Below are 65,046 nucleotides of genomic sequence, written 5' to 3'. Positions count from 1 at the left end.
TTGATTAATGAGCTTTGTCCCTGTCAAATAAATAAATAAAGAAATGATTGTAGAACTGTGTTATACAGCTTAGGATAACAATGATTGATACAATAAGAATTGATAAGAACAGTTTGAACACAGAGCGAGAGTAGCTGGCGAGACGGAGCGGAAATAACTTACATCAAGCGGCTGGAAGCCACGACCGGAACCTCCGGTGCCGTGCACCTCCAAAATGATTCCCCTAGTTTAAAATGTGTTTACGGTAGTTTTGTATAATCATTTTGTTTCTTTTGATATAATCCTCGTGTGGTATGTCCAACTTTTACGCTAACTTGTGGTGCGACTAGCGAGACTGCAAGACTAAACTAGCCTAATTGATTGACATTAGGTAGGGAACAAAAACAATGCGAGGCCAACCAAACACAACCCAGATTTTTTTTTTTTTTCTAAAACTGATCACACGGGCTAGTTTGGAACAAATACCATGCTGGCTTTCCTTGGTGGTGGAAAGCTCAAAGCACCAGAGTTACCGTCCCACAGGTTGAGAGCCGTTGAAATAGATGACCTCACGTCATCCACACAGAACACAGTCGTTCCACGTCTTCCCAGGTTTTTCCATCTCGTAAAAAGAAGCAACCTGCGGTTTGGGTTGCACAGGTCACTGCTGTCTGCTGTAGGCTTGATTTGTAATGAACATTAACCGACTCGTATAATTATCTTATTTCCCGCATGCAGCCCCTGCTAGCCCAGCGGACATGCACATAGACAGAATTTCAGGAAAAAACTAATTTTAATAGAGGGTTGCAAGAAAAGTGACCACTTAAGGCCTATTTAAAAAATATAGTGACTGGCTATAATGCTCATTTGTGAGGGAAAGACATGCGTGTGGAGCAGGTGGAAAGACAGAGATGGAGAAGGAAGGGGAGGTGGGTGGAGGTGGAGGGAGGGAGGGTGGCGGGAGGGAGGGAGGGTGGAGGGAGGGAGGGTGGCGGGTGGGAGGGAGGGAGGGAGGGAGGGTGGAGGGAGGGAGGGTGGAGGGAGGGAGGGAGGGTGGAGGGAGGGGGGGAGGGTGGAGGGGGACCCACACCACAACCTACCAGACTTGGACTGCAGCAGTGACAATGAGAAGGGAGAGGATGAGTCATATACACAACTCTCTCTCTCTCTCCCTCTCTCTCTCTCTCTCTCTCTCTTGCGCACGCTCCGTCACTGTCCTCTCTCCCTTCCCATTCATTTGTCTCTCCTTTTCCTCCTTCTCTCTCTCCCTCCCTCCCTCCCTCCACCCCCCTCTCGCTCCCTCCCCCTCTCCCTGCCTCTCTCTCCCTCTCTCTCTCTCTCTCTCTCTCTCGTAGCGTGCAGATTGCGTGTCTGACGATTCTGACTCACCGGTCCGACCGGAGCCCCAAAACTCACACTCACACTGTAGTGCTGCTGCACGCACGTGCGTGTGTGTTTGTGTGTGAGTATAGTGGCTCTCAAACACCACAAATGATGTACTTTGGCTGCAGATTCCCATCTGAAATGCATGGTGCCAGGGACCCATGAGCTTGTGTGTTGACGTTGTTAAAATAAATACATATTATTATTATTATTATTATTATTATCAGTGGTGGACAACCATGGCCCCCATTCATTAAATAAAATTATAAGTAAGACAGTCCATTCATAAAAAACACAACATTCATTCAAAGTCGTACATTCATAAATAAAACACTGCATTCATAAAAACTTTACATTCTTTTCAAAAAGCTACAAAAAGACGTTAATAAAAAAGCACTTGCCTCATTCACAAAACAACACATTCATAAAAAAAATATTATACATTCATGTGAGAAACAACACATTGCTGGCTGGCTCTCCAAGCTCACCCACAGGAAGTAGTATTTATCAGCAAGACTTGGTTGTGATTCCATCCTGTGCAGAGCGAGGTAGGGTGAGTGATATGGTCTGTTAACATACGGCATTAGATGTTGAATATAGCTCAAGCAATGATAATCATAATATATTGCTTTAACATTTTAACAAAACACTTTTTGTTTTAACCAAAGAATATCGCGTACCTATTGTTGTAATCGGATCGCCCATGGCTGTGTACTTGTACGTGAGAGCACAGTGTACTTGATATGTATTGTGTACTGCCTGAACTGTAGCATACTTTAATAGTTAGGCTACGAGAGACATCTCGGTGACAGCAAGGTCAGCCTTGCTGCAGTAGGCACGTTATTATGTCTGATATCTTGTCGTCACGTCAGTTGGGATCCAGCTATATAATGTTCCTGTATGTGTAATAAACTTTGTGAACCTTTAGCATGATACTGTCTCGTGTTGCGTTATTGTTCTCCCGGGCCCGTCGCCGCTGTCGCCGTACCAAGGTATTCTTCAACCGGATTGTCACACACCACCCAGCCGGCACACACTACCTGTCTGTCAAACCAGACGAGGGTTCAGTACTTAGAGTTTACAACACCTATACCTTTAAAAAACACATAAACCCTATCACTGATTGGAGCCCCACAGAGGTCCACACTTGGGGCCCCTCCTTTTCCCCCGATAGACCAATTATCTCGCGAAATATAGCCCATACAAGCTCACAACGGATCAAATATAGCCCATACAAGCTCACAACGGATCAAATATAGCCCATACAAGCTCACAACGGATCGGCTGTATTCCGCTATATAGTTGGCTATGTCCGTTGATCGCGTGGGGGAATTCAGGTGCCATAGCAGTAATAGTGGGATATACAGGATTAGGTTTAGCCATAGTTTTATTGAGGTTAAAGTATATAGAAAGAATACACTCTAGTGGTTCTTAAATTCCTACAAACCCTGCCGCGCACTCAGATCAGCCAACGCAGGGAAGCCTTCACTAAAAAGCCGGGACAATGCTCCACACGTCCCAAACTCTTCTCCCTTCTGGCTCCAAAACTATGGAATGCACTTCCCATTACATCAGACTGTAGACTCACTCCCAATCTTCCGCCGTAGTCTGAAAACCCACCTCTTCAGACGCCATCTTGGCCATATAGCACTTGCCGTAGCACTTGCCCTAGTCCCGACGACCATAGCACTATATAGTATATATGCATAGTTTCATTATATAGATATTCCACTGTTACGTTCTTAACTTATGTATGATTCATGATAACTATTTTTTATGTATATAATGTATTGCCATGTTTTGTTCTTGCATAATGTAACTCGCTCTGGATTAAGAGCGTCTGCTAAATTGTAAATGGTTTATATATAGTTTTACGGCTGTTACGTTTATGAATAAGGTTACGTTTAGGCATCTAGTTTTACTGAGGTTACGTTTAGGAATACCTGGTGGAGACCGTTCCGAGGTCTGCGGAATTGACCCGGGGCGTGCGCAGTAAAAAAAAAAATCAACTTGATAGTTGGTGCAGCAGGTCAACTCATCAAAGGCACCGCTCACTTCACACAAGTGTGATCTTTCTGTTATTGTGACGAAAGCTTACGTTGTAAGCTTGTCGATCTGCTATTTTCTGTCTGTCTGTCAGTCAGTCAGTCAGTCACCTTTTGGAGGTGGAGGTTGGAGGTCTCTCTCTCTCTCGCCCTCCACCCACACTGTGATGATGACATCATTATGAAACCTGCATCTTTAACCTTACGTTCATTTCCTCCACATGTGCTCTACCTCTCTCTGTCTCTCTCTCTCTCTCTCTCTCTCTCTCTCTCTCTCTCTCTCTCTCTCTCTCTCTCTCTCTCTCTCTCTCTCTCTCTCTCTCTCTCTCTCTCATCTCTCCTCTCTCTCTCTCTCTCTCTCTCTCTCTCTCTCTCTCTCTCTCTCTCTCTCTCTCTCTCTCTCTCTCTCTCTCTCTCTCTCTCTCTCTCTCTCTCTCTCTCTCTCTCTCTCCTCTCTCTCTCTCTCTCTCTCTCTCTCTCTCTCTCTCTCTCATCTCCAGGCAGTCAGTTTTGCAGGCAGCTAATTATAGGCTGTGCTGAGCAGCGCAGGGCCGGATGTGACAGCATGCTGTGTGTGTGTGTGTGTGTGGTGTGTGTGTTTTCTGCATACGTGTGAGTTCATATTATGTGCCCCGTATGTGCTTATGCATCTATGCATGTGTGTGTGTGTGTGTGTGTGTGTGTGTGTGTGTGTGTGTGTGTGTGTGTGTGTGTGTGTGTGTGTGTGTGTGTGTGTGTGTATTTCTGTATGATAGGACTGTATGTGCATGTTTGTTAGCGAGCGTGCATGTGCGTGCGCCAGCAGCAGGATATCCAATCCCAGCCCCTCCCACACAGTACTGCAGCTCTGACTCATGCTGTATGAACACACACACACACACACACACACACACACACACACACACACACACACACAGGTGCATAAATTACACACGTTGCACAAAGCTCACAACGTGTCTCGTCACTTGTACATCGGCTATTTTACGTCCAGTGGTGAAAAATATATACTATAAGTAACGTTATTAAAGTGTCACAACCTGATATTGAGAGATTGTGTTTTGAAGGAGGATGTAGCTTACTGCCATACTGTGAGGAGGAGGTAGCTTACTAGGGGGCTGCCATACTGTGTGTTGTGAATGAGGATGTATTCTACTAGAGGGCTGCTTACTGTGTGTTGTGAATGAGGAGGTATTCTACTAGAGGGCTGCTTACTGTGTGTTGTGAATGAGGATGTATTCTACTAGGGGGCTGCCATACTGTGTGTTGTGAATGAGGATGTATTCTACTAGAGGGCTGCATACTGTGTGTTGTGAATGAGGATGTATTCTACTAGAGGGCTGCATACTGTGTGTTGTGAATGAGGATGTATTCTACTAGAGGGCTGCATACTGTGTGTTGTGAATGAGGAGGTATTCTACTAGGGGGCTGCCATACTGTGTGTTGTGAATGAGGAGGTATTCTAGGGGGCTGCCATACTGTGTGTTGTGAATGAGGATGTATTCTACTAGGGGGCTGCCATACTGTGTGTTGTGAATGATGATGTATTCTACTAGAGGGCTGCATACTGTGTGTTGTGAATGAGGATGTATTCTACTAGGGGGCTGCATACTGTGTGTTGTGAATGAGGAGGTATTCTACTAGAGGGCTGCATACTGTGTGTTGTGAATGAGGATGTATTCTACTAGAGGGCTGCCATACTGTGTGTTGTGAATGAGGATGTATTCTACTAGGGGCTGCCATACGGTGTGTTGTGAATGAGGAGGTATTCTACTAGAGGGCTGCATACTGTGTGTTGTGAATGAGGATGTATTCTACTAGAGGGCTGCCATACTGTGTGCTGTGAATGAGGAGGTATTCTACTAGGGGGCTGCCATACTGTGTGTTCTGAATGAGGAGGTATTCTACTAGAGGGCTGCATACTGTGTGTTGTGAATGATGATGTATTCTACTACTAGGGGGCTGCATACTGTGTGTTGTGAATGAGGATGTATTCTACTAGGGGGCTGCATACTGTGTGTTGTGAATGAGGATGTATTCTACTAGAGGGCTGCATACTGTGTGTTGTGAATGATGATGTATTCTACTACTAGGGGGCTGCCATACTGTGTGTTGTGAATGAGGATGTATTCTACTAGGGGGGTGCCATACTGTGTGTTGTGAATGAGGATGTATTCTACTAGAGGACTGCATACTGTGTGTTGTGAATGAGGAGGTATTCTACTAGGGGGCTGCTTACTGTGTGTTGTGATTTGTGAATGAGGATGTATTCTACTAGAGGCTGCTTACTGTGTGTTGTGAATGAGGAGGTATTCTACTAGAGGGCTGCATACTGTGTGTTGTGTGTTGGCCTAAACATCAGCAGCACAGGGAACTACAACCAAGCTCAAGGACCTGAGAGACAAGGCAAGAAGGGCATTCTATGCCATCAAAAGAAACATCAAAATAGACATCCCAATTAAAACCTGGCTTAAAATACTGGACTCGGTGATAGAACCAATTTCCCTCTATGGTTGTGAGATCTGGGGACCATTAGCAAACCATGACCTGGAAAAATGGGATAAACACCAACCGAGACCCTACACACAGAATTCTGCAAATCCATTCTCCGTACCCAGCGAAAAACACCAAATAATGCATGCAGGGCAGAATTAGGACGATACCCACTCATAATCAAAATAAAAAAGAGAGCACTTAAGTTCTATAACCACCTAAAAGAAAGTGACTTAGATGCACTCCATAACAAGGCACTCACACACAGTGAAACTCTAGAGAGATGCCCCCTCAGCCGCTGGCCCTGAAACTCGGGCACAAACACAAACAGAGCCACGAGATAGAAAACCCATTGGACTAAACCAAATTATAAAACAGCAAAGGGAAAACTATCTGACACATTGGAAAGAAGCAACACAAAAGCAAAGTAAACTAGAATGCTATCTGGCCCTAAACAGAGAATACACAGTGGCAGAATACCTGAGCACCGTGACCGACCCAAAACAAAGAAAAATCTTAACTAGGTACAGACTCAGTGAGCACAGTCTCGCGATCGAGAAAGGACGTCATAGGCAGACCTGTATCCCGAGAGAAGACAGACTATGCACCCACTGCACACTAAACGAAGTGGAAACCGAGCTACACTTCCTAACCATCTGTCCATTGTACAAGACATCAGAGACACATACTTCCCACAGATTACAACCACACACGGAGATTTTGAAAACATGACCAATGACAAAAAACTCCCATATCTGCTGGGCGAAGTACAACAATTTGCAAACACAGCAGCAAGATTTGTGAGTTGCTGTGATAGGAGAAGGATATCAAATGGAACACAACCACCCTAAAGACTAATCATTGTGTATATTTCTGCACTATACCTGCATCAAGTGATCTTGGTACACAGAAGTTGATCTATTGAAGATTCTGACCTTCAAAGTACATAATTTTTGTTCTGATTGTATTGCTGTATCGTTGTATTGTTCTTTCTGCTTTGGCAATGTAAACGTATGTTTTCTCATGCCAATAAAGCCCTTTGAAAATTGAAATTGAAAATTGAATGAGGAGGTATTCTACTAGGGGGCTGCCATACTGTGTGTTGTGAAGGAGGAGGTAGCTTACTAGGGGGCTGCGTGTCATAGAGGTTAAATATGTCAGTTTGTCGCCTCCTCCTTCACATTCAGTAGATCCCGTGATCTTTTGCGGCCAGATGTAATTTCCTGGGATCTAGTAGGACTATAGTAAATAATAATAAGAAATCGCACACATTGTCAGACTCATTTACAACTAAACGCTGCCCTCGAGAATTTTAAGCGAAAAATAGACGATGCCGTAGCCTACCTGAAAATGTATTCCAATTGATCAACACTCACTTCCTTGTTTTCCAAGCTCCATATCTCTGTGCTATGATGTCACTGAGCATCGTGAAGCTATACACAAGGACACCCCCCCCCCCCCCCACCTCAGACATTTATGAAAATCACCAGGGTTTAGTGTTGGGGATTAATGTGGGATTCAAAGGACAGATCCTGTTCAAAGGTAAGGCCCAGATTCCTTAGTGCTTCTGGAGGCCATGGTAATTCCATCTAGGGTAAAATCATCATATTTCATAATCTGCTGTATGCTGTATGCCTGCCTCATTATTTTAAAACACAAAGGACCTTCCTGTTTGCCACTGCCTTTGATTGAGTTACTTTTCTTTCTGTTAATTTGTTTTAAATTCTTGTTTTATGCATCGTATAATAGCCTCGCAGTGGCCAGACGCAAATCTGCCAGCGGCAAAAAAAGTAATAGTATGGCCAAGCCATGGATAATTGTAAGATTGTCTAACTGGTATTGTTATCAAAAAACATATCTGAACCATTTGAGCCTCTGTGAGCTCTTAAAGTAATCCCGCTCCCGGAGAGGAGAGGAGGACCAATCACCTGCTGGTGATGGGACTGGGATGAAAGAGAACAGGCAGCAGAGAGAGAGAGAGAGAGAGAGAGAGAGAGAGAGAGAGAGAGAGAGAGGCCATTCATGGGGATTTCTCAATGAATGAGCAATTCATTCAGTCATTCATAAATGAAACACGCAAGTGAGCATGTGTACTGTACACGCACGCACGCACGCACGCACACACGCAGACAGTAGCACCACCCTTATGTAAACTATGACATCAGCAGCCAGTGTATCGTTCCCACTGTTTCACTGTCGCAGGAAGTTACTCTCTCTCTCGTATGTATGTATGTATGTATGTATGTATGTATGTGTATGTATTTGGTTAAAATGTGTATGTATGTATGTATGTCTACAGTATGTATGCATGTATGTGTGCGTGCGTGCGTGCGTGCGTGCGTGTCTTCTCTCCCTCTCATTCCATCTTCCTGTGTGTGTGTGTGTGTGTCCTTATCTCTGTGTCCTCCGTCCTCCTTTCTCTTCCTCATGTCCCACCCCTCCCCCCACCGCGTCAGGGGGGTGCCGTTCATTCATGCGTTCAGCCAGCCAATCGGCTGAGCGATAGAGAGAGAGAGAGGCTCATAGAAAGAGAGAGAGAGAGAGAGAGAGAGGGGGAGAGAGAGAGGCTCATAGAAAGAGAGAGAGAGAGAGGGGGAGAGAGAGAGCTGAGCTCATAGAAAGAGAGAGAGAGAGAGAGTCACCTGTATTACATCACCCATGTGGACAGAGAGGGAATGTCTCGACACACATCGGCGGTGTCGCGCATTCGAAAACAGCAGAGCTACAAGCCCATGCGCACACATACACAGCAGTGCTGCATGTGGCTGGAGGGACTTGTAGATCTGCTATTTTTCCCTCCATGCCAACGACGGCGGCTTGCGTGCGACGGAGCATGTAAGTTGTGCTTTAACAGCTGAATGACAATGTAGCACAGAGACAACCCCCCCCCCATCCCACCCCACCTTCTCTCTCCTCCCCCCCTCGGTATGAGTCACAGGCCGGGCCGGTTCCCTTGATGCAATGCGGAAACGTCTCGTGACGTAGCCTCAACCCCCCCCCCCCCCCCCCCCCATTCCCCCCCCCCCCCCCCCATTCCATTGATCTCCCCCTCCTCCCTTCCTACGGCCTCCTCGACGTCACCGTGCCGTCGAAGGACTCTCTCCATTCACAAAACATACGGTGAGAGAGAGAGAGAGAGAGAGAGAGAGAGAGAGAGTAGTCCAGCACTGAGCAGCAGCAGCAAGTACAGTTTGACTGTCAGTGTGGTCTGGAATATTTACAATGTAACCTCGAGCAAGGATGCGTAATATGATATAATTATATATGTACGGATGGATGGACGGACGGACAGACAGACAGACAGACAGACAGACAGACAGACAGACAGACAGACAGACAGACAGACAGACAGACAGACAGACAGACAGACAGACAGACAGACAGACAGACAGACGGACGGACGGACGGACAGTCAGTCAGTCTTGGGTATTTTGTTGCTGTTGGATGATATTTTGTCTGTATAGGTCTTGAGAGCGTAAAATGAAACTCTCAAGAGTGAGACATCTATAGGCCTAAGGGTCCATTTGGTTACCAACTCTCCATCATTTAGCTGGGGACAAAGTTATAAAGAAAATGGTACAAAAGCAACCTGAAGCCTCCATCACAGACACTTAACCCTCATTGGCCGTGCCTCTCTCACTCACATGCACACGCACGCACACAGACACACACACTTCCTCCTTGCTTTATATAACAAACAGCAAGACCCAGAGCCCCCTAAGGCTTCCTGTGTCGTACACATAGCCAGCAAATAAACACACGCACACCCCCCCACCACACACACACACACACACACACACACACACACACGTGCGCACGCACAACGATTGAAAGCCACAGACGGCCCAGGTTTAACAACAACACAGACAGAGTGGAGACAGCAGGGTGGGGTGTGTGTGTGTGTGTGTGTGTGTGTGTGTGTGTGTGTGTGTGTGTGTGTGTGACATCACGACAGGATGAGGTCAGGTCATAGTGACGAGCAGAGATAACCCAGTGAGTCTCCTGGAGTGTGGCAGCAGTGTAGATTTTTTAGTTTTAGTCATATTTTAGTCCTCTGAAATGTTTTAGTGTGCATTTTGGTGGGCCTTAATTAATGGCGGGTTGCGTGCGGGTTAATGTTGCATGCTGAAAATAGCTGATCTACAAGCTCACGACGCGTCACGCCACGGTGCGTTGTGAGATTGTAGATCTGCTATTTTCAGAGCTCAACACCCGAGCATGAACCAAATAAAAAAATGATCTTGTCAGTTGAAATAAACATCAAAGACGCTTTGCTACAAGCAGAATCGTCTAGAGCTACTTACAGGTGTTGCACGTTCCTCCTCTTGCTGGTTGGTAATCCTTGGTGGCAGGATGGTCTGAGCACTGCGAGTACCAGCTGTCAGGGTCATCAGCTAGGAGCAATCCTTCCTTGATGTTTGGCCCCTTTCATCCCAGAACATCTCCGGATGTGGTGGTGGGACTTGGGACTATGCATGGCAGGGGCGTCCTACTCCCTGAGCCAAGGGTGAACCTGGCCGCATACCTTCTGCTTCTTGACTGGGTCAGTCAGTGAGGCTAAGATTGGCCTGCTCCAGGGTGCTCCAGGGTGCTCCAACTTGCGGGCAGCCATATCCATCATGATGTTGTCTCGGCTATACCGTCGGCTATATCTCCCCAGTGTCGTTTCTCAGACCGGTGTTCTGCAAGAAGACAAAGTTGTCAGTATATTTATTCTTTGTTTAAGTCAGTTGCTACACTGACTTTTATTTAGTTTTCGTCAATGAAAATGGGTAGCCGACGAACACTGGTGGCACGTAGGCATGTAACCATATACCGTAAATCGATTCAAACTGGTGATATCGGAAGGTCGCTAGTTCGTATCCCGGGACCGGCACGTTAACATTACCAGCGTTGAAGTGCCCTTGAGCAAGGCATTGAACCCATGAGACAATTTGGTGACTGGCGACATTTTTATTTTGTTTTCGTCAGTGAAAATGGGTGATCGACAAACATTTTTCATCATAGTTTTAGTAGACAAAATCAACACTGTCATGTAACCACATGTAACCACATATCGTCATGTAACCACATATCGTCATGTAACCACATATCGTCATGTAACCACATATCGTCAATCCATTCAAATGGATTCAAACTGGAGACAATTTAAATTGCGATTCAATCGCAATTTGAATCGTGATGCAAACAACAGAGGGCGTGCAAAAAACTAAAGAGAAGAAAACGCAGGCTCTTTGTAAGAGAATTGATTTAGTCCAACCAGTCCCATGGTTACTATCCTTAACCCTAACCTCACACTAACCTAATGGTCGGATGTATACTGTATGTGCTCATAGGAGGCCTTTGCTATGTTTCCACATGGGTGATGTAATACAGGTGACCCCTAATTTCTGGATGTCGGAATTAGTAAAAAGCTCAGTAAGTAGCAGATCTACTCTCTGAATTACAGACCCAGAAGGGTCTGTCATTTTGGACCCCTTGGTTGTCCCCAGGCCCGATGTTGAGAATCAGTGACGTATATAAATATAAGGCCGTGGGAACAAGGCAAGAAGCCCAGAAAAGCACCAAACCATAAAGAACACACACCATCACCACGGGGTCTGACGGTTGAGCCTCCGTCAGCACAGCGCGCTGCACACATACTTGGAAAAACCAGAGACGGGGGCTCCTCTTTCATACGACAGACAAAATGAGAGTCCCACGTCAATGAGAGGCCATAGTCTCGCGAGCCAGCAGACTGCTTGCCTGCCTCCCACAATTTTCCAAAATGCTTCCGTCATATACAGTCTGGAGGAGCAACGGAAGGCTCTGAAGATGATCCGGAGGTAAATCTTCCTCCTCCTCCTCCTCCCCCGGCTTCCGTTTCATCTTTAGAGTCGCGTAAATCTGTCCTATACTGTAAATCAAATTAGTCAAAGCATTATGTAGCTCGCTGCTTAGCAGAAATGGAGATTAAAAGAAATGTCTTAAGGATATTTAAAAATATATTTCTGTGTACCGAAATGACGAACAGATGACGGCTTCTGTTCTCAGCTTACGGCGGGAGGTGTAGTTCCAGATATATAATTCTAGATGGTGTAATAGTTGTCTGGCTACGCAAGACCAATGAGAGACTAAATATGAATGAATGAATGAATGAATGAATGAATGAATGAATGAATGAATGAATGAATGAATGAAAAACAAAAAAGTCAAAGAATGAAAATAAGTGCAATATAGAAACAAATAAAATAATATTCCCCCCCCCCCAAAAAAGAAAAAACAAGCCTCACTGGCCACAAGTATATATATATATATATTTTTTACTTTTATATGTTGGGAAAGGAGTATCCATCTCACATGGAGGGAAGTGAGACGTGAAGGCTTTGTGTCAGGACTGACAGATTTATTCTTTTAAGTGGTGGAAATGAATAGCTTATATCTATAGATCTTCAATGTTGCTACTTGTAGAACGCTACAGCCTATAGCGTGCTGCCTTTTATAGTGCCAACAGGCAGACTTATGTGAAACACAATAAATCCTCTACCTACAACACTACAAGTTCCATCTACTGCAAGTCTTTGTCTATTGGCTATATTAACTGCTACTTCTATGATCACTCAATACCAAACAATGCACGCCCACCACAAACGTTCCTGACGTGGTGGAGGCCTGTGCTCCGAAGAGCACTTTCTCTATTGTTCTTTATTTTATTTTTTTAAGACCAAATGGAGGACATCCGGGCGGAAAAAAGGAGAGAAGAAAAAGGAGGAGACAAGGAGGCAGAGGATAACACAGGAGAGGAGAGCATCACAGTTCTGTATGAATCACCACAACAAAGCTATGGGGGGTGTGATGTCATCAGTGAGTCAGAGAGGAAGGAGAGGAGAGGAGAGGGAGGGGAGGGGGATAGGAGGAGAGGGAGAGACGTGTGTAAAGAGGTGTGGTGGAGAGCAGTGGAATACCAAGTACTCCGTTAATGTACTTAAGCTATAGCAATACCACAATGTAGAAATACTCTTGTTCAAAGCGTATGCAAAGCGCATTACTTGAGGAAAGGTATACCAATAGATTTGTATCGAAATATACTTATAGTAGCCTACCAAAGTAAAAGTATATAAAAAAAAAAAAAAAAAAAAAATCCAGAATTGGTAAAATAAAGATCTCCGAAATTAGCCAATCTACAAGCTCATAACCTGTCACGATTGCGACGCGTTGTGAGCTTATTAATTGGGTATTTTCGAATAGTATAAAATAGCCGGCTAATTAATGTTTTGCAATAATAATCAAAATAAAAAAAGTAATAGTAGCCTAAAAAAAGTAATTGTAAGAGGCGTAAAAGCACTGCAAAGTACTTGTACTTGAGTGAATGTACTTGGTTACTTTCCACCACCACCACAGGGTAGCCATGCTGTGTGCCCCATGGTAACAGATAATACTGCTCTACGCTGATGACTCACCACAGGGTAGCCATGCTGTGTGCCCCATGGTAACAGATAATACTGCTCTACGCTGATGACTCACCACAGGGTAGCCATGCTGTGTGCCCCATGGTAACAGGTAATACTGCTCTACGCTGATGACCATGCCGTGTGCCCCATGGTAACAGGTAATACTGCTCTACACCACAGGGTAGCCATGCTGTGTGCCCCATGGTAACAGGTAATACTGCTCTACACTGTGCTGTGTGCCCCATGGTAACAGGTAATACTGCTCTACGCTGATGACCACAGGGTAGCCATGCTGTGTGCCCCATGGTAACAGGTAATACTGCTCTACACCACAGGGTAGCCATGCTGTGTGCCCCATGGTAACAGGTAATACTGCTCTACACTGTGCTGTGTGCCCCATGGTAACAGGTAATACTGCTCTACGCTGATGACCACAGGGTAGCCATGCTGTGTGCCCCATGGTAACAGGTAATACTGCTCTACACTGTGCTGTGTGCCCCATGGTAACAGGTAATACTGCTCTACACCACAGGGTAGCCATGCTGTGTGCCCCATGGTAACAGGTAATACTGCTCTACACTGTGCTGTGTGCCCCATGGTAACAGGTAATACTGCTCTACACCACAGGGTAGCCATGCTGTGTGCCCCATGGTAACAGGTAATACTGCTCTACACTGTGCTGTGTGCCCCATGGTAACAGGTAATACTGCTCTACACCACAGGGTAGCCATGCTGTGTGCCCCATGGTAACAGGTAATACTGCTCTACGCTGATGACCATGCTGTGTGCCCCATGGTAACAGGTAATACTGCTCTACGCTGATGACTCACCGCTGCTTAGCTGGCGCACGTGTGCATGCATGGATGCACGCACACTAACACCCGTGCACGCACACTAACACGCACGCATCCGCACATGCACGCACACTCACATTTTGTATTACAATACTTGTGAGGACATCAACATTTTAGGACAGCAATTTTATGAATGATATTTCTTTTGTAAAATGGCTTTTTGGTGCCTTTTGGTGTTTTAAGCACCAAGTGTTTTAACCACCAAGTTTCATAGCGCGGCACAGAGTGCCGCGGCACAGAGTGCGCTTGTAGATCTGCTAAATGAAAAAATATATATATTCTTTCAGAGCGAACGTTTTTAACTCAAATCTTTGCTTCTGGAACATATATTTTCAGAAGGGGGTTCGCAGCCAAATACAGATAAATCTGGGGGTACACCGACATAGAAACACTGTCATGATTTAGATTTTTGAGTGGTGCAACCACTCCTACAACCAGCAATGTCCGTGCGTATGCGTGCGTGTGTATCTGAGCACGAGTATATGACTTATTATTACCAGTAGGGGGCGCCAGAAACAGAGAGAGGGATAGTGCTGTGCCTGCTGCCTGCTAATGAGAGAGAGAGAGAGAGAGAGAGAGAGAGAGAGAGAGAGAGAGAAAGAGAGAGGTGTGGGGGGGGGGATTGCACCACTCAGTTCACACAGGTGTGATTTTTTCAAATTATATTGGCATCAGGTCTAAATGGGTTAAGGCCGAAAAATAGCAGATCTACAAGCTGACCGCATATACGCTGCAACGCGTGGTCAGCTTGTAGATCAGTTTTTTTTCAGGTGCGTGACATAAGCATGGACTGTATAATATAATGATAAATCGTCCATGACTTCCCTAAATCTAACTACTAAATGCATAGTAGATCTGATCTAAAAAGCTTCTCTTTTTTTTGAGTGGTGCAACCACTCCAAGGAACAGCAATGTCTGTGTCCGCCTATGTGTTGTTCACCTATGTGTTGGTTAATGAGCACCAGTATGAGTACCAGTAGGGGCGCTGTTGTGCCAGAAACAGAGAGAGAGAGACAGTGCTGCACTGTTGCCTGCTAATGAGAGTGAGAGAGAGAGAGAGAGAGAGAGAGAGAGAGAGAGGAGTTGCACCACTCGGTTCACACTGGTGTGATTTTTTATTACATAAAACAACAATTTGTCGAACATGATCTGTTTCTCATATTCTACTACTTTGGGGATATTTGGTCCTCACAAGTATAGTACAAACACAGACGCACGTGCACACGCATGTATGCACGTGCACACGTATGCACACGCATGTACGCACACACACTCTAATACTATGCCCACATACACAGTCACGTAGCCATTAGCATACAACTCACGTGTAATAAACACTTACCAGCCGTAATATTGTATTCACGTGTTTGCATGCATATACATTAATGTAAAGGGCTGTGCACACACGTGCACACACACACACACACACACACACACACACACACACACACACACACACACACACACTATTCTGTCTCAGATAGATGCGTGTCCATTCTACATCCCTTTACAGATAGCGAACATCATCATGGAATCAGAGTCGAGAACCAGGGTAGCATTCCAAACTTTACTGTCCTCTTCTTAATATACAGAAATGCAATTGTAGAAATAAACACTGAAAACTTACAAGCAAAGGCTTTCCCAAGGCACAACAGAAGAAAAGGGGGAGGGGAGCTCTGCCTCTGTGTCTCACATGAACAACTGAAAACTGCATGAACCTACAAACAAATTAGGGTTTCAGGTGTGCTGGAACAATTGAGCTGAGCTAACACATCTGAGATTACTAAACACTAATTACTGGCTGTTACAGAAATCGCCTCTAGAGGTGCAAAAGAGAAGGTTTTTAGAAGGCCACATAAGGTGTGCCATGACACCCACCAACAACTCAAACACAATACCAGACATTGGAAGCATGTAAGATTAACCACAAACACAAACAAATGACAAAAGTGTTTAGACACATGTGCATGTGCACGCGTAGACACTATAGACACGCACCACGCACGCACGCACGCACACAGCCACACACGCATAGGGAGAGAAGAGGGTCACAATGACTCACACACCAGTGATGACACCCCTACCCCCGGGTTGGACACAGTGTTGTGCAGACACACAACACTGTACAGACAGCAGCTCTTCTTGTATTAACGCTCTCGTAAATCCCCCCAGGAAAAATGGTTGAAAGTGGGGTCCATTGAGGGGGTTCCAGGGGGTCCCCCCCAAGGCCCCAGTGAGGCTCTCCAACGTTGAAGCACTGGGCCCTAGTGGTAAGAGGAGGGGACTGCAGGCGGACCCGTGGAAGTATGACGGCTTTAACGTTGAGCGCGTTTGCACTTCCGCATTTTGGGCACCACATTTTGGTGCCCAAATCGAAAAAAGGCGGAAGTATAGACGGTCCTTCCGGGTGCTTCAAAAAGCCACTGAGCAACTTCCACTGACATGAATAGTGGGGGGTGTGTGTGTCCCAGCTAAATGATCAATCAATCAGTACAAATCTGTAGGCATATACTGTACTGAGAGCGCAAATGGAATCAAATGGAGCCATCAGGGGTCCATTTGGTTCCATTTGTACTCTCTCAGAGTTATGGTGGTCTGTGGGCCCTAACTGGGGATGATTGAAAACGTTTGAGAGGCACTACTTTATCACTGCTTTAAAGGCCTATTCATAGTCTGGATTTTCGGTGGTGAGGTGACCACCGCTCCGGTGGTGAGCTGACCACCGGAGCTGAAATAACGTTGAGCGGTGGTGAGTAAAAACAGAGAGAAGGGCTGGAGCGGTGGTGGTGGTTTGCTCTTCACCGCGGCTCGTGACGTCATGTTGTAGTTCGGTGGTCACCTAACCACCGAAAATCCAGACTATGTATGAGCCTTACCACTGAGTCGGTATAGACACTAACCCTAACCCTAACCCTAGTAGACTCGGGACCCATGTGTGGGTCACGGACACCTTTTTATGGGTCCCTTTATTTTTTGTTTCCTATACATTTTATCACCATATTATTGTATCACATATATTTCAAACTCACCTCAAAACCCACCTGTTTAGGCAGGCCTATGACTCTGTGTGACCTCTGTGTCTTCTGCTGCAAGCTGTGCCCTAGTTTTATTTTTTCCTGCTTTTAACTGTGTTCTTGTACTGCTTTTAATCTGTACGGCGACCTTGAGTGCCCTGAAATTTTATTTTGTTTTCAATTAATATTATTTAAAAAAACTTAAATTTAAATCGTGAATTACAAAGAAATCCAAGTAATTGCATGAATAAATAAAATAAAAATCTAAGAAATTACATAAATTAGAAAACAAATGTTTGAGAAGTATAGTGAAAGTAGATGACCTAAAGGCGTCGCGAAACAACTCGTCGTGCGCTTGTATACAGATCTACCATTTCCACTGGGTCCTGCATGGGCAAACGTCTGATCTCTTTTTTGGGTCTCGACCTTTAGAATGACACGTTTGGTGACGCCACGTTGGTTTCTATAACAGCTCCACAGAATGTTCACACACACACACACACACACACACACACACACACACACAGTAAGTCAGCACTTGGGACAATTTCTCAAAGGAACTCTTGCATCTGGCAGCAGGAGAGTGACAGCTGTTGACACGGTGCTTTTAATGAACCACACCTGCTTAACAAGCACCCACCCTCTCTCAACTATGACAACATGCAGTGGTGAGAAAAGTGGTCAAATATTTTACTTTTTAAGTAAAAGTATCACTATCAATACTGCAATGAAGTAAAGGTCCGGTAATCAAAATGTTATGAAAATTCACGAGCAATGATTGGAATGTTAATCTGCCTTGGGGCACATCATATATGCATATGCAATAGGGGAAGATGAAGTCTGGCTGCGCCAGGCTACTTAAAAGGGCCTAAAACCTATAATTTGCAAAGGTTTAAATGGTAAATGGTGTATTTATATAGAGCCTTTATCCAAGGCGCTTTACATAGATTGTGCATTACATTCACCCATTAACACACACATTCATACCAATGGCGGCGGAAACCATGCAAGGCACCAACCAGCACATCAGGAGAAATTAGGGGTTCAGTGTCTTGCTCAAGGACACTTCGACACTAACTAGAAAAGTGAAAAAGACAAATTGCCACTTGAATTTATGAGTCAATAATTTTGAAACATGTCATGCCAGTCATGGCCACTAGAGGTCAGCGTCAGTGATTGCTTGAATTGAGAGATCAGTTTGGAAAAGTGAGAAGCATTTCTCTTATTTCTACACGAAGCGCACTGATGGAATTAAGTAGAAGTTCCAGGTGGGGTGTTGTGTGGGACAAATGATCCAGGATGTTTGTATATTTTGTATGTTAATCTTTGTGAAAATGAAAATTATGGTTCAATCTATACAATCAGTGTCTGTGTGTATAGGCAGATCTAGAAATGATGGGCCCCTGGGCCACCGTCATGCAAAAGCCCCCCCCCCCCCCCCCCAGCAAGGGATTGCTTAAATAAACAGCCAAAAACTAAGCCAAATAAATGCAAACTGATTTAAACACTTGCAGTAATATACCTTAATCATGATGGTTTAGGACTTTTGGGGTTATTTTATTGACACAAATGAATAAGCATGAAAGTTAATAACAGTGACAAGGACAACAATCCTCCCCTGTGTGTGTGTGTGTGTGTGTCACCTGCTGGCTGCTGCCCATCTTGGGAGCCACACCCAACCGTTTGACTTCCAACTGGGCGTGCGTATCACCGAGGACCTGTGGGGAGCGATGCGTTGAAGGGGAGGTCATCTCCAGAAAATCCCCATAATTATGAAGAGTACCCTGACAGTCAGGCACAACGATCTCCATACATGGGCATATGAGGGACACTGACAGTCAGGCACAACGGCTACTCTTGTAGCAGTTAGAACAGTAGCCTACAGGTGGTGAGGTGCATGTATTCCCAACTTGTCCCAAGTGGTCATAATTAGAACTATTTAATGTAATGTCTATTCATTTGAAATTCCCCAAGACTAACATTAAGCCGTGTGCTTGACTGTGTCCCACAAACGAGCCATGCCACCGTGGTTTAAAACCTCGTCCATGGATACAGGCTACGCACGTCACTTTAAAATAAATCAATAAGAAAACAGCTCCTTCCTCTATTTTGATATTCCTTCCTACTTCCTCAACTACATATGCCTCCTAAAAATGCAGATATCTTGATCAATATCTTGAGGCAACGTGTCACAGGATCTTCCCGTTTGGGAAAGATGGCAAACTGCTGAGGCAGAGCTATCCTGCAGTGGTAGACAAAGTACTCACATTTTTTGTATAAGTAAAAGTACCAACACTGCAATGATGCAACAAAATGTACAGATGGTCCCATAACTCCCATTTCAAGTTAAAAAATTTAATAAAATAGCTGATCTACAAGCTCACAATGCATCACATCGCCACACATTGTGAGCTTGTAGATCGGCTATTTTCAAATGGCCAAAATGTATACAGGGCTGAAGTGGTTCAATAATGTATGTGTTGTATTTGTATTCATAATCAAAATCTACAAAATAACTAAGGTTTCAAATAATTGTAGTGAAGTACAATATTTGCCTCTGAGATGTGGTAGAGTAAAAGGTAAAAGTAGGCTTCTGAAAATTGGAAATTATTATCCAGTATAGTAAAAATACTGGTACCTCGAAATGGCACTTGTACAGTACTTGAGTAAATGTATTTAGTTACTTTACATCACTGCTGTCCTGCAGTGTGAAGAGGTGACTCAACAGGAGTCAAAGCATGCAGTAACCAGTATAGATACTGCTGGTCAAGTATTATTCAACTAAGCACTTGTATTAAGAGTACAAAAAACAATACTTGGGTTTTCAAAAGTGCCAAATTACAAACTACATCTTTTCATTTATTTGAAATTTTGGAAAATGTAAAAGTTGAAATTCAAACTCACAACAGCTTGTGGATTGGCCTTTGCCCTCTATTTGAAATAGGGTCCTGAGGGTCCTTTCCTGGGCATGCAGTGGAGTCAAAAGTACAATATTTAGTGTTTGAAATGGAGGCTACTAAATGTAGGCTACTTTACATTACGGTGTCCAGCCCTGAAAACAGGCAGGATAGTGGGCATAGTAATGTCTCGCTGGAAAATCTGGAGTTTTCACACACGACTACAACGACCACATTATATCCCTCTGGTTCCCTATTTATTTAGTTTATTCAAAGATTTCAACGCTTTCAAACTTTTCACTTTATCATCGTACAACAATAGTGTATATAGATCTTAACCACTTGAACCCCATATAGTTGACCGGAGTCCCTCAGGGCTCTATACTAGTGTATTTTCTGTTATTGTGGGGAAAACGTTCGCTGAGAATAGCCCATCGACAAGCTCAAAATGTGCTATTTTCTGCAAGTCTCCAAAATAAGGACGCTGGAGTTAACTGTTAATCCTAAACATGTTCTAACTTTGAGGTAAGCAAGACCCTTTTTAGAATAGTAATACAATATAATAAATGAGTCGACTTCTCTGCAGGTTGACGGTAAACATCATAAAAAGAATAACTTTAATATTTCATTACTACATCAATGGGGGGGGGGGGGGGGGGGGACTGCTTACTATGAATGAACCCCTTTGTTCTTTACAGGGCAGGGTTTCCAAAAAGCATCTGACAATAAGAATAGTTTGTTTCCAGTGGACGTTCAATGGAGGAGAGGGCGACATTAACCGAAGATAAATCAAAGCCGATATTTACAAAAAATAACCGAATTAATAGCTCATGTAAGTTAATCGAATAATCGAGAAACAGGTTTTGTATATACATTTTAATTATATAACAATTTGACGCAAAAACAAATTTATAATATTTTTTTATATTCAACTAATATATTAGTCTGATTAAACACTTCGTACTTCATTGTATTTGGTGGTGTACAAAAACAGCAAAAATAGTCGAGTTCACAAAACGCCGCCTCGCAATGTGGGCAAGTAATCTACAACAATAATTGTTCATTGATCATAATCGAAGCAAAAGTTTGAAATAATCGTGCAGAGATGGCAAGGTTTGTACTATCTGGTCGTACGTGATGCCTTGTGAGCTTAAGTGGTAGTAGATCGGCTATTTTTGCCGAGTAGACATCGTCGTACGACGTAATGTCAAATTACGAAACTAGAGATGCACAATATCAATCTTATCGTCTTATAACGATAACTCACATTATCATCATTGCTGACTCTATTGCGTTTTCATTTTCAAAGGCATTAACGGTCACATTATTATTGCGTTAATGTCGGTGAAATATCGGTGAAAAACATCGGAATTGTTTTGATATCGGTTAGATAGTGATATTGGATTTTGAATGCGAATCAGACGATCTCGATATACTACCGATAGTATCGTGCATCACCACTAATGGGCGTAATAAGTGTGAGACACTGACCACCCCCACGCCTGCCTCCTCCACCCCGATCTGGTAATGTGCAAATAATGTGCATGGGATGGGATTTTAAACAGGTATATCAGCGCTGTCGGGCAGAAACCTACTCCATAATATTTCATCCTGTGTGTTTTTTATAAATTAACTCCCCATGTCATATGTCTGCCGTGTCAGTAAAGTAGGGAAAGATCCTTATCTACAGGCTCAGAACACGTCACATCATAACACTTTATGAGCTTATTGTGCCACTTTCTAAAACAAACTAATGCCGACAATGACATATCCCAACACAGGGACACCAGGTTGAAGGCTATACGTGTCTGTGAGTTTTACAAATATTAAACCGATGAAAAGTATTATCAAGAATTACAGATCTATTGGAAAATAAAGTGTTTCCTTAAAAAGTGACCGTTTTGGCCAGTTTCCGGTCGACAGCGAACAATATACTCATACAAAGTAGCATTCACGGCACGGGCATCGGATGCCTCTAGAAATATAATATTTGACAAAATAAATGGGAAACAAGCCGATAATGAGAAATGCTAAAGGGAAACCCAGCCGAGTCAGCATCTAGTCTGATCCTCTACACCAGAGGTTCTCAATGTGCCTTCCGGGGACACTCAGGGTTCCTTGAGTGGGTTCCAAATGGACACTGCACTATACCTGTAGGTCTGCAACTCTGAGAGCGTACAAATGGGGCATTTGTACACTCTCAGAGTTATGGGGGGGGTCCTTGAAATAAAAGTTAAAATAAACATTTTGAGAACCACTGCTCTACATCCAAAGACTTGATTCTGAATCCGTTTGAAGAACGAAAGGAAAAAAAGAAAAAAAAACACAATCAAGACTGCCCCCTGTTGTCTAAACCAGTGCATGTCATTGCTACAAATGGATATTAATATAATATAGTAAATAAGGCATTATTCATACATCACACACACTTCGGAAGTTTGCAAATAGCACTTAACATTTCACCACTGACGAACTGACTGATGATGGGTTTGGTTGTTGTCGTTTTCACAGATCTTCTTTAGAAATTGCATTGTCCAACAGTACGGTGAACAGAAGAAAACCTACTGAAGGTCTTCTTTCCATCTTTGATTGGGTCAAAAGACAGGCAGTATAATAGAGTGTCTCTCAGTTAGAGAGAGAGAGAGAGAGAGAGAGAGAGAGAGAGAGAGAGAGCTAGGGCCAGGCAATTCAATGAAAAGAATATTGAAACCTATATATTATCAGAAGAACCACTAAGCCACTTCTTATGTACCATAGGTTAATTGAATAATAGAGGAGCAAGTTAATTTAATTACATTGTTGACACATAAATTCTAATGTATGTATATATTTTCTTATAATTGACTAAATCGATTAGACTGATTATCCACTTAATATTTCATCTGTGTCGATCTGCTATTTTCACAGTTGATTTTCCATCGAGGCAAAAGGTTTTAAATAATCCAATTGCCCAGGCCCTGAAACAGAGAGACAGAGAGAGAGAAGGGTGATAATGGAGGTGAACCAGGATGGCTCAGTAGATGAAGAGGACCCGGGTTCGGGGAAGGTTAGAGAAGGAGTCGGCCATCTTGCGGATGCGAGCGTAGTTGATGAAGCCTCGGAGGAACAGCATGAACCCTGGAGGAGAGGAGCGTTGGTTAATCCAGGTTTTTTTTTAACCCATTTAGGCCTGACTTTTGATTGATTTAAAGAAAATAGCAGACCTACAAGCTCGTAGCGCGCCACTTGGTGGCGCGCTACGAGCTTGTAGATCTGCTATTTTTCAATAGCTAAATTATAACATAATGTTTAAAACACCAAAAGGGGTTCCCGGCCAAAATGGGTTAATGTTTTTGACTGGAGACGCCCGGAAAATTCTTTGTCACCATGCGACCCCTCTACAAGCTCACAAGAGCTTGTTGATGGGCTATTTTCTGTGAACGCTTGCTTTCCCCACAATATGCTGGGGGTTCAAGTGGTTAAACGCTATATCAGAGGGCGGCAAGTACGTTTGGTCTTGGGCCAATTATTATTCTTTTTTTTTTTCAAAGCTAAAGTAAAACACAAAAACTAATGCAAATTTTAACTAAAACTAAAAATCACAATAAAAGTCACAAAACATTTAAAAATAAACTAGCAAACCCTGCTTTAAAAACAAATTAGAACTAACTGAATTATAGGAAGGAGAAGGGGGGGAAAAAAACTAAAAGAACTACAACTAAACTATGACGTAAAGAAAAAACAATCCCAAAGTATTAGAACGTTGGTGTGAACAGATACTCACCAAGCACCAGGAACACCCACCACAGCCAGTACTGTCCATCAAAGTAGCCTGGGAAATACGTGGAGAACTGGAAGACAAAGTCACAGACACCAGAGTGAGTGAGCTGCCATGTAGGGCTGCAACTATCTAGCAAACATTAATATATTCTATCGATTACATTTTGATAAATCTAACCCAAATTTCTAACCCAAAGTGCCTTCTAAATCACTATTTTCAAAAGTGTAAAAAAAAATGCAGAATGTGTCACTTTGCGGTGTGACACGCTGCGAGCATGTAAATCTGCTATTTTTGAATAGCCAACGCAAAAATCTAAAATTTGCAGGGTATCAATGGGCTAATCTAGAAGCACTTTTTTTGGATTACCGGTAGTTGTATATATTGCAATAAATAATGTGTGGTTGTCACAATGTTTGGGAACCAACAATTCATCAGCCTCTTTTTTTAGTTTGTTTACTTACAAATGTATTAGTTTCACAACCTCGCTTTACAGACTACATTCTTTTGATTATTGGGTAACATAGTTACCCACTTCCCATTTGAATAGTTCTGCTAAAATGTACCCAGTCGTCAGTTTCACAAGACATTCCAGAAGACACATTAAGTATCCCGTTACATATTAGTGCATAATAAACTTTGATATATATATATATAAGTATAGAAAGTGTATATATCAGGAAATAACAGGAATCTCCATGTCTCTCCAGCTTTTTATTCAGGATCACTACACATTTGGAATTCCATCATTTAATTCTCAAATTTCAGGCCTATTTGGGCCCATTTGTCACTCCAGAGGCAAGACGCGGTCGAAAAATCGAGGTGTCATGGAGATAAAAAGTGATTAAAAAAAAGTTTTGAATCCGAGACATCCAGGGGGTCACAGCTCCTCCCCCGGCTGCCAGGCGGTGCTCTTCCCCGGGCAGGGGACTCGGGGGGGGCCTGGTCCCTGCCCTGTGAGTCCAGCTCATGCTGTCGCCTTAGGTTTCCAGACCTGAAAATCTATTTTCGGTTTATTAATTTAAAGAGCTGGCGAGACAGGGGGACCCTTGTTACCGAATAAGCACTCTATAGCAATGAGAATATAGTGATTTAACCTTTTAACAAAAAATAACTTTTGTTTTAACCAGAGAATATCACTTTACTACCTTAACTCCAATCATATTCACTTTGCACAGAACACCTCATCATCACAGACACTCATCCTTATGACAGTCGTGTGTACCTCGTCCTCCAGGGGCTATTTACTCTTCTCTGCTGTGGCCACACACATCTCCAAAGCACCCGTTGCATGGGTGTGACGGCTCTGCACGGAGTCTGCACTGACCTCATTCTCTCCTCAGAGGAGAGGACAAAATGTCCTCAAAAGGACAGCATGCACGGACACTTACCCTGACAATAAGGATCCATTTGATGAGTGAGAGGCCGAAGCCGGAGATGGCCCCGTAGCGTCCCGCTGCCGAGGTGGTCAGACAGAAGGACAGGAAGAAACCGATCCAGTTGAACAGGAACGCCACTGGAAGCACCAAGCACAACACACACATTATGTGATCACATAGATTGTCGCTGTTGGGCAGAAACCTCTTATCTCCATATTAACTGCGTAAATTAACACCCTACTTGATCATAGTACAGCACCAGACAAAAGCATGGACTGGCTATTTGTAGGGTTTGTAATGTTGACGCTGCTTTGTACTGAACCTAGATCTTGTACGATTTTGAAAAACAAATACAATTTTGAATTTAAAAAAGTAACAGATCCCACAAAGTGACGCGTTGCAAGCTTGTTGATCTGCTACTTTTGATACCTAGATTGAGAGAGCATGAGTAAAGCATAATCAATGACAACGTTGTGCGCTAAGCACATTAACATGGTAGGGCTGCTGGACTTTATGTGTGAAGGGAGATTGTACTTCTAGACAATCAAATAGTGTGGTTACTATGTTTACAAGCATTGATCGGACGATGACGCCGTGTTCTCTTACTGAAGAAGGTGAGCATGAAGATGCCATCATTGCCTATCCTCAGCTGGTCGGCATCCTCAAAGTCGTCTCGGCTCACAAAGTCATCGTCCTGTCCAGGAGAGAGGGACGGACAGAGTATGAAAAATAAGCGTAGATATCGAGCAGGGGCCGTCTACAACGATAAACAAACTATAAATGTATAGATTTGTCACGAAAGACCTATCCAGATAACAATTGAAAACTAATGCAAATGGGATAGAATTTAGACCAAAAAACTGAGAAGCTTGTGAATAAATGCTGGAGTCACTTCTCTTTGCAAAGGGGAATCGCATTTAACTACTTAAACCCTATTTTCTACTTCGTCGTACAATGTTGCACAAAAATAGCTGATCAACAAGCTCTCGCCGCGTCATGTTTATGACACGTTTATGAGCTTGTTGCTTGTCAGCGTTTTTCTTATCAACACCAAGGAGGGCCAGTGGTTAAATGCAAACGGCACAAAAAAAACCTGCTTTACTGCTCACACAAGACGGACAAATACTCACAAACACAACGAATGGACTAAAAGGTAACGACACATGAGGACAGCAAGCAAGCCTGTCAAAGACAAGCCTTTTTTTTTAAAGCTGGTACTTGAAATATTGAAATGTGGTGGTCAAATTCATTCATTCCATGCAGTGATTCAGTCAGTTTGGCACTAATTGAATCACCACAGTCAATGCTAGCTGGCTAGCTGCCGCTCTACACATGGGGTGGGGTGGGGTGGGAGGGGGTATACAGCACAACGAGTGGGGCAGATTACTGGTTCAAAAAGTGGAGTCCAGCAACTCTCAGGGTTCCTTGAGGGGGTTCCAAAGGCACCCCAACAAGGTCGATAAAGGCCTAGTCATACTCCAGTTTTAGGTGATAAGGTGGTCAGCAAAAACAGAGATGTGTTTGGGTGAGCGTTGAGTCGCTTATCACCGCAACGTGACATCATGTCCTGGTTTTCGGTGGTCATCTTATCACCTAAAACTGGAGTATGAATAGGTCTAGAGCGTTACGGGGGTCTTATGAATTACAAAGGTTTGAGAAGCACAGGAGTATCTGCGACTGTCACTAGCCTACACCAGGACTCATGCACTCGGTCTCACAGGGACAACCTTAAACCTGGCATTAACATGTGTCTGGCATCGGATTGAATAAACCAAGCATCAAGTTGAGTTTTAACCACTTAAAGTAAACCCTATATAGTGCGTTGCCTGGGGTTTCCCAGGGCACTATACTTGGACCCTCCCCCAAACACCAAATCTCTTCAATGGAAAAATGAAACTTGGGTATCTGCGAGCTTACAACGCTATGCATGAGGTTGTAGATCGGCTAATTTTGTCAATAGAGAATAGTGAATAGAGAAGCTATAGTGTGGTCAAATACACTCGTGACACTTTAGAACCACGTCAGGATGTGGTCAGAGTTGAGTTTTTCCACGTTAGTAAATAACATAATAAAGTGCACACGCAGGATATTTGCACCCAGCTTAAATTGGGAAGTAAAAACTCACACTCATGTTAAGTGAGGGAGGGGTGCCCTTTTTTGCTTTTGTATGTCAAAGGGGGTGACGAGGTGGCAGCCAAGAATAGTTATTTTTAACCGTTTGTTTTAAGCATTCCCACCCGGGGAGTCATGTGTTTGTTCCTTGTGGCGCTTTTTCCACATTGGTCACCGGTGTACAGTTTATTTTCTTTATCCATCCTGGCTTAGTCACAAGATATATTTACATCAGCCACATTACGTCTTACGTAACATTAAAGTCAATAGACTTGGCTGGCAAAAGATTTACGTCATAATTGCTCAGCTCTAAACAAACGTAGACTTCGCTGCTATATGACGTAATATTCAAAGGCCAATGTATTGGAGAGGCTAGCGCCCCTCAAAAAAGCTGACGGGGAGGCCGGGACTGTACCGTGGCTGTAGAATAGTAACACATCTACAAAAGCAAGTTGAAGGGCAGGTGGTAATTTATCACGTCTGATGTCATCTAATGTAAAACATGTGAATGTTAGAGGATGTGAGCAGCACAGGAATTAGCTTTTTCTTTTTGCATGGAAGCTTTAAGATAACCTGATGAAGGTCTAATAGACCGAAACCAAAACGTTGTTATTCCCATTAAACCATTTGAAGACTAGTATGCAGGAGTTTTTTCTTCATATCAGTACATTGGGGCCTTCGCCTGGTCTTCTCCTACGCACCTGTCGCCTTTGTAGTTGTGCCAAAGACTTGTTTTTGAAAGCTTAGAAATGTTACTTTGCCAGGTTTCGATGTACTGCGATCGAGCAAAACAAAAAATGTCACGCAGATATGAGACTCGTATTAACACCAGGTGGAGGAACAAGTGAAAGTACAGGGGGTGGGGCGACAGACACATTCTTCCCACGTTACCTCCAGTGAACTGCGAATGACATCATCAAGGGTGTCCAGCCGCGCCTCCCTGTGCTGCGGCTGAGCACGAGGCAATGCAAGGCAAGGCAAGCAGCGTGTGGCAGAGAAACACAACACCAGCAAATAAACAAGTGGCCCACATACTCCACAACCAGCGTAGACACTAGACACTTAACCCATTTTGGTGTTTTAAGCATTATGTTTATGTATTTTTGAAAAATCGTGAAAATGTGGCACAAATCTTTGAATATATATTCTATCACAGCGAATGTTTTTAACTCAAATCTTTGCTTCCGGGGGGTCCCTGGAACAACATATTTTCAGATGGGGGTCGGCGGCCAATTATATATAATTTTTGGGGTCCTTGACATGAAATATTGAGCACCACTGATATAGAAACATAGGTATTCCAGAAAACTGTGGAAGGATTTAGAAGACATTTTTATCAGGCCTAAATGGGTTAAGTAACAATTGTCAGTGTCAATTTAACCCTGGTAGTGTAAAAGCTGGACCCAATGGGTCTGTTTGGGTTCATTCTTCTTACACTCTCTAACGCGTGAGGAGCCAAGACTTCTGACTATGTGTGGCCATAACAGCTTGAGCACTTGAAAACTGACTATCTACTGTACAAGCTCACAATGTGACACCTTGTGAGCTTGCAGATCTGCTATTTTAAAGATTAGAACTGTGTGTGTGTGTGTGTGTGTGTGTGTGTGGCCAATTTAGGCGTTGAGTGACAAGCATCGACCAACGTGCACAATTAATGACGTCAAAATAACAAACATTGCCCAGGCAGTGGCGTAACCGTCTGGGCACCCGACTGGTAATCCAGTCACAGTGTGCGGCGGGTTCGACTCCCGAGCCAGACATGGCCTTTACTGCATGTCTTGCCCCATCTCTCTCCCGTTTCCTGTCAGCCTACTGTCTAAAAAAAACAATAAAAGGCGTAAGCCGCAAAAAAATCTTTTAAAAAATAAAAATAATAACAAACATTTTGTAGCGGAGGTCCTCTGCCGACGGACGGCGTCACGTACATGTGGAAAAATGAACGCTTGCAGACGACTTGTCTCTTACTCTGATTGGTTAGGACGATGCTTCAGATTCCATCCACTTCCTTGTTTATGTTTTGCAACAGCGCTGTTGTGTACTCAGAATGTTAAGAAGTCAGAATGTTGAGGAACGAGTAGTGCAACACGTGGGTCAGGTCGACACCCTGCTTTAAGCCCAAACAACACCAAAGGGTCGGGTTGGGACAAAACGGTTTTAAGGTAAATCACACCAATTCAACTCATTGAGTGGCTTAAGATGTGTATGTTCAAACGAGTGCCGCCTAACACAAGCTACTACACTAGCAAACACAACCTGATCTAAATGTCTATGCAAACACAAGCTGAAAGGAAAACACATTTGGCAGAACAGGTTACAGTATGTTAGCCTTCAGCCTTTGACTTATGGCTCACTTTTATGTCACTCCGTAAAGCTACTAATTAACCATGTCTGGGGGTAAGAAGTGTGTGTGTGTGTGTGTGTGTGTGTGTGTGTGTGTGTGCGTGTGTGTGTGTGTGTGTGTGTGTATACTGCAATTGAAAGAAGAGAGGGAATAAAAAGAAAACCAAACTGAGTGATCACTCTTGCGGTTACCAGAGGAATGGTAGTCTGGGCCTTGGTTCTCTCCGCCTCGTCGTAGGACGGCAGCGTCGTGGCCACATTGTACGACGGAGGCTTGGGGAAAGAACCCTCCTCCTTGTAGTCAAAGTAGGCTGAGGGGGAAAAAATACAAATTATTGTACTTGTCAATAAACATAGTCTCCGTCAGCTGCAGATTTGACCAAAACTAAATACACTAAACCAGTTAGGACGGTTAGTCAACGTTGGACCACCTCTCATTCTGCTGAGGAATAAAGCCTGTTAGACATGGGTTAAAACCTGGCCGGGCGGTTCGCTCAACCGTCTGGGCACTTACAGTAGGCCAGCCGGACGGCGTGTCACGGGTTCGACTCCCGAGCCCGACGGCCTTTGCCTTGTGTCACTCCCCATCTCTCTCCCCCTTTCCTGTCTAATTAGTAATTACTGTACCCTATTTTAAAAAGGCAAAAAACGCCAAAGAAATATCTTTAAAAAAAAGAATACGAGTTAAAACCTAGCAAGCTGTCTCATCAGTGCAAGAGGAAACTTCACCTTCACTTGGTTTGATTAGTTTTAATTTAAACCAGAGAGAGCTTGTGGCAGGTTTAAATTGTTCTGTGAGAGACTTTAGTCTCCTTTGAAACAAGGTTTTTGAAACCAGGGCATGGATGCGGATCCAAAATTGAGGAAACAGACGAATCGGTTCCGTTACATTTGGAAGCATTTCCGGAACCCGTTTATCACACTGTCAGAGCTGGTACGAGGACTATACATCTGCTGCACAATTACAATACTGGTGGTTCTCAACCCCCCAGGAGTTACAGACCTGTAAGAGCCCATCTGGGACCCCCTATAGAAGGGGTGCCCATAAGGTAGATGGTGATCTACAGTAGATCACAAAGGCTGTGCAGGTGGATAACATGGCATGCTCCTAAAAATAGAATTAATTTAAATTGCTCAAACCCACAATGCAATACTTTGTTTTCAAGATTGTTGTGCACAAACGTCAGTATCATTACAAACTAATTATAACAATAAAAAACCCTACCAATTCCAATTCCATTCCAGTGTTTTTATTTGGGGATTTTAGTCATAGAGGGCAATTATAATGTATTAAGTCATATTTGTCTCATTAGCCAGGGATCCTTTTAAAAAACTGTCTGGGGTGCTCACAATAGAGCGCAGCAGTCCCGCCCCCTTTCAGAAAAGCGAGTGGCCCAGGAAATGAAACCCCAATGCATTTTTCCATCGGCACTTTGAATATAATTTTGTGGGGTCTCGAGAGCGACACCCCGCGATGGTAAGTGCGTTGCCAGGGCAACCAGACACGCTGTCAGACAGAAGAAGCCTCGGGCCGTTAGGAACGCCCTCGGCCGTGTGATAGGGAATATATACGTCTCGAATCTCCTCCTCCGCCAGCTGGAGCTGATGGAGCGACCGCACCCAAATCAGCAAGCGGCCACACCCGTCATATAAAAAGGAAGACTCAGTCTACGTCTGACAGCGGCTGGTTCACACACATATGCTCACGGAGGCACGCACGGCACACCGTCGGGGGGTAAGACACACACCCACCTCCACCGAACACACATTCATGTGAATAGCTCTGCATGTCTTAACTGTCATTCTCCTCTCATCACAGGCTTTTAGGAACGGTCCAGGAAATGTCCGAGGGACAGAGACACTCGGACTGTATGAGTAAAATATAGAGACGGGAGTTCCAAGTCCGCATATCGCGCGGCGGGAGGGTGGCAGCCCCGCCACAGTGACAGCGACAACCGGGACACTACCCAAAATAAGGTCGGAAAGAAACCTATAATTCTTGAGTCTACTATTGAGGCCTGTCTAGCGAACAGGCGCTCATTATATACGCCAGGGTGGCAAAACGGCTAGTGCTCTCTTGGAGCTGGAACCCGCTAGGGGAGAAGACCCGCTACAGTTAAAGATAAAGACCGATGACGTCACGAAGCAAGGCAGCGCCGTCACCTCTTATCGTTATTAAAACCACAGCCCTCCAGTGAGGAGCGAGCTATCAGAGACTGTACAAACCTGAGTTGAAATCTAATCTTCTGTTCTCATCCTTCTCCAGGCTGGCGACGACGCCTGTGAAACTTAAATTGTATGGAATATAATTTATGCTGAACCTACGTGGGGTTTATCCTGCATGCATTCTGTATACTTTGCTGCTAAACAAATAAAGAGCCGTTTGAAACTGCTGCAATCCCCTGTTCCGCCTGCTCCTTGACCACTGAGACTCCACAATTTATTTAAAGACGGTTACGCCGCGGACAAAGCCAATTCGGATCATGACAAATCATGACAATGAACACAATGTTTTGGGACGATCAAATCATTAGAAAGAAGAAAATAAAGGCAGGAGACAACACTATTTGTTTTGTTTTTCGTCTTATAAATTATTTGATCGTCCCAAAACATTGTGTTCATTGTCATGATTTGTCATGATCCGAATTGGCTTTGTCCGCGGCGTAACCGTCTTTAAATAAATTATATTCGAAGTGCCGATGGAAAAATGCATTGGAGTTTCATTTCCTGGGCCACTCGCTTTTCTGAAAGGGGGCGGGACTGCTGCGCTCTATAGCCCGAGTATAATAATAAAAATTATGTTAAAATGACCCAACAAGTTTGCGCTTTAAGACAGCAATGGAAAAAAGTTTTTTTTGCGGTATCCTTTTAGATCTAATGTCTGACTGTGCCTTTTGCTGTTACACACGTGTCTAATAAATTACTAAAGCAATCCAAAAAAAAGAGGGAATTGTTAAATGGTTAAAATCCTAAAGGATCCATCCTATTCCTAACCAGGGTTTACCCACAACCTCACGCCCTCCCTTTCACCTTACAATACAATGAGTTGATTGAATACTTTAACAGTTTGCAGAAATAAAGCACAGTTCAATACCAGGTCTGCTAAGATGATTTATAACCCAAGAAAGCCTATGGCTTGTTTCCATTGGGGTCCTTCATATTAAATTCATAACCCTCCCCCCAACCCTGCTAGCCTCTTTGCTAGTGGATTACTGTTTTTTTACTTTAGTGCGAGTAGTTCATTGTGTGTATTTTGTCCAACAAACAACTAATTGTTTGACTAAAAGCATAAAAGCATGGCTTTAAGCTCAGCGCAGTTTGAATTTAGATGTGATGGCTGAAAGTCCTGGTTAAATTAATGGGTCACACAGGCGACTTCACCAGGGCAGGCCTGATGCAGGCTTCAACACATCTAAATATGGCCTAATCCTTTTAAATGGGACTTTGACCTCACTTGTCGAGGAGGGATAGTCACCGTCGCTGACCTTACTTCACTGGCAGATTATAAACTAGAACAGTAGACCATGGATAAGTCATACGGAAGGAAAACGGAACATTATAATAGTCACCTTCTAAAAATAAACGCCCAGGTCATCTTTTCAAGTTTTTTAAAACATCGGAATAGACACCATAGTATCCAAATAGGCATCCAATACATTTTATTTATTTAACAAATGCTGTTTGCTGAAATGTTTTGACATGTAAAAAAAAATTAAAAAAAATTGCCCAAAGTAGGGTGACCACAAACTGTTAACCTACAAAATAATTAAAAGGGCCAAATCCAAAGTAACAGTGGCAATACCTTATCTCATAGTTGTACAACCAAATGCGGGAAGACAAGAATGTCAGACACCATGTCTGCCCTCTCGGGGAACAAGAAGAGCTTGAAACCTTGAAAACTTTTGTGATTGATTGGCTTGCTGTTCAAGAAAATTCATCAAGTTCCTACAGTATGTAGAGCCGTAGCCACCCATTCCACTCCAGTACGATGACAAATACACCCACAATGACACCAGAACATGATGACATGTGAATTGTGAAAACACCATCTCCTCTGCTCTTGACAAATGTGGCATATAATATCCACCCCAGCTTGCTACAACCACAATAAATAACCTAAGAAACAGTGCATGATACTGTATGTGTGTTTGGAGATTACATTGATTCCTGTTAGATCACGCCACAAATTGTCCATTAGTGATGTAGCCCTTGATTCTTAAACCAGAATTAGTGATACACCCATTGATACCATGAAGCCATTTGGCTTCATGGTACGAGAATACATAACTTATCATTTCCTATACGTTATCAACTGAGCTTGGAAATTACACTTGAATTCTGGCTTTACAAATTGACTTAATTAATTATAATTATTTATTATAATTTTGCATAGAAAATGATCCACACATGTGACATCAGGGCACACAAATAGTACAGAACAGTTAGCCAGCTGCAAATCAAACTGGGCAACCAAAGAGTAATTGCCAATAACATTCCGGTAATAGTAAAGCAGTGGGGAAGTAACCTTGCGTCACCTGACTTGTGACACCTGTCTAGGTGTGGTCTAGACCGGATGTTAAAAACGTAAAAAATAAATAAATAAAAGAAGCTTGTTGTTCTAGTCTCGCCAGTTGGACAAGTTGGAATAAAAGATGGATATACCAAACGAACTATTCCAAGAAGAACTTGAAGAAACTCATCAAGGCTTTTATTGGGTAGGCGGTGTAGGCCCTAAAATGATGATGCCCTTGATCGCTGGGAATTATGTGTGGGTCATTCTGATTCCGGTTTGGGGGTTCTGGCCTGATGACTAGCTACAGCGTGCCGTAAGTTATCATCCGCTCCGGACTGCATCATCACTAGCCTCTCAGGCTAGTGGGGTCAGAGGTTAGTGGTATGCCTCCCAGGCTGGTGGGGTCAGAGGTCAGTGGTATGCCTCCCAGGCTGGTGGGGTCAGAGGTTAGTGGTGAAGATGTTCTCACCTGCATTGTCAGCTGTGGCACTGCTGTACGGGGGCGGGGCGTCTACTACTTCCTGTGGAGCCTCCTCTGGCTCCTCCTCATTGGGCAGCTGTGGGAGGAAGTAAACAACGGTCAGTATGTGTCACAAATTATATACATTAGTATGCAGCATGAACCTGCTTGGAAAATCAAAGCTAATGGGGAAAAACCGTGCCCAGTATTCATGCCCAGTATTCATCGTTGGGAAAACAGTTTGTAGGTAGATATTAGATAACATTGATAACATTTCACATTATGGAGGTCACAGCACGTTGCTTCGTGCCACATTGTGAGCTTGCAGATCGTCTATTTTCACTTCCATCTAGAAAAGAATTGTGGATTATATGGAATTTCTTTTGATTGTTATAAATTTAATTTCATTCAGGAAATTTTTTGAGTTTTCTTTCAATGTATGAAAAAGGAGGGTGATATTCACTCGCGACCCACAAATATCGGTCCGTGACCAACAATTGGCTCCCACTGCCTCGTCTCTCCTAATCTAGGGCGCTCTCCGTCGTTTTGATCAGATAGATACTAAGCTCTTCATTTCTGACTTCTCAAAATAAGAACACGATGGATTATTTAGTGATTATTATCGAAACGAGAACAAGGTAAGCAAGCTAAATATATATACTGTATATATATATATATATATATATATATACTGTATATATATATATATATTTCCGGAACAGAAGAGGGGAGTTTTACAGAGTAAAAGCGGCCATGTGTTCCCGGCACCCCAAAGCTTCTATTTTGAAGGAATCCCGACGCTGATTGTGTTAAGAACTAACCACACCAAAGGGTCAAGGCGGTTTTAGTGTTGTCCCTGCGGTGTGATATGTATTGTTGTACGTTGACCCTAGTGTGTGATATGTATTGTTGTACGTTGACCCATGTTGACCCTAGTGATTCAACGCATGGAATTCAATGGCCCAAACCACATCAAAGGGTCAAGACGTTTTTAGCATTAACTCCTTGCAACTGTTTGGACGCAAGGAGTTGGTGACCCTTTGGTGTGGTTAGGGCTTAAGTGTTGATGACATTGGTCCTCTGTGTGTGTGTGTGTGTGTGTGTGTGTGTGAGTGTGTGTGTGTGTGTGTGTGTGATGCCAGAAGTGAGCTGAAACCCATGTTGTAAGCAGCTAGCTATTATATTACTAAATTGGCTACTTGAGCACTGGGAAGGCAACAGAGACAACTTGTTCTTCGCCTGTGTGATAGATTTCCGCTAATTAGCCGGAGAGGCGGTGAGCAGGCTAATCCATCAATCCAGACATCCAGCACGTGACCCCATGACAGCTCTGTCCTGTCGCTCACTCTGGAATCCAGAGTCTGGATGGATACTGAACTGGGCCTCAGCCACTGCTAAAGAGCTGCCCAAGAGGAGTGCAAAGACCACACCATCTACAAGGATTGTGCTATGTGGGAGTGTTCATTGCGAAGCCATGAATAACCTGACATAACACCAGGCAGTACACACTCTGCCGAGACAGAATTTGTCTGGAAATATGATTAATAACAATGGATTAATTCTCCTTCCATCTCCCTCACTTCTGTATCGCTGCCTTCCAGACATCTGCACTGAATGCAAATGAGAAGCGAGTGATGCAGACGGAACAAAACGGTCCAATTAAGAACCAATTAAAAAAACAGTACAAATGAAGAACTGAGCTCTTCCTTATCAAGGGCCTTCCATAGCAAATAAAAAGAAACTCAGACCAAACGGATTGTCGTACATCAAATCGTCGCTGTCGGGCGGAAACCTCCAAAACAGTTACTTTTAATGAGATGGAAAAAAGAACCTGTGCTCCAATGGATCCAAAATAAATGTAGTTATTATTTAGTCACTCACAAGCTCTTGTTAATATATGTCATTGGTTCAATATTTATTAAACCTATACACACTTTCACTTAAAATGTTTAAGAATATATTGAAAAAACATGTGACATTGCGACTTTGTAAATCAGCTATATTTTCACTACTTTTGCGTTTGTAAGACGAAGTAGGGCATTCATAAGGTTTCTGCCAGAGAGTGACGTCATAGGTTTCTGGGCTGGCAGTTCTCAAGAATTAAAGCCAAGCAGTGAGAATTCTGAGAAATGGAGAGCAAGGTTTATGTGAGAAAAGCCTAAGTACCTACAGTACGCGCCGTAGTCTTAAACACAGTACTGACAGACAGTACATATGGCAGAGCTGACACAAGGACCTGAAAAGCACCTCTCTAGAATATCCATGAGCAGAATATTGGTGTATATAAGAGTCTACCGATTGAATAAATTATTTAAAAATAACAACCAATAATCAAGCCTTTAATAAATTAACTGATTCATATTTTGTCCATGTTATTATAATAGCCGAAAAGCATAATTAATCGATAGTTGCAGCCCTCGAAGAGTGCATATACAACACTGACTGAATTATGATTATGAACGGTTAAATGCCTCGTTCTCATCATGTGTGGGCTGAGGGTTTAAAATAACCAATGTGATGTATAAGGCGGTACACAGACCCAGCATGGTGGCTGCCTGGGCATGAGATCCCAAGAAGAAAGTTCCTTTTTCCACCCCAGCCTGACACAAAAACAGCTGAATTACCAAACACCCACTGGAAAACCAAACAGAGCAGAAGCTTTATGAGAGGAAAAAGGGGGCTTCAGATGAAGCGCTGCCCTCTTCCTCTTCCTCCGAGCTCTGGGATCTCCATTAGGTGGAATCAGCCTGGACAAGTGCCTCTATTATTGATGACCTATTCTGAGCCGCCTCACTTGCTTTCTTTCACTCTGTCTGTCTGTCTGTCTGTCTGTCTGTCTGTCCAAAGTACAATAATTTACTAAATTGACTCACTCACAAATACTACTTTGACCATTTAGTCCCTATGTATAATTACTTCTTGTGTGCCTGCCAGAAAGCATTCTTATGTAATGTTTGTAAGCTTGCAATCTAGAACATTAAAAAAATGTGTCTATTGTATAATGAGTAATGACATATCCAGTTTAATTTCATCCAACAAACAAAGAGAATGAGAATATCTGTAATGGTGTGGTTCACAAAGTAGGGACCTTGAGGGGGTTCCAGGGGATCCCCAGTTTGACAGGAGGAACCAAATAGAAGCTTAAGTGTCTGTAACTCTGCCTCTCTTAAGAGTTTAAATGGAACCAAATGGCGTAAGTAAATGGTCCTAATCTTGGGGGTCCATGGGCTAATGCATGTCAACCTGGGGGTCCTTCAAATTAAAAGGTTTGAGAACCTATGTAATGTAATTAGTAATTACAGAAGACAGACACCTCAGACTGAAGCTGTATCATTCTCTGCAGCCACCAAAGAGGTTTCAAAGTTGAACTGAAACTGAACAAGCATTTAAGGAACGATAAATTAATAATTGAAAGGTAATGACGAGGCTAACAACAACTATAAGGCACTGGGTCAGAGCCAGGCCAGAGTCCTACCAAGGACAATATGGTAACTAGGCTAGCTAACATAGTAACATCATGTCTGGACCCAGAAAAGACAACTGAAAGACGAAATAAGCAAATAACAGCATGTGATGATGCCATGTATTTATATGCATTTCTACATGACAGGTAATCAATCCTTTCATTTGACAGCTTGTGTATGGTAGGCTACTTGCAGAAACCTTGTATCTCCTTTTTTTAAACCAAATTAATCAGAATGCCATACTTTGTCATACTACAGTATCACACAAAAATAGCTGATCTACAAGCCCACATTACAGCACAATACTACACGTCGTGAGATGTGCTATTGTTTGTATTTTATAGAGAAAATGGTCTGCAGTTTTCATAAATATTGAATTAAAAGAGCTTGTGGCTAAATCATAGCTACATTGGATCCATTCAGGACACAGGTTCTTTAATACATTTTAGGAAAAGTAACAGTGGTCCGGGGACGACCAGTGGTCCTTGAGGGGCTTCCAGGTGGTCCCCAGCTAAATGATGGGAGAGTCGGTGGACCCATGGCCATGGTCCATTCGGGTTCGTTGTACGCTCTCAAGAGTCAAGTTATGGTTAAACATCTGCATTACTTAATTTACAACAAGTCTAAACAATTAGAGCATGTAGAAGAATACCAACAACCAACATCAATACAGAATGGAATTGTGGACAAATTCTTATCCAATGATAACAGAATATTGTAAGTTTTGGGTCTGAGAGGCTATATCTCATCAAATCAAACCTCTGGCCCACAAGGTCTCCACCAACAGTATCAGCGCTGCTGTAGTTAATGCACTGCACGCTCAATTTGAACTGAATTACATTTACAACAATCGATGCCATTAAGCTACTCTCTCATTCACTCCAGTTTGAACCATTTCATATTCCAGACGTGTTGCCACCACCACCTACAGAAATGCCTCTAAAAGAGAAAACCAGCACTCACGGAACTCATGTTTTAACTAAGGCACTCTTAATTTATTTAATTAGTGTGGTTGCCCAACAGGGCAACCAGACTCTTGTAATTGTAACACTTTATTATTATTCCACTTATTATTTTTCTTCCACTAGTCTTTATTTTGACGCACTACAACTCCCTCAGTTTTGACTGTACGCACTTGAGCCATATGTCAAATTGACCGGAAAAATCGGGAATCGTGTGCGTGTACTTTGCTAAGAGAAATGTTGTATAGTTTAATTGATATGAATTTATTAGTGAATTAAATTGTCCCATTGACTTCAATGGAAAAATGCTAAAAATCACATTCAAGTATTTTTCCCTCTGAGACTGTAAGCACTATAGTTACAAAACTTTCAGGGATATTTCCTAATTATCACTAAAATTAATTAAAAATATTTTTTTTTAGGTCGGCCTCATGGTGGCGCTATAACAGCCCACTTTACCTTTTGGCTCATAACTCTTGAACCGTATGTCGTAAAATCTAAATTATTTTTCCCCTGGATTCCTTGGGTCATGACGCATCTCCCCATATAGGCCACGCCCATGTCCGCCATGATGGATTTTCCGCCATTTTGAATTTTGTCCAAAACACACTTTTTGCTTTTCCTCCTACAGATTTTGTCCAAATCTCACAAAAATCTGTACACGTGATCTCTGGACCCATCCGATTAAAACAGATTTGCAGATTTTCGGTAGTGCGTATCGTTCGGCCGTAATCGTCTTCCGAAGTCAGTAGGAGGGGCCTATATCACGAAAAATGCCATAAATCACGAACGGAATGTCCAATCCATCCAAAATTTGAATCACATGTCCGGGGTGGTTCGTTCAACCGAGTTCCAAAAGCAATTCCATTTTCATCTATAGGGGGCGCCGCAAACGCGATAAATGTAACCGTTTGTCGGAAAACCAGAATTTCGGGGGTTAAATCCCATCCGAATTACTTACACACGATCTAAGGTGTGACTTGAAACTGTAACAGGCTGCCAATATCAGTGGGAGGGGTATATATATGTAAGCCACTGCGGCAACCACACTCTGCAATTTTTTAAAATTGCGACCTCTCCGAGGTTGTCTAGTTGTTGACATGGTATGCTGCAGAGCAGCAGCAACGACAAGCACACACAGTCCTACACAACCCTGTCTGCCCACAGAACAGAATCCTGATTTCTGAATGGAAACAACCCAGCAACGCCAACAATCCATTCACACTACACACCCAGCCAGGACACCCTGTGGTGTCGAGGGGCTGCCTGTTGCACGGTCGGCAATGTGTGATCTAACTCTGGTCCATAGCTCTAGTCTAATGCGTTGCGTTTAGACGCATTTAGAGCTATGGACCAGAGCTATGTGTGACCCATCCATTCACGTGACTCACTCCAGCTTATTTGCCATTTTTCTGCAGGCTTGGCATTTTGGGGCAGACCGACCGAACAATCCCTTTGGCCTTCAATGTCGATATTCATGTAATTAGGAGTTAATCACATGCAACGCACAGTCGCACACTTTACCCACGGGTTTCACACAGTGCATGAAACGTTGAATGAAACTTGTCATAATGTGTCGAATGCCCGACTATAAACAGCAATACACCGAGATATAGAGAGAGACACGTACTGTTTGATGGGTCAGTTTAAGTGGAGCGCGACCAGGAAGCTAACAGGTTAGAAGCTAATATGAATGTTAGCTACCCGATGAAAACAACAAGGGAGGCCTAGATGGGAAAATAGACGATTTACAAGCTCACAGCGGCGACGCATTGTGAGCTTGTAGATCGGCTAGTTTTCACGGGCGACGCTGTCGCTTAATTGTAACAAATTAAGCATTCATTTAGAACATTTTTTATGAATAAAAATGAATGTAAAAGCATACCTGCTGGTATCTGGTGCTGGGTTCGGCCATGGCTGGCGTGTGAAACAGCTATCAATGAATGATAGCAACAACAACACAAGCAACACTGCTGATTCAAATAGAATAAAATACAAGTATGTTAGATAATGATAATATAGAGTGTTAAAATAAATAGATCAAGTCAATCCCAGGCTGCAGAATGGAACAAGACGTGCTGCTGACAGAGTACTCCTCCTCCTCACTGACCGAGACGACCCGACCGACTGACTGACAGTGTTGCCAGGTTTTACGAGAGAAACAAGCAACAAGGTCTATGAAAACAAGCCCAAACGAGTCTACAGTCACATACAGGTATACTTTTCCTCCTCCGAGGAGGAAAGCCTGGTGGTGCGAGATTATACATACACCGGTAGGCTAAGCCACATAGTCTATTTGAAATATAACAGTACGCCTGAGGGCAAGAAGCGACAGCGCCCTTTAGGACGAGGTCACATGCACGCATCCGCCTGGGTGACAGCAGACTGCTGGGCGAGCACTGGCGCTTTGGAATGGGGGGGTCAGATCAACATATCCGCCTGGGTGTGACAGCAGACTGCTGGGCGAGTGCTGGCGCTTTGGCATGGGGGGGTAAGATCTTAAGTTTTCGCCGGCTGCCGGGCGCAGCTGCACTGATAACTTTGGGGCAGGCCCCGTCTAGAGTTTAAATGGACAGGTATCAGTCGAAAGGGAGACACCGAAGAGGAAGGATGGATGGGGAAGGATCAACATATGGAATGTCAGAACAGGTCAGCTCCATATGGAGATCTAAGAGTTTTAAACATTTTAAAAACATAAATCTTGTATGGGGGTCCCTGGCATAAAATGTTTGCAGATGGGGCCCGCAGCGTACACAAACATATTAATTTGGGCGTTCTTGATCTGAAAATTAAACACTAGTTACGGTGCATATCCACGGCTTCCACACACACACACACACACACACACACACACACACACACACACACACACACACACACACGTTTAAATTACTCCTAAACATTTTGCCAAACATCACACACTCTACTAACCTCCTGGTGGAGACCTGTGCCCAGAATCCTGATCCTCCTCAGGAGCATATCCACGGATATCCCAAGATATTCGCTTATAATAAGCGCACATGGCAACACTGCCGTCCGACTGGATGATGACGTCAAAGCAACAACAAACCACGGAGCGCCCCTAGTGGCAACTATTGACAAGTAAAATATGTGCGTTCACACGGGCAGACGCTACGATTGATTGATTGATTGACAGGTTTGGAGAATTACAGTACATTTCAAGCACAACTCAATACAAGACTGTAAACTGTAGAGGGTGGACGAAACCATAAAGCATTACACTTGTCTTCACCAGGCCGAAGGCATGGGGTGAGGCGGAGAGAGTATGTTTTGCACTCCGTCCGTCCGTCCGTGTGTGTGTGTGTGTGTGTGTGTGTGTGTGTGTGCAGGAAGAAATGCCACTGGAACATTTTCAACTCAGCCTCATGATGGTGCTATAACTGGCGCTTTTTACCTCTAACTGCACAGATCTGTGTAAAACTTTGTATGCACACTCCCTAGACAGGCCAAGGAAAAACCTTTGCCTTGAATTTTTCACATCTGCTCTTTATAGCGCCACCAGGAGGCACATTTTCTAATGTTACTTCTTCAGATTTTATCAAAATTACTGTGGTTACGTTTTGATTCACAATACAAAGTTATTGTAGGCTACTCCTATATCATGGTGTAGTCTAGCTCTGGTCTATGGACCAGAGCTAGCTGTAGTCAGCACAGTAGATTCATATTTCAATCGAGGGATGTTAAAATTGTACAAAACTGTGTTCAATGAATTGCCTCTTCTGCTACATTAAACATTACTAAACATTAAACGTTACTTGTTATTGAGACTCCTATAGAGAATGTTGACATGGATAGCTTAGTTAGTAGCATCTCTGTGTTATAATTAATGCAGTTTGATTGATTGATTAAATCAATAGCCTAGTTTATTAGACAAAAACATAGAACCGTAAAAGCACTGATAGTAATAAGTACTATCCAAGCTTCTGCTGGATATAGGGTTCAAAGCCCTACAGCGCTGTGACCTGCTGACTGCCTCACTTTGTCCTGTCCTGTATGTTTAGTATTGTTTACATTAAATAGAGTGTAAAGATGCTGTGTTCAGATTACCACACCTGAAACCCACTTGTCTACCATACAACAGTAATACAACAACGTCATTTGTGTGATATAGCAATGCAATTTTAATTGTCATATCAAAATGTATAGCACCCAGACAGCTCTTCCTTTTTTTTGTCTAACCCCCTCCTGTTTTCTACTTTATTGGAATCGCCAGCATTTAAAACAATCTGTTTCCCTCCCTTCTATTTGGGAGACACTTTGATCTAATGCAGTGTTTCCCAAACTGTGGGTCTCACTCAACAGAAAACAGTAAACAAACCAAGTAACCAACACACAGTTTAAGTGTACACTTGAGTTATGACCCAAATTGACACTAAACACATGTTTTAAACTGTTGGAAGTAAAATGAGGCTGAAAAACTGAGCTTTCCCGGCATTAAAGCAACACTACTGTATGTAGTTTGGGGAGTCAGTGGCCACTTTGGACACAAATGACATGGCAGCCAACTGAACTTAACAAGTAAACTACAAGTAGTGCTGCTATAAATAGATCTATTTATTACAATTAGGAAGGTGGTGCATTTCATTATAAGTGATCTTTATAGTCATGTAATCACACCGGATCTGTCGTGTAATGTATGCCAGCCATTTTTTTTAAACACAGCATGCATTCATCTTTATAACATTACAAAGCATTATGAATATACTGTTACGTCACAAACGATCATATCCTGGTGGAGACCTGCGTCCCGAGGGGCACTTTTTCTAGTTTACAATAGGGTCCACCATGTTCAATTCATCATAACATTTAGAGACATACACAATAGGCTACACTACAATAGTCAAAAACAGGAAATCATCATAGAGGAGGTAAAAAGGGAAAAGAAACATATACAACGACACTCACACAGTACCATTCATTGTCAATGGAAGCTATAGCGACAAGACAATGATGCATGTAACTGCTCCAAATGATGATGTTCCCAGTGCGTCTGCCCATGTGAACGCACAAGGCACTTTGGATTTGTTTTCTACTAGAGAGTATGAATGATTATGAGAGGCCAAGGAAGTTAACCTCTGTGTTAAATTGCCCATAATGTTTGTGTAAAAAAAATAAAAAAAATAAAGTTTGGTAAAAAAAAGGTTGAACACAAGAAAGTCCTGACCATTGTGATCTTGTCGTCAGTGGTGGTCACAGGCTGCTGTTGTCATGAGGGTCTAGTCCAGTCATTCTCAACCTGTGGGTCGAGACCCCGATCCCAATTACAACTAGATAATAAAGTGCCCCTGGGGCACAGGTCTCCACTAGGCCAGGTCAGGTTGTGGCCTGCTGGGGCAGAGGTTCATCGTTGGCATCCAGGGAGTGTGCGTGCAAAATTTGGCATCGACGGGTTAACGGTGCCGGAGATTAGCTGGTAACGAACGGACGGACACACACACACACACACACACAAACGGACGGACGGAGTGCAAAACATGCACGCACACACATACACACGGACAGATTGCAAAACATACTCTCTCCCCATGCTTTCGGCCTGGTGGAGACAATAAGTGCTTATCAGGGTGGGTCCCCAGTTCAACTTTTCTACCCTCTTTTTTTCTTTTTTTTCCTTTCTGAAAATAAAAAATAAAATGCTGGCAAGAAATAGAAATGCACACAAACTTGGGTCTCATGAGGTTTTATTGTATCTCTATCTAAAATAAAAAAGACAACAACATTTCCACTTTTGTCTGCTATACTCGTTACCCTAACAGTTACCCTTAAAACTAAGATCGCAGAAAAAGAATATTTTTTCAATTACAGATGTAGCAACACATCTACAACCACAAATGTCCCAAGAAACTAGCTAGCCTAGCCACCGAGTCTGCTGCGCTCTGAGAGAAAAGCACGGCTGAATTATTTGTTTTGATCAGATTGCTTTCTCGAAACGACCTGTTGTATAATTGAGTTTACTACGTGGGGCTGTTCAGGTACTTGATGAGCACAGGGTAGTTGAGTTTACTATGCGGACACTGGGCTGGTCAGGTACTTGATGAGCATGGGGTAGGTGGTGCCGATGTGCTTCTGGGCGTAGTGGTGGCACACGATCTCCACGTCGTACAGGCTGAACTGAACCTTGACGCGCTCCTGGGCCGAGGAGAGGAAGCTCAGGGTGTAGAGGGCGAACTCGAACTCGGGACTGACGCCGATGAAGATGCTGCCTTTGGGCTTTATGCCGTCCTTCCACATGAACTGGAGAGCCAGGATGTGCATGTTCTCGTCAGGCTGTGGACATTGGAGAACAGTTCATTTAACACACTGCTGACTCATTTTAAGGATCCAAAACACTTGATGTACATGTCCACATGCCTGATCATTTCCAGTAGTGATTATCGCTAGCATATCGATATCAGACGATAGTTAATTTAAAATGCAATATCGGTATCGGACCGATATGAAAATAATTCCAATATTCTTTCAATGGTATTGACGCAATAGTAATGTGACTTTGGCTTTGAGAATTAAAAGAAAAATAATTCAGCAATAAGCTCAACAATATGAATATACAATTATATATAATAATGTAACATATCGGTTTCGCCCGATTTGACCCTGCATATTATGCCAAAATGTCAATGCCATGCATTTATAATTTCCAGCTCCATTAAATAGTCTTTTCTTGTAGAAAAGAGAAAGGGTATAAGGCAAGAGATGCAAGGTCTAGTGACTTACATCTCTTGCATTTACCCTTTCTCTTTTCCATACAGGTACATGTCAACCGCAATGATGGAGGGCTCGTCGGAATGGAAGGACAGGGAGACGGTGGCTCAGAGCTGCCAGTGAGCAGAAGAGATGCATGCCACATGCCACCTACTTGCCATGTCACACATCTGAATTCTTCTCCTGACCGTCATCTCATCTCTTAGCAGCTCTCTCACCCAGTGGTAAAAAGTACTCACATTCTTTACTGGAGTAAAAGTAGTAATACTGCAATGTAGTAATACTCTGTTACATGCAGAAGTCCGGAATTCAACATTTACTTGAGTAAAGGTACAAATTTATTACAAAGTACTCATTATGCAGAAGGTCCCATTTCACAAGTTTTCAAATGCATAAAATGTTTTTAAAAATATTTTGAAAATAGCAGATCTACAAGCTCACAATGAGTCGCATCACGCCCCATTGTTAGCTTGCAGATCGGCTATTTGTGGCCAAAATGTATATACCGGTAGGCCTGAAGTGGGTAATGTTAATGTAGCCTATGTTTTGTCATAATAATCAAAATCTACAAAGTAACTAGTAACTAAAGTAGTGGAGTAAAAGTATAATATTTGACTCTGAGACATATTTGGAGTCGAAGTAAAAGTACTGAAAATTGGAAATACTCCAGTAAAGTAAGAAATAATCTGTTGCTCTCACCCTCTCGCCATTGCTCTTGCTGGCACTGTGTATACCTTCACTAGTAAAGTACAAAAGATTCTAAACATCTTTAAAACCATGTACTGTTTTGTACAAAGAATACAATTACACACATTTGGCAGACGTTATATCCAGTGCGATTTACAGAGATTGGAATAAGCAGAATAGGCATGAACCCTATCGGAAAACAACATTGTAATGGTGCGCAGAGAAAACAATGTAGCGCCTCCAAGAAACTAAGATACCAGGTAAACAATGAACCTAGCATCTGTCTAAACAGCATTCTATCTACAGTAGGCCTATATAACATTCTTTTGTGTTCAAGAAAAACTAAAAAAAAGTAGCAAAAACACGAGACTGAGTGACTAAGCATCTATCAAAAGAAGGTGACAAGAAGGAAGACATAGAGGAGACTATGGCAGAAGATTGTGAGTGAGTCTATAGTTCTGACTGCAATGGGAAGTTAATTCCACACTTTGGGGGCTAGGAGGAGCTTGTTTGTAACAACAGGATGTATACAGTATGTCGTTAGTAGATAGCTAGAAAATGAATCAGAGCCATTGGCTGAACCAAAGATAAAATTGCCAAGAGCAAAACAGAAAAGCCCTTGTGAGACAGAAATCAGGCTCATTTATGTCAAAGGCAAGGTTAACCTGATACAAAAAAGAAACAGGAGCTATAGGCTCCTGCCCTATGGGCCTCGTGGCTCGACAAGGCTTACTTACTTTAGTACAGAATAGATTACCTGTGGAGAGTTTGCGTTGACGCTGTAGCCTTTGTAGTCGATGTGTCCCAGCTTCTCCTGCAGGTACAGCTGGATCCAGTTGTGGAATCCGATGACGGTCCTGCCTCCCCTCGTCTCCCCCACAAACACGTGCTCAAACCCAGAGGAGTCTGGCCTGGTAGAGGGATTTGATTTGATTTATTTAGCACAGTATAAAAACAATACAAAAAGGGGAAATATGTAGAAAATAAAAAAAGGAAAGTGCAAGAAAGGCAAGAAACCCAAAGGGCTTATACGAGGCCTCAATCTGTGAACAAAGAACAAAACATTTAAATTTAAAGCATGATTTGAATGCAATATACATAAACATGATTGCATAGTATAAAGAAGAACTATAGAACAAAACAAGAGAAAGCGGGATGGAGGGACGGGGAGAGGAACACAATTAATTTGCATGAAATCCAAAAGTCACAAATGTCATCAGCTTTAACCACTTAAACCCCAGCATTCGTGTTTGGGTCACAACATGTCACAGCGTTACTCGTTGACATGTTGACAAGCGGTGATATGTTTCTTTGATGTGGCTGCCGCCTTGTCAGGTCTCCCTTGTGGGGGTGCACCGGTTAATTAAACTAATTGAAAATGTAACTAAATGTTCTTAATACAGTAAAACTAATTCCCCAAATAGCAGATATACTAACAGAATGTTTCTATTTTCACCACTGACACTGTATGAAATACGGTATCTATCCTACTATTTTCTTTGCACCGATTTGTTGATATGTTATATTGCTTCTCGAGTATTCCAATAATCGAAAAGTGGTCAATAGTAAAATACTCCTGTTTAAATAAAGGATAAAACAACATGAGAATTTTGAATATCATCTCTGTCGGGTGGAAGCCGGGTGTCCAAAACTGTTATGTTTCAGGATTCAAATTCAAAAGCATCAAGCAGCAGACCCACAAGCTCGAAACACGGCTTGTAGCTTAGATCAAGTGGGGCTTTAATTCGAGAAAAAACACAAAAGGTTGGAGATAGGAGGTTTCTACAGCAACGATATACTACATACAGCGTCTTTCCAAAGAATTTGAATATCATTGAAAAGTTTATTTCCATAATTCAATTCAAAAAGTTTAACTTTCATAGATTATAGATTCAATGCACACAACGTAAATTAAGTATTTATTTGTTTATCTTTACACAATCTTGGCTTCCATAAAACCCACTAAAACAGATTTTTTTATTTTATATACTGTGAAGAAATCACCATTTACTCCTCAGTTTGAGGAGTAACAAACAAAGTTTGAGAGTATGAATGTTTTAATCTGAATGCCACATTAAGAAATTAGGATCACATCAAATCAATCAAAATATGGTACTTTCAAAACAGAAATGTCAATCTTCAATACTTGGTTGGGAATCCCTTTGCCTTCATCACTGCCTCGATACGCCGTGGCATTGAGACAATCAGCCTATGGCATTGCCCAGAGTTATGGAAGTCCAGTAAAGTGTGCATTTCGTTTGGGAATCAAGGTCCAAGGGTTTGGAGGAAGACGGGCGAGGAACAAAATCCAAGCTGCTTGAGGTCCAGTGTGAAATATCCACAGTCAGTCAGTCATGATTTGGGCTGCAATGTCCAGTGCAGGTGGACAGTTTACCAGAATGTTTTAGATGACTTCATGATTCCTTCTGCTGAGGATCTGTACAGAGATCTTCCAGCTGGACCTGGCCCCTGCCCATACCACCAGAAGCACCACAATCAGGTTTGATGCCCATGCAATCACAGTGCTTGACTGGCCAGCCAACTCGCTAGACCTAAACCCCATTGAGAATCTATGAGGGGCACCAGACCCAAAAACAAAGCAGAGCTGATAGCAAGCATCAAGGAAACCTGGGCTTCCATAACTCCGTGCAATGCCACAGGCTGATTACCTCAATGCCACGCATTGCCACGGCGTATCGAAGCAGTGATGAAGGCAAAGGGATTCCAAACCAGAAGATGAAGATTGACATTTCTGTTTTGAAAAACCATATTTTGATTGATGTGATCCTAATTTCTTAATGTGGCATCCAGATTAAAACATTCATGCTCTGCAAAAAAGGAGTAAATGGTGATTTCTTCACAGTATTCAATTTTTTTTAAAATTCTGTTTTAGTGGGTTTTATGAGCTGGAAGCCAAAATTGTATAAAGATAAAACATAATAATACTTGAAATCATTTATATTGTGTGCACTGAATCTATATGAATCTATATGAATCTATGAAAGTTAAACTTTCTGGATGGAATTATGGAAATTATGGAAATTATGGAAAGGTGCATATACACACACAAGCATGCGTGCGTGCTGCATATATATATATATATATATATATATATATATATATATATATATATATATATATATATATATATATACTGTATATATACTGTACAGTATATATAATATATATGGGAAGAAAACAAGTGAATATACTGCAACCCACTTGCTGGAGCCCCTCCTGGCGTAGAGTTCAAACCAGATCCTGTACAGCTGGTTTTTGAAATCTCTTTGATCCTTTGGAGATAGTTTCTTCTGCACCAAGTACTTATGGGCTATCTGTAAGCCACCAGGGAGACAGACAAACAAGCACAAAGATGCATGCATATAAGCATCACTTATGAGACAAGACATAATAATCACTCATCAGACAAGACAGAATATAATATATAGTCGCTGTTGGGCAGAAAATCTCCATATTCTGTTTTTGTTTAGATATTTGTTTTCCTTCACAATTGAATGTCCTACCTTGCTGTGAGTAAATTGCACCCAAACCGAGACAATCTATTATTACAATACTCTTAATTCCACGACCACGTTTGTTATTTCGTGTTCATTGGCTGGGAAAAAGTTATTAAAACTATACAAAGTACGTATAGGAAAACAAGACTAAAAGTCCTTACAGCCAATAGGACTACAGTCATTTGAACATCAATCAATCAATCAATCAATCAATCAATCAATCACTTAATCAATCGGTCAAATCAATCAATAATCAATCAATCAAATAGAAAATGGGAAGATTTTAAGGTCACCAGTGCACACACAAAGTACTGATATAGCCTAGTATTCAAATAAATGGTACATTAAATGAAACACACAGAGTACCTGCATAGTTGGCGTCTGAATGATAGAGTCCAGGAACTTGTGATTCTCTGCCTCCTCTTCAGGGGTTACAACCTCTGGCACGCCGGTGTCACTCACATAGTTATCCAATAGGGAGATGAAGGCTACAAATAAACCAAAAAAAACATACAGAATAGGCTCCATGCACACAGTAGAATAACTCTTATTCCTACATCTACAGCCCTCCGTACTTCCTTCACAAGTGATGAAGGCTCTGTTCCATTGTGGTTAAACAGAGTCAGGCATCAAAGTGTCCGTGAGTGCATGCAGGGGTTGGGCTTCCGTATGGGTGTTTAACTCTGAGAGTGTACAAATGGAAATAAAAAAAGTTTGAGAACCACTGAGTACACAAATGGAACAGAGCCTTCATTAGTATCATCGGTAAAACCTGTGAAGGAAGTAGGGGAAAATATATCTCAATGTCAAACGATAGTCACGTAGGCCTATACCTGACTAGTATTGATATGATGAATAGGCTGACATGGATTTACGGTAGGCTATGTCAACACAGACAGCAACACAGTAATTGAGATGCTTTTTCCCCTGCAATATACTGAAATCTGCCAAAACAAAATGACAAATATATATAAATTATAATTATATGGCTGGGGAAAGCTTTTGCAGAAAATAGTCAATCTACATTCTACAAGCTCCCAGTGCAACTAACTGCTATTTTAAGCCAAATACATGTTATTTTCTATCAATTGAACACCCCTTGAAGCCTTGAATTAATGGGGATTGTTTAGTTTTTCTTGCATTCCCCAGTGAGCATAGAAGGCTCTGGGAGGGCGGGAGAGGAGTAGTGCAACGTCCCCTCACCCCGCTGTGAATATTATGCAACATAGTGACGCCTGTCATAAGGAGATTATGGTTAGCTCTCTGCTCCATGTGGGGACATGATGATGAGAGTGATGCAATCGCACAGGAACCAGTGCAGTGTGGAAACAACTTCATAGTGAATTGTTTGGTTGGTTGTGTGTTGATTGCACAATTTGCACTGCAACATTAATTGTAACTGCCTCACAATATTATAACATTAAAAAAAAGCACATACCACTTTGAGCTCTATACACCCTGACGTATAGCGCAAATGGGGGGGGGGATGCAGTTTTTTTTTTTTTTAATTCTTGAACATTTGTGTGTGTGTGTGTGTGTGTGTGTGTGTGTGTGTGTGTGTGTGTGTGTGTGTGTGTGTGTGTGTGTGTGGGGGGGGGGGGGTCCTGGAAACCAGTCTGGCCATGCCAGGCTATAGAGGGTGGAGGTGTAGTGTGCCATCTAGTGGTGCAATGATGTCCATAGCACCTTTAACCACTTAAATTCCAGCATGTGGTGAAGGTTTCACAGAAAATATGTCCTATAGTATCTAGGGGAAAGGAATCAACCACTTCCCTTGTTTGACCCTTTGAAGTTGCAAACGAAGATGCTTATTGGTAAAATAACCGGATGTGTGTCTCAACTCAGAAGAAATTCAGAAGGATGTCAGGCTGTCAAGTGCTGTGCTGCCTTGCTGTAGTGTAGTCTGACCATAGAGAGTCTGACTGATTGAATAGTTTGTTAGACAGAAATGTAACAACAGAGCAGTGTTGTTTTTGGCAGCAAATTTCTATTTTAGTTTAGTCATAGTCTTTGGACTGAAACTTAATTTAGTTTTAGTCACATTTTAGTCACCTGGAATGTGTTAGTATAGTTTTAGTCGACTAAATCTACAGTTGATTTAGTCGACTAAAATGTATTTTGGCGGGTCATGATGCCGTCGTAATGAGTGTTACTTGCTGTAAAAACACACTTTTGCACTTTCGGCTCACAACGTGTCGTGTTGCGACGCGTTGTGAGCCGAAATTGTCAGTATATTTAGTCAGTATATTTAGTCTTAGTTTTAGTCATCATAGCTTAGTTTTTGTCAGTGAAAATAGGTAGTCGACGAACATTTTTCGTCTTAGTTTTAGTCGAGGAAAACAACACTGCAACAGACTAGTACAGTCCCTTAGTCCAAAAGGCATAGCACCAAAAGTCCTTGCGGTCTTGTTTCCATTTAGGCCCTAGAATAGACACATCCGTGCACGACAAAAAATAAATAAAAACAAACATATTTAACACATTGCATTACTTACCTGCAAAAGTCTCCTTTTTGAAAATGTTCTCGTCCACAAATGAAAAGAGGGGGTATCCTGCTCCGTCATTGTCATCTTGGAGGGCCATGGTGTCCCCAGCTTTACCCTGCGTAACCCAACATAATGACATATCATCACTTTACCCTGCGTAACCCAACATAAGGACATATCATCACTTTACCCTGCGTAACCCAACATAAGGACATATCATCACTTTACCCTGCGTAACCCAACATAAGGACATATCATCACTTTACCCTGCGTAACCCAACATAAGGACATATCATCACTTTACCCTGCGTAACCCAACATAAGGACATATCATCACTTTCATCACTTTGACGAGTGGCTAATGTTTGGTTGCTGGGCTCCAGTTGTACGTTTATTTACACTGACCTTTTTATTAATTAATTTATTTATGAATGGATTTCGACGAAAATGAAAGCCTGGGTATCGAGGCTAATGGATTTCTAAATCAACCAATAGTGCTTACATGCATAACCTATATGGCATAGCTTAGCTTTTCAATTTTCAGAGTTTCAATACCTCTAAAGGGCCATAATTGAAAATACAGCAGTAATATGAAGTATTATAATTATATGATGAATGACTTAATAGCGTTTCCAGTATGACAGAGGGATATTACTTTGGTCATGCCCTAAAAAGAGGAAGAGGGAGGTATTCGTATACATGTAGCATAAATAGCTGATTTACAAGCTATACAGTTGTTTATGCTGCTACTGGGACAGTTGTAATTGTGTCCTCAGAAAGGATACCAGTCCAAATGTATGAATGAGTGTTTATTGATTATTGATAAAGGATTGGAACCTAACAGAAAACACAATCTATCCATTTCATCATATCCATTTTCCATCACTAGCAGATAGCCATTCCTATGAGCTTGTAGATCTGCTATTTTCACTAGTTTGGCCCCGGGTAAACATTGAATTTCTCTTTTGGGTCCTGAGCTAAAAGGCATGGGAGCCACTGTTCTACATGGAACCCTCAGCCTAAGTGCTGTATAATATGGGAAGCTGCATGTTTTTCAGCACACGTACCTGAAGAGAGATCCTGTAGTCTTTCCCAGGCGTGAGTCTGTTTTGGTCATTGTCCCACAGCTGCTGCACGATGTTTGACAACTCTCTATCACTCTCAATCATGATATGGCTGCTTGTTGTGTCCACTACGTTGGTCCCTTGGTGGTTGAACTACTTGGTTCAGAAGCTCTCTAGGGCAAGAGAAACAGGAATAAAGTTGTTTAGGCCAGTAGTTTTCAAACTTTCTGTGCCCATAAGGCCCACCAATGGGTAGGCTAAGTCGAAATCTGAAGGCACACTTGTATTCTTACCGAACATAGCAGATCTACAAGCTCTCAATGATGTTTTGCATGTTGTGAGCTTGTAGATGAGTGGTTTTCACTATTAAAACGTGAAATAGGACCACAATGGAAACAAGGCCCTAGGACTTTTTTGTGTGTCCTTTTAGCCTTAAAAGGATTGTTCACCCCAAAAAACTATCGATTACTTATCCCATGGTGACTTGAATTCATGGATATCTTTGTTGTTTTTAGTTGTTCAATATTGTGATGACCAGCAGTGGTTCCCTATGGAGACAAAGAGTGATCCTTTGTGTCTCCATAGTAGGGAACCACTGCTGTTTTCATTTCTGACTAATAAAGTAGCCTATTCAATCCATCAATATTGTATTGGGAAATGAGTGTGCACAAAGTACTGATATTGAAAAATAAAATAAATCATAAATCATGTATAGTAGTACACACCGCTTGGGAACCACTGATTTAGGCCAGTGGTTTTCAAAATGTCTGCCACACTATAGACCAATCCACGGAGGGGTGCCCTGGGCTCAGCCACGGAGGTGTCCCATTAAGCGCAGCTTGACACCTCAGTATTGATTGCCTACACCTGGCCTACAAGGCAAGGCTCCGTGGATTCGTATACAGATTGACCCTGTGTTGTGTTGCATAATTTGTTGCTAATCAATGTGTGCATATTCAGATTAGTAAAATTACTGTGAGTTTAGGAAGAAAACGGTGACAAACTACATATCATCTGTTCTGCATTCATAGAGAGGTTTGTATACCCTTAATGCTCCCGGCAATTCAAGGTGCCACTCTATTTGGAAAGTTACACACTGTACGTTCAGTTTTACTTTATTGTTTTACTTTGTTTTCCAGAAAAAACAACAAACGTTGACGTTTACAACCTGCTTTAGCCAATCATGTATTCCATGATTTTCTCCACCGTGCTCACAGCAAAACATTGAAATTATGATCTGTAATGGACTAAAATAGCTTGTTGATAATGGTCATTGTCAGTGATGATGAATATTTGATGACTTACTAAAAATGGCTACTTTACTGAATATAATCCAGCCATCCAACCTTGGCTCTCACAAGTGTGGAATCAATGTATTATTTAGTGCGTGATGGGTGAAAAGCAATGAGTAAAAACATACCAAATTTTAAAAAGTAATATATTTGAGAGAGTGAACATAATGCTGTCAACATGTGTACATATTTGTATGTTGTGGTCACCATCATCATCATCTTATAAAAAGTAGTAAAATATGCCAGGAGCATAAGGTGCTACTGCTAAGGTGAAAACGTAATTTAGGGGTGCCGTGGGTGAAAAGATTCTCTATTCTCTAGGGGTGCCCTGAGCCACAGTGATAGCCACCGGCGTGCATGGGCCCCCAAAGTAGTCTGTGGCACATTGTGAAATAGAATGGAATGGCTTACACAGCCACGAGGACGGTGGGGCACATAATGTATATAATGTATATACGCTCACCTGCGCCCTCCCGTCCTCTTAAACCTAATGTATACTTAGCGTAGGTGTTGCATGCATGCCGTAAATCTACAATCTCACAACGTGTCACGAAGTGAGTTTGTAGATCTGCAATTTACTGAGCACGATAACCGGCACGCAACTAAGTCATAACTGAGCCCACACACACACATACTGACCTTTCAAGACCTTGTCCCTGTTTCCTGATGGGCCTATGGAGAGTGCTGCTGGGTGTTTGGAGCTGTGGGTTTGGTATTGCGGACAGGATAGGCAGCCTGGTTTGTGGGGAGGTAGAGTGTTTGTGTGCATATAGGCAGTACCACCATATGTCAGGTAGTGGGCTGGAGTGGGGGGGACAGCACAGGAGGGTTGGGGCCTTGTTAAAGGGTTGTACCCTGTCAGCAACTCTAGCCAAAGGGATTACACCATTGTCTCTTTTGGTGGTGCATTCTCTCTATCACCTCTTTCTCTCTCACCTCTGTCCCTCAGTCTCTCTATCTGTCTCTCTCTCACCTCTGTCCCTCGTCTGTCTGTCTGTCTGTCTGTCTGTTTCTCACCTCTGTCCCTCGTCTGTCTGTCTGTCTGTCGCCTCTGTCCCTCGGTCTCTGTCTCTGTCCAAGCGAGTGACTCCTGCATCACAGGGTAATTACAGGCTGTGTCGCACAGGTGATAGTGTGTTAGTGTTATGATAACTGACTGTAGTAAGGACTAGTTTGCTGAGTGCACAAGTAGACATGTGATTTAGTAGTTCACCCCAAAATGAAGAAGTAGTAGGTCAGGAGTGGCTTATTGTCGGTATCAGCCGGTAACACGCGGGAGTAAGAGTAACAATGTGCTTAGCCTGGCAGCATTCCATTTCTGGTTCATGATCCGGTCGGGAGCGGATGGTAACTTTCGTCATGTTGTAGTCAATGATTTGTAGTCATCAGGCAGGAAACCACAAGGCGGAATCATAAGTACCCAAAATACTTCCCACGATCATAATTTTAGGGCCTACCCAATAAAATAATTGATGTTGCGTAGTTTTGCTGATTTTTTAAATATAAATGTGAGTACTTTCCAGATACTATTTAGCGTCTGTATACCTTTGTTGTCCCACGGGGAAATTCTATTTTATTGGGTATAGGCCCTGACATTACGTGGGGACTTATTTTGGGTACTTCTGATTGTGCCTTGTGGTTTCCTGCCAGATGACTACAAATCATTTACTACAACATGATGTATTTTTACTATTTTACCATCCGCTCCAACCCGGTTCACACAGAAATTTTGGAACAGACCAGGCTTTCGTCCGAGGTGGAAAGCCTGGTGACGTGAGGTTACAACGCACTAGACCCGGGTGATGGATTGCTGAGATGGAGTGCCACATCAGTACTTCCCGCACCCAAGCCACGCTACTCATACGCCGAGTTGCGGTGCCCGGGATTGAACCCATGCATGAGCTTGTGGTCCAAAGGCAAGAGATCTACAGACTGAGCTACCCCTACACAAAATTACGTATTTTCTTTCAAATACACATGGCTTCATGGGGTGTGGAATTGATAGAAAGTATTTTTATAGTATAGGCATTATAGGGTTTAACCCCAAACAAATTGCAGCAGAAACGCTTTCACGTGATGGTTATCACATTTGGGCAAGTGGCCTTTTTAACCCAAGGATTGTTTTTCGTGCAAAATAAATGCTTGCAATGGATTCACAATAATGAAAACCGCCTAGTTTGACACATGCTACTTAAATCAGAAAATAAATGTGAGGATTTACCTATTTTCCCATACAAAACTTTAGCATTTTTTCAATATGTTCCACCACTGGGATTTAGGACGATTGATATGTTATTACTAACATATTTATGAAACAAAAAAAGTTGAAAGGGTTTCTGTTGCAATTTGTTTGAGGTTGACCCCTTTTTTTCCATAGAATGCCTATACTATAATCAGTATAATGTATGAATACATACATGATCCTCAATATATCACTTGTATTGAATGTTTACAATCTGTGCAAAGCCTTATTACTGGAAGCTTCCCCCCAAATCAAATAAAACAAGTAAATGACGAATTCATTTGAACAGTTAATAGAACCACAAAAAAAACAAAAAATATTGCCAATTACAAAATCAACTCTATCCCAACTCTCTGTCGTCATAGTTTCATGTTGCATTATGTCTGTCTGTGTTTATGCTGTCGGTCATGCTCTACACCAACACGTGTATGACTCAGCAGTGTGTGTGTGTATGTGTGAGTGTTTGTGTCCTTGCACACTCTTGTGGGAGAAAGGAGGCATTGTGACAGGTGAGCCTTCCGCTAGTAATTCAACACAGTCAGCAGACACCAGCTACTGAGTCAATAAGGTAACAAAAGTACAAAAAAAATGAACATCTTTCAGCACTCGTCTTTCGCTTGATGTTAAATTCATATTGAGTGAGTAAAGTAAGTATAGGTCTATTGTTCCATTTAGTCTTTGTCGGGTGGAAATCTCATGTCTAAAACTGTTACTTTTCAGGATAACAACTAATTAATTAATTCAAATGTAAAAAAATAGCACAAGCTCAAAACTTGTCGCTTCACGCTGCGTGTCTGCGTGTGGATCTGCTGCTTTTGATGGAATGTGGAGATAAGACATTTCTGCCTGACAGCAACAATTTCAAAAGCCAGTAAAATATGGAGTGTCCCCTAGGGTAGATACCCTCACAAAAACATGCCGTAATCCTGGTCTCTAAAACTACCTCCCCCTGGCCAGCCTGGGCGCCTGATGAAGGGGAAAGGAACTGGTTGGAATAACGTGTCCCTTCCACGCGCTACGTCCGGCCGGGGAAATTCCCCTCTGTCACATGAAAAGAAGCAGCTTGGACTCCTCATGCATAGAAGGAGGCATGAGGTCAGTCCGCTGCCCCCCCAGGTTGGCAGAGGAAGTGTAGCGCCCAGGATTACATTAGATAATTGGCACTGGGTGAAAAGAAAAATGGGTTACAAAATCGTGGGATAAAAAATTTAATAAAAAAAAAAAAAAACCTTTAGGATCTAGTGTAGCGGTTCTGGATCGGGGCTCCCAGTGAAAACCTCAAAAGCGTTGCCAATTAACGTGAAAGGTCAGATGGGTGGGCTGCAGTGCAGTTACAGAGCACGTTTATTTTATCAATTGATTGTGTTCTGACTTCGATCAATGGAACTAGTATAGGCCTACTACCTGTCGATTTGACCAGTCTGGGTCAATAGCTAAATCAACAGGAATTTTATACCAACGTGTTCTTGCCCTATATAAACAGGAGTCTATTGCCTCCTGCCCCCACGCCAAATCTTGGCCAAAATAAACTAGCTGATCTATTGTCTCTGTGATGCATTGAACTTGTAGATCTCCCAGAACAGGGACGCTACAGGGTTCAAGTCAGTTGAAAACAGACACACAACAGAAACGAAGAATAAATAATACATTTTATAGCAATTAAAAGCATAGCCGATGGAAATGGAAGACAAAAACCAAGCAATCCTTTAGAAACAGAATCCCTTTCTATATGCCGCACAGCACATACTTTGTTTGAAAGCCTGTGTTTGTTGGTTTTAACAACCTCCAGAACACCTTTGATATAGTTCGTTCAACCAAGCCCATTAACAAGACCACCAGCCCTAACACATTTGATGTTGCTGAAGCAGAACCAAAGGCCAAAATGGCAGATCTGCCTAACATCGGATGCAGTCTGTTTTAGTGGCAGTCTCTGAAGTAGTGACAGCAACAATTTCACTGACGGTTAAACGCTAGTTTTGTAACCTAAACATTAAGACAATCAGAACAGCTAGTGTACAACCACACTAAATCAGCTGATTGAGCAAAATGAGTTCAATTGGAGCAAACCATGATGCATCATAGACGTGCAATCCAGCAAACAAATAATAGTGCTACCAGCTACAAGGGCAACTGTGCAAGTAGCTTGAAGAAAACCCTAATTTCAATTTCAAGTGGAGTTCATTATTATTATTATTTTAATTAATAGTGAATAAAAGATGCTGTGGCAGTCTCTGAAGCTGAGCGGTTGTAGTGGCAGTTAACCCGAAAGCAACACACTAAAGAGATTCTCTGGCAGCCGTCTCATCGAAGCATGGATTTACAGAATTGGAACGACACTTTAGATTTGAGGGATTAGAGCGGGCAGCGGTGGCCGAACGGTTTGCGGAGCGGTCTTGATAGCGGAATGTCGCCAGTTCGAATCCCCGGACCGGCACGTTAAAATTACCACCTCTGAAGTGCCCTTGAGCAAGGCATTGAACCCCTACCATGAAATGTTCTATGAGCAGGGTGTGGCTGTAAACAAGCATCTCCTTAGTCCACTTCCCTGGGTAAACAAAGAACTTTGCTTTGCTTTGCTATAAGGCTTGCCTTTCACATCTACGCTCAGCATGCTCTGTAGTGCAAAAAAATAAAATGTACAAACAGGACTCACAGCTGGTTTCCCTGACAAACCTAAACCTTATCACTGAAAGTCATTCCTGATGCTTATAGACATGCCTACTGATTCCTGGACATTCGAAGCAAAGCCCCACACTCTGGCCCAAAGATAATACTGTACACGTCTAATTGGCTGCTGCTGCTCATTGCAGCAGTGTTGATTTTGACAGCACATTTTGATTTAGTTTTAGACACATTTTTGTCATCTGAAATGTTTGTGTTTAGTCTAGTTTTAGTCGACTAAATATAAGATTGTAGTCAACTAAATCTTTTGTCTTGATGGCGTCGTAATGGCAGATTTTACACTTGGTTGTAAGTGGAATTCCCGCCTGATTTATGTTAGACAGACGATGCTTGATTAACGGAACAAAAATAAAGTACAAAATGTTGACCAAATGTAATACACAGATGAGATCATTCATAAGAAATGCTTAAAACAGGGAGAGAAAAACATTTCCCATTAGATGAGAGAAAGTCTTTCAAGCAAAGAGTTGACGTTGCGGTCAATCAAATCAGCCTCATGCAGTATCAGATTCCATGGCATTCCACACAGCGGAGGAAGACCTGCAAGCCAGCGGCCATTCATACCCAAACATCCGAGCGATTGCATTCTTCATCCCGTCCTTCATCCTCCTCCTTTATGACGCCGTTTTGAACAAACTCTTGGATTGATCTCTCTTCAGTCGTTCTTCACATGCGCCTCGTCGTCTTCCAGCTTGGAACGTTCCAACCACCTCCTGTACTTGGTCCGGCTCTTCCTGCAGGCGAAGCGGCCGATGTCCACCATGAACACCCAGGCCAGGGCGTACATGGCCACGGCGCCCGCCTTGACCACCAGCGCGGGCCTGGGCGAGATCATCTCGCAGTAGAACAGCACGGTGCCCACGCCCACGCGCACCGTGGTGAACAGCACGATGAAGAGGAGGTCCACAGTGTCGCCCAGCAGGCTGTCGTACAGGCCCGCCTTGCGGAGGAACCAGCGCGTCTGCAGCAGCGGGTTGGTGATCTCGCTGCCGAAGATGCAGCCGCAGGTCTCGCAGCCCGACTCGCCGATGCCCAGCGCCAGCAGGATGCCCGTGATGCTGGCCACGTGGTGCGCCAGCATGACGGGGCCCTCGGAGCGGTAGTACATGCACCAGCCCATGTCGAAGAAGAAGTAGCCCAGGCAGGTGGCCAGCGCCAGGGTCTGCATGCTGGTGTTCTCCGTGCCTGCATGGGGAGGAGAACAGACATGGGGTGAGCTCTCAGAGCAGATCCAGACCAGTAGTGTCGGTTACAAGCTGAGCAGTGTCTCGCAATCCTGGCTGCTCTCCACTTTTTTTTTAGAGTTGATTTCAAAATGTTATTGATTACTTTTAAAGCCCTGCGAGGCCTGGCTCCCAGCTGTATCTCGGATATGCTGAAACCATACAGGCCAGTACGCACCCTTAGATCCTCAGGTCTGGCTCTCTTGGAAGTTCCCTCAACTCGCCTATAGTCACTATGGGCAACCAGGCTTTTGCTGCCCGGGCATCCATACTCTGGAATGGCTTTAAGGCTATAGCTAACTCAGTGTCAACTTTCAAATCACTTTTGAAAACATATTTGTACACTAAAGCCTTTCCTTAGAATTTATCATGTTGCCCATGTCCATTTGGTTCTATTATTGTCTTACACTGTCTATTTTGTGCATTTCATTTGACTGTTGTTGGTTATCCCTTGACACTGTGAAGCAGTGAAAATATTGCTGTCCGGAAGAACCCACCATAACTAAATTTTTGAGTTTGATTTATTTTTATTTTTCATAAATCAATACTATTGAACAGCACAGTCTGTGTGTTAGTTAAAAAAATATTGAACCAATGAAGAGTATTACAAAGCGCTTGGATCATTCATCACCTGAAAAATATACATTTTGGATTTAGGTGGTTTCTTCCAGATAGCAGAGAAATTCTAACTTTGTGTTGTTTTTATTATCGGAAATGAATGCCTTTTTTGATCACACTACAGCTCACATTTTTTTTTTTGGAAACATTTTAACAACACAAAATCTTATAAGGGGAACCTTGGCACAAAGTATTTAATGATAACGTTTGAGAACAACTGAAAAACTGGAAAAATACAAAAATTGTGGCACTCTTTAAATATACACTTTAGGCCTACTGTATGTTGTTTCGTTTACCGTTGGGTGAGGAAAACAATGTTACACATTAAGCTAATCATCTGCGGACCAAAATAATTTGAGTAGCCTACTGACCTGCATGTGTGAATGGCAGCGGGCCGTCTATGAACACCACGTAGGCGGTCAGCAGCACTATGATGACCCCATGGGAGAGAGTGACCAGGCGACAGTTCCATTCTGGCCCCTGCTGGCTGAAGGCCAGGCACAGCAGTAGGTAGAGACACAGCCACACAGCCAGGCTGCACAGCACCTCCACACACACCATGATGACTACTGGCTGGCTGGCTGGCTGGTTAGCAGCTGGGACAAATGGACAGTAGGGTAAAGGGGAATATGTACTTGCATAATTATTATGTTTTTTACTCAACCACTTAAACTCTGTATTGTGGAGAAATCTTTTCATTGAAAATAGCACATCCACAAGCTCACAATGCAGCGACCTTGTCGATCTGCTATTTTCTGCAAAAAATGGTAAATGGTGCATTTATATAATCACCTTTATCCAAGGTGCTTTACATAGATTGGGCATTACATTCACGCACACATTCATACACCGATGGTGGCGGAAACCAAGCAAGGCACCAACCAGCACATCAGGAGCAATTAGGGGTTCAGTGTCTTGCTCAAGGACACTTCGACACCAACTCTGGGGGAGCTCGGGATCGAACTGGCAACCTTGTGGTTACCATCCGGAGCCACCGCCACCGCCAACCCCAACAAAAGCGAAAGCAACATAATACAAGAAAAATAAACCTATGAAAAATACAATATGCAAGTATAATCAAAACGATTTATATTCTCAAAGAACGGCAATAGCAGCATTAAGGCCAGATGAAGACAAACACAATTATTAAGTAACTTCTAAATTGTGATTTCATGGGGATGCTTCCAATGTAAGTTTGAGAACCTCTGGAGAGTGGAGACCTATACCGTCAAATGGCTTAGAAATGCCAAACTTATGAAACTCAATGAAACTTCACAGGTTCTCGTGTAATGCATAAACTTCACAAGTTGTGTACCACAGACAGTGGTGTAAAAAGTTCTAATTTTTTACTTAAGTAAAAGTATCAATACTATGTAGAAATACTTTGTAAAAGTCAGGCAATCAACATTTACTTGAGTAAAAGCACCAAGTATTGGTAGCAAAATGTACTTAATGTGTCACATTGCGACACATTGTCAGCTTGTAGATCGGCTATTTTCAAATGGCCAAAGCATATAAGGTAACTATGTAATAATAATCCAAATCTACAAAGTAGGCCTAAGCCTAACTAGTAACTAAAGTTTTCAAATAAATGTAGTGGAGTAAAAGTACAATATTTGCCTCTGAGATGTACGTAGCCTATAGTAGAGTAGATCAAGTAAGTGTACTGGAAATTGGAAATACTCAACTAAAGTACAAATACAAAATTGTACTTAAGTACAATACTTACCTGTAAGTCAATGTACACCACTGACTACAGATCATAAGGAAACTTCACTGGTGTGTTGTTCACATGAAGTTTAAAGATGGACGTGGTACAATTAAGCAAGGGTATGCATGGCCAGATACTGTATATATTATTTCTCTCTCTGTCTCCACCTTTCTTGAAACTGCAATAATAATAAACTAGAGTTTACTAGCTGATACCACTCATTTGCATTAGCATCATTGCTATACAAACATGTTAACAAGCTTGCAGTCGACATTTCTCAGTAGCACTGATGAAAAATAGTTTGACTAAATTACAGGAGTTCTCAAAAGCTTTGTACACTGACTTATGGGGGTCCATATAATGGTATAATGGTTTGAGAACCACTGGACGTGTACCTCCCCAGGAGACTGCACAGCAGTATAATGTGAAGTGTGCCCATGCAGTAGCTTACCTCAACCGTCTCTCTTGGTTGTGGTCTTTATCTGGGAGACCCTTGAGAGCTGACTCCAAGGAAATGAACGCAGTCTTCTTCCGCCTCCATGCCGTATACTTCAGAGTTCAGACCCTTCCATAGATGTCTCCTTTGGTTTTCTACATGATTTAAAGCACATGCACAGTGGACCTGCCAGTGTGTTAGTGAGTGCACATGAAGGCCGTATCCACACCACGAAAATCAATTAGTAGAGTCTTCCCCTTCATCTCAATGGATCCTCTTAAAGGATTAAGGTTTTAGAGCAGGATAGTGAGACCTGTAGAAGACTCTGTTCTGTTGGGTTTTAACTGGTACTCAAGCTAATATAAAGCCTTCATGCCGACCCATGTGGCCCATAGGGCAGCCTGGGCAGGAGCCTACCGGCATCTCCTGTTTCTGTAGCATGAGGCAACTTGATGTATCTGTACAAGTGTAAGTGTGTCAATGTTGTCTGTTACTGGAAAGTCTGAGGTTAAGAAATTCCACAGAAAGTAGTGGAAGTAGTAGTGGTAGTTCATCTCAAGAAGGGCAGCTTGCCTGATTGAGTCATCATTATTAGGAAATGTGCCTCATGTTATCATGCGTCTTCTCTATCAGTACTGTAGGCTATATCAGTTAACCTGAGTTTAATGGAAGGCTGGATAAAGTAAGAGAATGGAATAAGGGTAACCGTGGCATAGTGGATCTAAAAACAAAGAGGAATACACAAAAATACAAAATATCTTTTGGTTCGGGACCACTCATATATTTCAGTTAAATAAGGCCTGGGCTTGATATAATTTGTTGCCCATAGTATCGTGCAATGAATGAATTCAAGCCCTTAAAAGTCATGATTTAAATTCAATCTTTTTATTAGCTATTCATTCAAACTAGAGCGGTGCCCGTCGGGCACTGGCCTACTTGGAACGATGCAAGTTGGACATGCATGCCCCACCCAGTTATTATGTATGTGTCCCTTTTATGCCCATATATGGAGTTCTTTGTCAGGCATGCCCAAATATGGAGTCTATGCAGATGTCAGAACATATTTGTGTTGTCAGAACGGGCTAGCTCCATATATGGAGCCTGGGCTGGGAGGGCCCTGTCCAGAACCCATGGCCTTTTGTGGCGGTTCTGGACAACCGTGGGGACAACCGACTGACTCAACATCGGACACTGCACTCCCTGTGGTGGTGTGTCGGATTTGAAGTTGGTGGGGCGAACGGTTCCAGAGTTATGTGGATTACACAGTACACACAGAGACTGGGTG

The 65,046-nt window shown here is 42.7% G+C and overlaps 3 protein-coding genes across 4 annotated transcripts; all 3 read right to left on the bottom strand.

The window, feature by feature from the left end:
* Positions 1–20,033: 20,033 nt before the first annotated feature.
* On the bottom strand, positions 20,034–41,198 carry LOC308326522 (NEDD4 family-interacting protein 1-like). Of its 2 annotated transcripts, XM_080779447.1 has the most exons (8): positions 40,965–41,198; positions 34,663–34,750; positions 29,873–29,991; positions 28,232–28,291; positions 25,835–25,922; positions 25,241–25,365; positions 23,856–23,922; positions 20,034–23,209 (listed from the first exon to the last, which is right to left on the bottom strand). In XM_080779447.1, the coding sequence occupies exons 1-8, from the start codon at positions 40,992–40,994 to the stop codon at positions 23,106–23,108; spliced, it is 681 nt and encodes a 226-aa protein (XP_080635573.1). In that variant the 5' UTR covers positions 40,995–41,198; the 3' UTR covers positions 20,034–23,105. The 2 variants fall into 2 exon arrangements, with proteins under 2 accessions (XP_080635573.1, XP_080635574.1); XM_080779448.1 differs by lacking the exon at positions 28,232–28,291.
* Positions 41,199–45,103: 3,905 nt separating this feature from the next.
* Positions 45,104–53,662, bottom strand: endou2 (endonuclease, polyU-specific 2; the record flags this gene model as incomplete). The annotated part of the gene is made up of 6 exons (XM_080781056.1): positions 45,104–45,367; positions 47,247–47,400; positions 49,712–49,824; positions 50,374–50,495; positions 52,503–52,608; positions 53,561–53,662. The coding sequence occupies 6 exons, from the start codon at positions 53,660–53,662 to the stop codon at positions 45,104–45,106; spliced, it is 861 nt and encodes a 286-aa protein (XP_080637182.1).
* Positions 53,663–58,751: 5,089 nt separating this feature from the next.
* On the bottom strand, positions 58,752–62,175 carry LOC308326500 (TLC domain-containing protein 5-like; the record flags this gene model as incomplete). Its single annotated transcript, XM_080779400.1, has 2 exons — positions 58,752–60,958; positions 61,986–62,175. 2 exons carry the CDS (start codon positions 62,173–62,175, stop codon positions 60,429–60,431), a joined length of 720 nt encoding a protein of 239 aa, XP_080635526.1. The 3' UTR covers positions 58,752–60,428.
* Between the last annotated feature and the right edge of the window lie 2,871 nt (positions 62,176–65,046).

Source organism: Protomyctophum bolini (assembly GCF_963924005.1).
Source record: "Protomyctophum bolini genome assembly, chromosome: 13".
NCBI lineage: Eukaryota > Metazoa > Chordata > Actinopteri > Myctophiformes > Myctophidae > Protomyctophum > Protomyctophum bolini.
This window is presented reverse-complemented; position numbering and strand designations above follow the sequence as displayed.

Coding starts and splice junctions, on each gene's coding strand:
- LOC308326522 (XM_080779447.1), bottom strand. CDS start 40,994: ATGGCCGAACCCAGCACCAGATACCAGCAG. Junction 29,992..34,662: donor TGCCACAGCTGACAATGCAG/GTGAGAACATCT, acceptor TTTCCCCCTCAG/CCTACTTTGACTACAAGGAG. Junction 25,923..28,231: donor TCATTCGCAGTTCACTGGAG/GTAACGTGGGAA, acceptor TCTCCTGGACAG/GACGATGACTTTGTGAGCCG.